The 72,089-nt window shown below is 43.4% G+C and overlaps 1 protein-coding gene and 1 long non-coding RNA gene across 2 annotated transcripts; both read left to right on the plus strand.

Moving 5' to 3' along the window:
* The first annotated feature begins 3,445 nt into the window (after nt 1-3,445).
* LOC144823505 (fibrinogen-like protein 1-like protein) lies at nt 3,446-19,506 on the plus strand. Its single transcript, XM_078682080.1, has 3 exons — nt 3,446-3,581; nt 9,643-9,832; nt 18,187-19,506. The coding sequence occupies exons 2-3, from the start codon at nt 9,652-9,654 to the stop codon at nt 18,882-18,884; spliced, it is 879 nt and encodes a 292-aa protein (XP_078538206.1). The 5' UTR covers nt 3,446-3,581; nt 9,643-9,651; the 3' UTR covers nt 18,885-19,506.
* A 16,360-nt stretch (nt 19,507-35,866) lies between these two features.
* Nucleotides 35,867-36,627, plus strand: LOC144823507 (uncharacterized). The gene is made up of 3 exons (XR_013608806.1): nt 35,867-35,974; nt 36,069-36,111; nt 36,557-36,627. It is a non-coding gene; the product is annotated as an uncharacterized LOC144823507 (long non-coding RNA).
* Nucleotides 36,628-72,089: the final 35,462 nt, after the last annotated feature.

Here is a 72,089-nt window from a genome sequence, read left to right on the forward strand (position 1 = left end):
TGCACAGCGTCCTAAGGCCAACAAACATGAATTCATCAAAAATAGGAGGAGTGAAGGCAAAAAGTTGGGGATGACCCTGCAGAAAAGGCCGATTCCAACAGCAAAACGGAGAGGAAATTCCAGAGGGTACTCTCAGCCTTGAAAACGTGATGTACCAGAGTACAGTGCATAGTCCCACAGTGCAAGCAGGTAGATATCCTCCAGGTGCAAATCAGCAGAAAGGAGCGTGGCTACCATGTGCTGTCTGAGGTACAAGCTCAGTCCAACAAGTGAGGAGGGGCTGTATGGGAGAGTGGCTTGTCTCATTCTCTCTACTCAACTTTCTTTACCACTGCAGTGCCTCACTTTATGGGTATGTCGGAGAGCAGCGGGAGGAGATTACATTAAAAAGGTGGTTCCCACAAAGCATAGCTCCACCCACTCTAACTTCACCCCAACATTCGTATTAGCACCACTTAGACAGCTGCTTGCAAAACCGAGGGAAAACCTAAGGATTTAGAGAAAGTTTCATGCAGTGAAGGGAAGCTGTCATTGAAAGATTTATAGCGGTAGATAGAGTTGGAGATCCAGGATGATTTGAGAATGGTGGAGTCTGTATCAGCTAATTAGCATAACATTGGATTGACCATAAGGACTTTGGCCACCGTCCTAAAGTAGTTTCACTCAACATAACAAGTTGGTTGGGGGTCTAAGGGAATCGAACCAACACAACTGAATCACTTACAATGTAAGAAAATGTATGTGGTTAGCTCTGAAGTCTTTAGTGAAACAGAAAGTAGAAACCAAAGTGGGTGGTCAGGTATAGGGGTGATGCTGGAGAGTTCCAAACTAAGCTGGAGAGCAGTGATATTTATAGAACAAAGAAGAAGATAGTAGGAATACCAAACTATTAGCCTGACGATACACAAACTGAATAAGAGACTGTTGACAAGACTTGCCCGACAATTCAAGGTTGAGCAACTACACTAACAGAAGAAGGTTACAAAGCTGTTGCTGTTTTTGCTTTGTGACCCGATTTCAGTTTTGCACTGCGACAGAAACCCATACTTGCAAGGAGTCACAAAAAGACTTGACTCAATAGTATACGTGTGGCAGGATTCTTTTTTTTACTGCAAACAGCACAACAGCAGTACATCAGTGATAACATTGTCTTACATATAATCCGACCAGTGAGTTTACAGTTGTCTTTTATCAGCCGGAGAGGATACAACACCAATGATAAGCAACCTTCATGGTCTGTCTAATACTCCCCTGACAGCCCATGTTAAGCTTGCCACTGCCCCCAAATCTTTTCCCATTTCTTCGGGCAGCCTTTACTTTGGTAAATAGTACATTCTTCCAACCAACACTGGTTTAGATCAGTTTGCCCATCCTCAAGGCAGGATTTGTTTACACCTCATTTCAAATGGCTGCGAATACAGGGATTGAGGTTTGTGACCTCTGTCTCTGCCTTTGATGAACGGCTATTTTTATTTTTTTTATTCCAACCTCTGTCCTTTAAAAAGCAAAGGCCTTGAATATTTTTTTTAAAACCTTCTGCAAATGTTACTGAGTGATCAGCTGGTTATCCCCATGAATACAGCCTGCTCTCCTGATGCCCCCAGCTGTGGTGCAAAGAGTGGAAGCTCTGACATGACAGTTTCCACTTTGCTCATCAGTATCACCTGCTTTGATGGGATGGTGACCGGTCAATGGTTGTTGGTCAGAACTCATTGATATATGGCATTGAGAATCCGAATGGGCAGGAGAAGGGAAGAGCTCCAGTTTCAAGCACTCTGCATCTTACGATTTGCAAAGAGTTAGAAAGGGTACTGTGTGGGTCAGAAAGGCATGTCTGATTTTCAAAGTACATTTTGTAGATTGCGACGTGCTGTTTTGCAGTCAAAAACCATGTGATTTTGCAAATCGTAGGCTTTGGGACCGCAAATGAAACCATGATTTCTCAAAGCACCATCAGTCTTCTTTAGATAAGAACACACTGATAGTCTGTAGGTGAGTATGAGAGAAGGAAAGAAAATATATCAAAAGCATTGATGCACATCATGAGAAGATAACAACCCTCAGGACAACGTTTTCGTTATCAGTGTTAAGAAACTCTCTTCAGAGACACCCATCAAAAAATATAGGGCCTGAAAAAGCTTCTGGTCCTCGAAGGAATGTTCTCCACATACAGTTGATGGTGTATGTTGAATAGGGCTGGGATTGTCGAGCCACCAAATAGAAATAAAGGGCCTCATTTATGAGGTTTTGCCATAGGGCAGTGACACAGGCCTTCCTGCTGCGCTGCCCTATGGCAAAAGAAAAGGGCAGGAATGCGCCGTATCTATCAGATACGGTGCATTCCTGTTCTTTTCCCCTGCGCAGGCGCACAACAGGCTGCTGTGTGCCTGCGCAGGCACCTTTGCACCATGGTTGTGTTGTGGGGAGGATTATTTTTGTGCAAGAAGGAAAATCTTCCTGCACAAAAACAATCACAAGAGGCTTTTTCCTCTTTCTGTGTGCTGCAGAACACATAAAAAAAGGAAAAAACGCGGCAAATAAATATATTTCTCCTCGTTGGGCCTCCCTTACGCCAGAGGCGTAAGTTTTTGGCAGTGCCTCAGATTTACGATTTCTCGTAAATCTGGGGCAGTGTCAAAAAGCCATGGATGTTGCTGGGAACGCCCACAGCAACACCCACTCCTTTAACGCAGAAAACTGCCTTAAAGGTAACCATATTTACGAGGCAGAGTTAAGCCAAAAAAAGTGGCACCTGCGCCACCAAACATCAGGGCGCAAGGGCCTCATAAATGAGGCCCAGTATGTCTATGAACCGAATTTACATATGAGTTCATTGGAACCTCTTTGCATATTCCATGTTCATTCTGAAAACCCCTCTACTGTTGAGTGGTTTGACAAGCCCAACCTCATAAATGGCGCAAACAGAGATATGGGAATTCGACCTGAAGGATTGTCCTGCCTCCCATGGGAGAGGAAGAGGTGCACCAAGGAAGTCTCGGGGGCACTTACTTTCCTTCGTGGACAAATATATTTCCAGCCATTGCAGGTGTTCTTGCGGGAAAAGGCCTCTCACAACGAATATCGTAATATATGATAGTTTATGATAGTATATTTAGTTTTAAAGAAACAATTGACATGTTTTTCATTGGCAACACTGTGGTTTCATAGAAAATGCCAATAATGTCACTGCAAAGGTGCAATGTTACATCATTTGGCCTTTCACTCATAAAAAATAAAACCTACGTGACAACTGGCCGAGCCCTCGTGAGCTACAGGATAACAACTGCTTGGGGCATGCGCAGACCTATTTTCGAGCATAGCACATTTGTGCGAATGTTGCAGGAAGTTGGTCAATAGTTTATTCTCTTTCTCTGTAAACGCTCACCTGCAAGCTGTCAACATCTGCTGGGAAGGCGTCATAAACGTGGCATTTTGCACCATCCCCTTGAGTAAATAATGAGGATGATGTATTTGCCTTGCTGAAAAGGGTATAAAACGATAGTCAGTGAGTTGCCAGGATCTCATTTGACGTGTGTGCAGAGGGTCACACAGTCCGATTTTCAGGAGGCAGAAGGCGCCAAGTAAGTTGCGAACACGTTTCATTCTGTTCCAAATTAACCTCCTTCGCATTGGTTTTAAGGGAGACATAATGTGATCGTATGTTAACTTTTTCCAAGGGTTAAAAGAGGCACAATACTTTGGAATGTTCCATACAGGGGATCGGATGTTGCTGTAGAATGTCGTAAGTCTTGAAGCCGGAAGCGCGAGATGCTTCTGGAATGTAAATGCGGCTTCTGATAGGAAAGTGTGAGGGTGAAAAGATCAGACTCCCGGCAGATTTACAGTGAGAAAAAAAAGCAAAGACTTGAAGCAGAAAAGACAGCCATGCAAAGGATGCCTGGTGCGGGGGGATGAATGTTGGAAGCCGAGAGAAGAGGGGGAATTAAAGCTGCACGTTCTTCTGCGGCATAAACAACAATCAAAATGGCTGCGTCATGCATAATGTTTCTGCTGTATGCCTATTTTTCACACACCATGATGCAGTACTTCTACTACACAATTTATTCCCACTTTTATGTTCTTATTTTCATCCTGCGTTACAAATGTAAATATTGTTTTTCATTTATTGGAGTGGTCTCACAGTTGTGTGGCTGCTTCAGAGTGGCGACAGAGCAAAAGAAAGGGAGAGGGGAAACAGCCAGGAAAGTGAGACTGTGGCTTCATGTTATTTCAGCTTCAGTCAGTCGGAAGTACACGGGAAGAAAGTTCATGAATTTACCATCGAACCTACCATTTTTATCATCAAAGCTACATTGAAGTGGGCTTTTACTCTAAGGCCATGTTGTCTATGTAGGTAAAATATCAAGATGCCTTGATCTTTCCCAATGTTTAGTGCATTGTTTCATGTGCCACATTCAAGTTACCAGGTAAAAATCACTTTGGGCTTTAGTCTGTATAAACAAATAATATTGTATATTTCACAACTTCGTATTGTTTGTAACAGGCTGTGCGGAGAAGTTATAGGTTCAATTAGAGCGTTTGTCTGAAGTGGACTTGCACAGACCACTGGTGGTTGGTAGCTTTGATCTCTTTCCTGATGCAGGACCTAAAAGAGTTGAAACATGTAGACGTGTGTGGACACTGGAAGTAACCCAAACAGCCTAGGGTCATCCCTAATCTTCACTTGAGGAATATTGCCAACTAAGGATACATTACTGATTTAATGAGAAGGAAGAATGAGAGGTGTTCAATGAAACATATAAATTTGGGGACAATCAGTCTGCCTAGGATGGGAAATAATGCGATGGTCCTTGAATTACCATGCTGTTTAATGCATGCATTGATTCCAAGCCAGTTTCTGCACCCAAAACCCTCCTGCTAAAAACAAATTGTGCAGAAACACGGGATGAGACACAAGGTGCAAGGCCACAACTAGTGAACTTGGAATTGGACAGGATAGTATCACACATGGAGGTACTGCTCCTCCTGGGCTCAAATATTAATCAAAAGAAGAACTTAACTCACTTTTTGCAAGCCCCTGTTTGCGAAAGCCATTGTTTCTTCAATATGGCCGGTGAGCAAGTAGAGAGGCAGTAATGTTTGCTCTGTGTAGACATGGTCCTTATACGTCTGTTTGCTTGGACGTGTTTATGGAGACTGCTACAATACTCCTTCTCTAACACTTGTTTATTGGACGCCGTTGGGAGAGGGTTGTGGGAAAATAACTAACATATTTTATTCACCAACAAGTGTCACACATGATTCAATTTATTTATTTTATTTATTTGAGTTTTATATAGCGCTTAGCTAGACCCTGAGGTATCAGAGCGCTTTACATGATAAGAGTTATATAGGTTACAAGTTACACATTGTTACAAAAGGTACATCAATCGCAAGTTACATCCGTTGATTCATGGCGTGTAAAAGGGTAAGGGGGTAATGTAAATGGGTGTTGGGGAGGGAGATTTTAGTGGAGCATAGGCACAAGGTTAAGCAATGCAGGCAGGGGAGTGAGATTCAGGGGAGAGAGGAAAGGAATAGGGGAGGCAGCAAAGAATGTAGGAGGGAGGAGGTGGGGGAGCGGGTAGGAGACACAGCGAGGAGACAAGGAAGTAACTGTGTCTGAAGTCGGGCTGGGTGGGAGACAGCTCCCCGCGGTAAAGGGATCCTTCACCAGTCTTCCATTACGTATGATTTCCTTGTCGCGGTGGACTCTCTCAGCAGGGTTGCTGAGACTCCAGGGCATAGATGTTGGATACCTCCCCAACAAGGGGAGAGGAGTGCTTTCGTCGTGGGCACACTTAGAAGAATGAAGGAAAGAAGAGGAGGGGGAGGGGGTATTAAACCCAGCCTGAACACAGTGTCTGACGTGCGGCGGGTTAGGAGACGGTTCCCAGTGGTAAGAGGGTCGATCCCAGTCCTCCACTATATGTGACTCCCTTGTCACTGTGGACTCTCTCAGAGGGATCTCTGAGACTCCAGGGCAAAAATGCTAGATCCATCCCCAACAAGGGGAGTGGGAGTGCTTTGGAACAAGGGCATACTTATGGGGGGCCATTTTAGGGAGTCAGGCTGGTAGAGAGAGGTACTCACAATAGTGGGGGAAATGCGGTGCGCTGACTTGGATATTAGTTGGAGTGTGCAAACAGCTCAGTTTGGGAGTGCCCCGGAGTCACGGCGGTCCCCCACGGCGGTGATTAAGCCTGGCCCCAGCCCCCATCCTGACAGGGAAATGTGTGCTCCTCTGGGTGTTAGTGTTGATCGCGCTTTGATTGCAGGAAGGTCCGCCATCTTAAGGTCAAGCATCTGGGGCAGGCATACCAGAGGTGTGAGGTGAGAGAGCATGAATTGCATAAGGCAAGGGAAGGGCTAACATGGTTCACTTTGTGAGTAAAAATGTTCAATGTTCTTATAATTCAGCAACTATCCATCATTAATTTGTCAATGGATTAAGTATTCAGCCAGTTGGACGAATAAAATATTTTTTAGTTGCTGTACTTCACTGGCCCAAGAAGTAAAATCATAGATATATGGTTTCGGTAACATGCGTGTTATTTTTATAAATTAAATACTTAATCATGTGATCCTCGAAAGCTGGATTTTAATTGCAGTGAATTTTATTAGTCATGAATTAATTTACTTGACCGAGTTTGAGAGGTCAGAGATTTGAAAGTGGTAAACGTATTAATCCGCAAGCATTACATAGATTTTTAGGTTATCAAGAGTGTAGCTAACCTATGGTGTTTAGAGGCAGCAAAGAGGTTGTCTACACCGTGGAAAGGCTATATAATCATGTAATACACATTGGTTTACATATAGCGTGGACACAACCACATGAGTAGCGGCCCCCTTTGCATTGAACTTTTAAGAGTTACAACAAATGCGAACAAGTAACAATATGTTGAAGATAATACCTTGAAAGGAACCGGAAAAGGTAGCCTTGGAAGAGTAATTTGAATAGGTGAGTCTATTTGAATGTGTGGAAGTAGGTTCAGATTGTTTCCTTTCTGCTGTTACCTTCTCAGTACCCTCCGACATCAACAACTAAATACGCCTTGCACAGTTCAAATGCTGGAAGGGGTCGCCTGGTTAATATTTGCGCAAGTAGAAACATGAAGTGTAACATATTTTTTATAGCGCCAAAGGTAGCCCTAAAAGAAATAAAAGCATGAATCGAGACAAACTAATTGTACATCGTGGGATCCCGAGTAATAAGACAGAGGGAAGATAGGGGTAAGGTTCATGCACCTGTTTATGTCCTCATTGATAAGTACCAATGTATTTGTGAGTTTGCCACTGTCAAGTTGTGCCCAGTCAGGTGTAATTTTATGTCCTAAAGATCATAAAACTGTTGTTTCGCCCATCATAACAGGAGCAGTTGTATAACTGCCACCTTAGGAATCACCTCTGTAACACAGGGCTTTACGATCAGCTACTGTGCATGCTTGATATTTTGATCTTATGCAGTTTTACAATTTTTTCACCTTTTTTTTATCCACACATATTGACAGGTGAGTGTGTTTCAAGAGCAGTCAAAAGGGGGGGGTGCTGGATGCAGCAGTAACTGCAAAAGGAAAGAAATGATACAGTGAGACTAGCTACTCTGCAATAGGCTAATGACGCAATATTTTACTAATGCATATAGTAGGTGAGCTAGGCAGTGCTGTGACCTCCAAGAAACACGTTGGGCCCGATTCACAGAACTAACTTAAGACAAAATCCTAAACTTACTACCATTTTGGTATTCACAGAAGGCACTTACTCATTTTGGTATTCACAGAAGGCACTTACTCATTTCGGTATTTACAGAAGTTTAGACTCCTAACTTTAGGACTCCTAAATGCCTTCTGTGAATACCGAAAGTTTTAAAGTTAGGATTTTTCTCAGTTTAGGAGTAGGAAAGTTAGGACTCCTAAATGCCTTCTGTGAATACCAAAAGTCCTAAAGTTAGGTACAGTAAGTGCCTTCTGTAAATACCAAAATGAGTAAGTGCCTTCTGTGAATACCAAAATGGTAGTAAGTTTAGGATTTTGTCTTAAGTTAGTTCTGTGAATCGGGCCAATATTCTTCCTCCGTTCTTTGGAACACAATTCTATATGTTTGGGTATTGTTGTCTGCACCTCTTCAGTCTCATTAAACACACAAAAGGTGATGGAAGGAATGCTTGCAAGTAGTCTAACCCATTTCAATCGGTTTGTGTAGCATTCAATTCCACAGTTTATAACTCATTGTGCATTCCAGACAGACACCCATCTTATGCAAATCAGTACTGACTCTGCTCCTCGTGGGTACAGTCCATACCACAATACCAGGCGAGACACGCGCCAGAACAGAACACAAGCAACCCTAGACCAGTTTCTAGTTTAGAGCCTGTGACACAGCAAGGAAGGGACCTACATCTGGACGTTGTCTTGACCACTTAGGGTGTGACATCACACACAAAAGGTGATCGGAGGAATGCTTGCAATCTCTTTGAGTAGCATTCTTCCCACCCTTGGTTCTTCTCTTCAGGCTCACGCTATGGAAGTTAGCCAGATTCTGACATTCTCTAGCCTAGGGCTTGTTACTTTCATTGATACATTGGAAGGAGGCACGCAAAGGTGAGGAGAAGGGATACATCTCTACCCATTGGAAATTTACACAGGATTAGAGCGTGATGAGATAGCTGCATCCATACAAGAATGGGAGGGGTAAAGAATATTACAAGCTGAGCATGGGGAAGATGTGATTCATTCAGTAAATGATCATAAAAATTCAATACCGGTATGAATTTTTTACAACTATAATTGCCTTATAAATGTTAGGATTAGGGCCTGGAGAACTGTTTTTAATCCTGGATTTATCAAATTGTTTGATTCTGGCTAATTTAGCCTCATCTTCCTGTGACTTGGTCCCTTAAATGCCCAGACTAAGGGGCCGATTATGATCGCGGATAATCCGCATCCTCCGGGCCAGCGGAGGCCACCGCCGGCCTGGAGGATGCGGATTAACCGCTGTGGACTGAAAAAATTACCCCCCGTCAGATTAGGATGGCTGGGGGATATTTTTTCCGTCCGCAGCTTTTCCGCCGCGGTCGCCTTCCGACCGCGGCAGAAAAACTCTAACATGGCTGGCGGTGTCTATCAGACACCGCCAGGCATATTAGGATGGCGGTGGTCCTATGCCTTTCCACGGCGGCATTTCTGCCGTGGAAAGGCATATTGTCTTTTCTTTGGGGGCCCGTTGCGGCCCCCAGGGGTGAAGGGGGTGGGGGTTACACATGGGGGTACCTATGGTACCCCCCTGCCTTTGCGTGGACGAAGCGGCAGGCACCACGCGGTGCCTGCCGCTTCGTGCATGCAAAGGAAAACATACAGTTTTTAACCTTGCGGCGGGTGCTGCTTGGAGCAGCATCCGCCGCAATGTTAAATTTAGGGGATGTGACCGCCAGGGTGGCGGTCACATCCTAATTTCCATGGAGGGACCGCCGCTGCCCATGCGGACGGTCCCTCTTCCTCGGGGGTGGTGGACGGACGCAGGTCCGTCGCCATCCTAATAGGGCCCTAAGAGTGCTCGGAGACAATTTATGTTCTAGAATCAAGTGATATATAATAACCTGAATATTTACTAATGTTTTCCCTTGTCTTCCTTATATTCATGCAGATTCTTAAGATGCGCCTGGTTCCTGCCCTTCTCCTGGGGCCCCTAGGGCTGTTGATGGTCGTTACCTTGGGAGCGGCCCTTACAGAAGTATCTGAGGAAGAACTCATTCCTTTAATTGGAAACCGGCATGTCATAATGAATAAGCAGGCGGCACCTCTCTTAAACTTACCAAAAGGCAACATTATTTTAGGTAAATACCAGGGTCGGTTTGGTAACTCGGGCACTCGGGAAATGGTCAAAGTGCAGGGAGCCGAGTTGTAGCTGTGGGCTTCTTTTTTGGGCAGCCTGGGGACTGTCTGAGCTGCTTGGATGCTGCCAGCTGCCCAGTGGGTGCCTGAGTGACCTTTCTACAGGCAGATGGGCGGAGGTATCACTCTCTTTCTCTGGCTAGGCCAGCCCATTAATGCATGCTGATTGAGCGGGGGTAGGGGGCCTGAGCAGAAGTGGTCTGGTCTCACTTGCATTCATGGGTGGCTCAGCAGTGTGAACTAATCTGTGCATATTTTTAACTAAGTGAAGTTAATATACCATGCCTCTCACCCCCTTTCTTTTCATACATTCGCTGAAGCAGTGTTTTGCGGAAAGGCAATACGCAAATGTGGGCCACTTTTTTTGGTGTGCCCGCACAAATTTTTGATCCCAATCCAACCCTTGTAAATACTCGCATGTTAGTATTTCAACTTAAAATGATTCTTACTTCTCTTCCTGGGTGTTTAAAAAGGAAGGTAATTTCTCAATGCAAAACCTCATTTACCTCTAATTTACCGCTGTAAAGGTACTAGACCCTTGCCATTGTACATTACCTACAGGAGACTTTACATAAACATGAAAAATCAAAATACAATGAATATTTAAGCCAATGAAGAGAGTTGGTGAGTATTTTAAGGGGTTTCATTTTTTTAGTTAAAAGTGAAGTTTTTCTGACCCTTTATTCATTAGTCAAATATCAATCAGGTTACAGAATTTGGAAATTAGGAAACATAGCATTAATACAGAACATATTACAGTCTGCATATAAGCATCACATGTAGAAAAGAAAATGTGGCGTAAAATGTCAGTCAAAACTCTTAAAGAGTTTCTAAGAAAAGAGTGAGTCTTGCAAGGCTAATTAATAATTAATAAATGGCAAAAATCTCCAATAAAGAGACATAAATGCATAAGACAAATAAATCCTAGTGAAAGCATAAACTTAGAAATGTATCATCTAAACCTGTTCTATCCAGCTCCACTCTCTGCCCTGGTCTGATCAATCTGAGAGAGGCTGCTCCTGGAAAGCCCCCTCCTTCACAGACCACAAAGGAATGTGATCTGTCTTGCCAAAAATATGACGTGCAAGGCTCTCTGAAAAAATATGAGCAAGAACCCCCACCTTTCTCTGTCTCTCCTCAGACACAATCTCCACCCAGGCTGCACCCGCCCCCTAAAGCTATCACGCCTCCAAAGAGGTCATTATTTATACTCTAATTCTTAGCTGACTCTACTAATAATGTTGCATTTTTCAGTAAAGCTTTTACCTGATTGGTTAGCATAGATGGCATGAGGGTCTCACCATTCTGTTCTCATTGCAAATTCCAACGCATACCGGTTTTAACAAAGGAAGTGTAAATGAATAATACAATTATATGTTTTAACAGCATTTACTAGGAATTTTTTTTCAGTCTATTTCCTCCTTCCTGTTACATTGCACGCAGGAAGGATACTTTAACTAACACTGGTACATTGGCACGATCACAAGAATGGCCTTGATTCCTTCGTGTCTTGACGCACTTGGCAGTCCTGCGCATGTGTTTTTCAGCACGATTCTCAGCCATGCTTGTTTCTTAGGCAGCCATTGAATGGTGGGCCCATAAACAAAAACAAACATAAAAGAGTATTAATTTTTATGTAAATAAACCCATTATGTTTTCCCACCCCCATACTAGTACCCTGTATAAATGATTACCTAGCAAAAGCTATTAGTTTAAAGCAACTCTTCTATTATTTGTGCACAACATGCAAAAAAAAGTGCAATCTACAACATAGCATAAAACATGCACTAGTGTACATTTTCAAAGCGCACACAGTTAATACATACTCATAGCAACATGCTCTAATGTTTTATATAGCTTTTCATGCAAAATGCTTTAGCCCCGTGTGTTGTGTTTGTGCACGGTTAATTAATACACATTACAAGAAGATCTGTTATGAACTGAATATACATGGTCTAAATATGCAACAAAGCCAAAGTCTCTTAAGACAGGAATAGGAAATGTAGATTATAAGAAAAAGAGCTGGGAAGAGAGAACACATTCCATGGTTATCTTCAAAGCTAAAAAGGCCACTGAAATCACGAGTTTTCTTCTACACTGCAAAAAACACATGTTAATTCACCACAAGCATTTCAGACTGAAAGCACTGTGACCAGTCCTCATTTTATGTTTTTCACTTTGCTTTGCACCAAAATTGCCCCTTTAAAAAAAAAACATTTGACTAGGTCTCTTTTCATAATCTCATGTCCCATGTGTTTTCCACTTGCACCAAAATCTGCATGCCATTTTAAATGCAATCTGTCTGAAACACAAAACAGAGCGATGGTTAATCTTGATGAAATCTAGCTCTATTACAGTGGAGAAGAAATGTGAAACAAATAGAGAAGGCTAATGGGCCAGGTCCAGCAGGAGTCACGTTGTTGCTATAGCCAAGATGCAACAATAAACATGCTTCTATGGAGCATCATCATGGGTTTTGAGGCAGTTCGCGCAGTGGTGCGCATTGTATATGTGTTGTCATACAGTATGAGTACCCAGGACACACTATGCTCTTAATAGAGAAGGAATTAATTCATAGTACTGCATATGCTGGTGCAAAGGCAGAAATTCTGTCCTACACTCAGGGCTTCAAGTGGGCCGGGTCCTGCTGGTGCTGAGCACCGGCAGTTCTAAAAAGCAGGTGCCGAGATGGTTCCCTATTAGGCTCTTTGTTTTTGCCCTCACCCTGGGCCTGAAAAACAAATCTTAACTCTGCAGCAGTGCCACCCTTCACTGCCTTTGATTTAACTTTAAAGAGACTTGTTCTTGTTCATAGTGTCATTATTTCAAACTGAAGCATTTTCAATATTATATACAATGAAGCCATCGTTGTTGCTTATTTATTTTATGCAACTACCAGCCAACGACAAAGCCAATAGTCCTGGCTTGTCGTAGGTGTAAAGTTACTTGCATTATTATATATCTGGATGCACTAACAGAAACAGCAAAATACCAGGAGGGCGGCACACTCTGCTAAACACAGGCTATTATCTTAGGTTTTTTAAGCCACAGCGTTAATTACATAGGTCACACCCCTTTGAGAGCCCCCCCAGTTTTTTCATCCCACTTAAAGCCTTACCTACACATGAGCACAACATATCGGCATAAATCCCACCAGAGAGAGGTGTCTGAAGTAGGTCAGTTAGGGCCATATACAGGACATATTTGACTGTTAGACACATAAGGTACATTTCCATACAAGGAATCTAACTGCAACTCATTTACATTGTCTTTAGATTCTCCTGATAAGTTAGGTCTGACACTCTTGGACATAGATAGTTATCCAGGGAGATGGGTAGGGCCAGTAAAATCTACGTTCTGCTTTGTATAAGTTCTTATGCCCGAGGGACCAAACCAGCCAAACAGATAGAGAAGACCTAAGGAACAATGACCAACAATAATATATATATTGACATGTCTGATTTTTGATTCGATTAAAGAAATGTATTTTACATGGACCTGCTCTGTCATTTGGTATTTGAAAGGGTGAACTCGAAATGTCACCTTTGCCTAATCAGCACTAAACAGGGTCAAAATGTAATGGTCTCCCTTCTGCTCCTCGTAATTCATTCTTCACCCCAAATCCTTCCACTCCCTTTCCCCTCTCTTCTTTCTCTTACTTGGTCTGAAAAACCACTCCACCAACTTTTCGCAGGTTTCGCATGGCTTTTCGTATTTAATTCTGAGTTTTTGTACGGGTAGGGTGAAGAGCTTGGAAGCACCCTCTGCTAAAATATTCAACCAAGAGGCAGGAGAGACTTGGATCTAAGGTGAATATGGATGCTTAAAAAGCCACATTACAGGGGCCCTCTGAATTATGCCAGTAAGGATGGAAAGTTCTAAGACTAAGGCTCTCAATTCGAGTGGTGCGGTAGGCCTGACGAGAGGGCAAATTGGCGTTTCCATCTGAATTGGGATTACAACTGTTACACAATTCACAATTCATGTAGTGATCGAGAACTGTTTGTCTGTGACATTTCCCTGGTTGAAATGTGGCAAAGTTTTTACAGGAAAAAAAGTCAAGATTCTGAGGGGCAGATTTACAAGAAAGTGACGCATCTGTAGAGATGTGTCACTTTCCCTGCGCCACCCTGAGAAACCCTTGCACCACCATGGATGCACCGTATTTACGATAAGGCGCAACATGGCGCAAGGATCTGTTGGGGCAAAAGTCACGCATTGCTGGAGTCATGTCGCAAGCACGACGCATTCCAGCAATATATTTTGAGGCCTATTCACACTACACTGCGTCACTCCTTAAGCCTGCTTCAACCAGGTGTAAGGTTTTGACACAGTGGCATCCTAGAAGTGAAGCAGTGAAATCTTCTAGATTTCACAAATCTTCTAGATTTCACTGCGTCACTTTTATGAGGCTTTCCTGCGTGTGAATGCTCCCCTGCATACATTATACCTGACGCAGATATAATGTGACGCAGGGCTTTACAATGTGACGCATTTCTCTAGATGCGTCACATTGTAAATTGGGCTCATTTTTTACGCCGCCGCTGCTTCCCAAAAGTAATGCAACGATGGCGCTAAAGTGTCACAAGGCGCTTATAAATCTTCCCCTGAGTTTTCAGCTCAGAATGGGGGAACCAAGCAGCTTTACCACATTATGCCCCATTGCAACACTCAGAACTAGGAGTGGGGTTTTAATAAAGCACTGTGTCAAAATTAAACCCCTCCTGGCATTATCTCAGTCCCTTAATATTCAACTGCAAATTCCTCTCCAAGCCGTGAAAAGTCTGCAGTTGGGTATTTTCCTTCAGGTTTACAGTTAGGAGGGACAGCGATACATGCGTCCTCTTTAAGATTATCTGCAAAAACTGTGGCTGAAAGCCCTGGATTCTTAGCTTTACTCTTTTTCAGTGCTGAAGCCCCACATTGGAACTGAAAACCCAGACAGATGTCACCAGCCAGAGGGATATTCTGTGTCCTCGTGTGTGATCATAGGTGCTGCTGCTGGACTGAGTACAGTGATGTGTGTTTTCACTGGACGACCCATTTTAAGAGTGTCCTGTCTAATGTGACTGCAGGGCTGCAAGTTAAATGGTGAGCGAGCAATAAAAAGATTTAAAAAAAAATAGTGATAGAGAGCCTTCACAGTGAGGCTCATCCGGTCTTTCACGTCAATTCATGTTTCACTTTCTTCCTTTCTCCGTCCGCAGATCTCACCCTCACCTTTCACTTCCTCTGCGTTTCTCGCTCTCTCCTTCTGTTCCCTTTGCTTCTCTTGCTCTGTCCATGAACTCCCTTCATATGTCCAGGGCTTTAAGTGGGCCGGGTCCTGCTGGTGCTGAACACCAGCAGTTCTAAAAAGTAGGTGCTGAGACGGGTCCCTATTGGGCTCTCTGTTTCTGCCCTCACCTTCAGGGTGAAAACCAAATCTTAACTCTGTAGCTGTACCACCCTTCACTGCCTTTGAGGTAACTTCAAAGAGACTCTTTGTAGCACTTTCACAGTCTCATAATTTCAGAACAGAAGCATTTTCAATTTTATATACAATGAAGCAATAGTTGTTGCTTATTTATCTTACCAACTAACAGCCATTGAAAAAGCCAATAGTTCTGGCTTGTTGTAGGTGTAATGTGACTTGTTGTATGATATGTCTGGATGCAATGACAGACGTAGCAAAATCATAGAGCTTCTCCTTCTGAACCCTGGTTCGATGACACATGGAGACTACAAAAAAAAAGTTGTCGCCAGCAGGAAAGGAAATGGTGCATCAATTATGAGCCACTAGATCGAGATTTATATAAAAAGGCCATTTCAATGTATAAAGACATGATATTGAAATGATATAAAGTTACCCAACAGCAAAAATTCAGTCTTCAGTAAATCCCTCTTAAGAGCTGTTTATGGTAATAAAATAATTGACAAAGGCTCCCGATGCCAAAAATAGCTTTGCTGATCAAGCTTTTGCAATGATCTCGCCTCATTCTTCAGATCTAAGGTTGAGCCCATCTATTATGCACCCTCATCTAGTCCATCAATCTCCTCTTCTCTTGAAGAACAGGATATTAGGGTTGAGCAGGAATTCACCACTACTACTTGTTGCATTCTGTTATGTATTTTATTTGTGGGTATTACTTTAAGTGCTACATTCTGATTGGAGCTCTAGATCATATCAGTTCTATTGTAGATTATTCATGAATAGTCGTTTGTCAGCTGTGAAGGGACAACCAGATTATCTCTTGTGTTCACAATAAAAGTTATATATACTTTTATACAAGTTTATGCGGGAGGCGATCTTCCTTTAAAACACTACTCCTTCAAACAACTTGGCCCCTCAAGATACTATTTCTGATGGTTCTCCTCTGGACAACAAAGCGTTAACATCTTTCTACCACATTTGTTCAGCGACTACTTAGTTAGGTCAAATCTGGTTCTCCACTTGATCCTTGCCTTGATAAAATTCTCAACTTTACAACAGAAACTGTAGCTAAATACCTTACCAACACCTTTCAAAGGATGTTCGAGACAGGACACTTCCCCAAAGAGTGGAAAAGAGCATCCACACTCCCTCTTCTAAAAGAGCCCACATTGGATGGTAAAGTTCCTAATAACTATCACCCAATCTTGTACCTTCCCTTTCCGTTGTAGGTTGTAGAGCAGGCTATCAATATTGAACTGTCTGAGTTAATCAGGAGCAATGTTCTTTTAGATGATACCCAATTTGGCTTTTGCGAAGCCAACATAGCAGAGATTCGGCCCTCATCACTGCCTCTGAAGAACTTAGATGCCTCGGTTCTACTGGACCTCTCGGCAGCATTCAACCCGGTAAATCATGGTCTTCTTAATGACTGTCTGTCTTCTCTTGACATCAGAGATACGGCTCTTTAGCTTTTAAAGTCCTTTCTCTCAGACCGAGAGCAGTTTGTTGCCTTAGATGAGTTTATCTCCCCAACCTTTTCTTTACCTTGTGGGGTTCCACTGGGCTCGTCCTTAAGCCCCACTCTTTTTAATCTGTATGTCACCCCCTTGGCAGATTTGATTAAAAGATTTGGTTTTGCAGAGCTGTCGTATGCAGACAACACCCAAATTGTGGGGTCAGTGGCTAGTAACCCTGACTACACTGCCTCCAAGTTCCATGACTTCATGGTACAGATCAGAAAATGAATGACTCAAAACTACCGTAAACTGAACTTAAGCAAATTGGAGGTATTGCTGTTTGGCAAAAGTTCATCTTTCTGGTCTCCTAGATGGTGGCCACAGGACATTGGCAGATTTCCCATTCCTGTTCCTAAAGCAAAAAATGTAGGGGTTGTCTTTGATAGGCATTTCAACACAATCACATCTGGGTCATTTAATGTGACCAAAATGCTTAGGAAAGTTCTTCTGTTCTTGTTGAACCACCTCAGGAAAGATGTAGTTTCCATTCTCATCATTTCAAAAAAGACTATTGCAACGCACTGTTCATCAACATCAAGAAAAGATGCCTACAAAAAAATGCCAATACTTCAGAACACTGCACATGACTTATTTTGGGAATTCCCAAGTACCATTCTGTTTCCCAAAGTCTTGTACAGCTACATTGACTGACTGTGAAGAAACAAATTAATTTTAAGGCACTCTGGATTGTCTTTAAAGGAATTCATGGGGTAGGAACTAAATATCTTCAGACTTTGCTTTAAATAGTTCTTGCCCAGCAGATGTCTTAGATCATCCTCAACTTGAAACCCAGTGGTTCCTAAATTCAAAAGATTGTGTTATCTTCAGGTCGAGGGTTCCGATGTCTGCATGGAGTGCACAACCTTCCTTTCATGTGAAATCAATTCAATAAGTACCACTGAGTTGGGCAAAAAACATCTATCACTAAAGTTTTAAGAGGATAATCAAGCTGATGATTTTGATGGATGGCTCTGTTAGCTTGATCCCAAGTTTGAGCCTAGCACTAGGAAACGACTTTAGTTTTATGTGTTTGATGGTGTACGTTTAATGTTTATATTTTTTAATTGAACAACATGGCCTTTTATTGAAAAATTGCAGTTGTTTTAGGCAAGTCTGATAATTACTGCTCTTTCTATTAATGTATGCAAGCTGATGTGATGATAAGAGGACCTGTCTATTTCCTGGAAACCATTAATGGGTTCCCCTTCTTATCATGGATCTTATCGTTAGCGCGGGGAAGCCTCCTGGTAGCCATGCGCTATATAAAATCCCTAATCAAATCAAATCAAGCAAATCACTGACTGAGATCTTTAAAGTACACTTAAAACATTGCAATAAATTTAGCCTTTGTTGTTCCTTTTCACAGAATACTTTCCAAAAGACTGCAGAGACGCTTACTTGCGTGGCCATAGAAGGAATGGGCTCTACGTCATCAAGCCAAAATTCGGGCCCCCGCTGATAGTCTACTGTGATTTGCACACTGATGGTGGTGGCTGGACAGTCTTACAGCGAAACAACAATGATAAAACATTTAAGTGGTCTTATCCGTGGGACCAGTATAAATTTGGGTTTGGGAATCCGATGGGCAACCACAGGCTTGGCAATGAGTTTATTTACCTTCTAACCAGGCAGAATGGATTCACTGTCAGGTTCTCAATTGTCGACTCCCAAGGGCAAACCCGTAATGCTGACTACCATAGCTTTAGATTGGATAGTGAGAAGAATGGGTACGCTCTGCGGCTCGGTGACTATTCTGGAGATGCTGGTGATGCACTTACTGTCATGAATGAAGCCGGTGTCCACGACAACATGAAGTTCACTACCCACGACTGGGATAACGACAGATGGAAACGCAACTGTGCTGATGAACATGAAGGTGGCTGGTGGTTTGACAGCTGCCGGTCTGCCATCCTCAGCAGTGATTTGGGTATTTTTTGGTCTGGGTTATGTGACCAGTCTAAATCTTGCAGTTTAGCCACAATAATGATCAAACCCAACAATAAAAATTGTGAGGCTGCCAATAATCCAAATATTGGGGTACCTCCCGTCCACCTGCCCTCCTGAGAACATTTGGACATCTTGTGACCAATCACACTATGACTCCAGATGAACTTTACAGCCACATCAGAGAGTGGGAGACCACATCAATTTATTAGTTTGAGAATTTTTAGAAAACGTTAGAAAATGTACAAGTGCATTACACAAGTGCAAAATTCCTCACCGAATAATAGAATGGGGTACTGAGCACTTCCCGGGAAAGTGCACGGTGCACACAAAAGTGAAAAACCTGCTCATCTTTGTAAAAACCATGGATAACTGCGATTTGGTCCTGAACTTAAAGAATAGCTAATATATGATGTAAAAAAAGACATCAACACAAAACATTGTTTTGTCGCAGTTTTGTCTTGCAAACACTTCACAGCTTATCTCGTTTACACGTTGCTGTATAATTAAAAAGAAATCCACTGTAGGTCGATGCCATTATTTGTAAATTTGTGTTTTCCTTTCTTCATATGCGAATTAATTTTCCCTCCTTCGTATGATCCATAAGTGGAGATCTGGCAAGAAAATAAATGGATTTGTCATCACTGTACACAATCAAGAGGATGTTTCAGCACTTGCAGTAAAAGTTACATTGTTGATTAACTGTAGACGGCTTAGGCACTCAATAAATTAGCACATTTGAGGTCTGTCTCATGTTTCTTCATTTAAGTATAACGTGAGTTATCTTTCAAAAGTATTGTTGTAGTGGCAACAAGGTTGTTGGTGTGTGTTGTTTGCACTGATGTTGTCTGAAATTGATGGGTTTCGAGGGCAAAAATATTCATCTCCAAATCCCAAACCATTGATGTGTTTCCATTTGTACAATATGGGTAACATGGGGAGGGGGGTCTGCACAGATCATTCTACCAGTGTAACTTCCCACTCTCTAAATATGATGAAGCTCTGCACACCAAGGGGCCTATGTACAAGCCCCTATCGCCACCACAGCGTCACTTTTATCGACATTGTGGTGGTGAAAGGGGCTGTGCCTTATTTACAAGGCAGTGTGAAGCCACTTAACGTGGCGTAATGCTGCCTTGTAAATAAGGCCCCATTTCACGCTATGGTTAGCATGAAAGGGGTGGGCAGTGGGTGTTGTGGTGGGCGTTCCACCACAACACCCATTGATTTTGACGCTGCCCCCTATGTACAAGGGTGGCGTACATAGGAAGCAGCACCAAAATTAAGACCAGGTAAAACCTGGTCTTAAGTTGTCAAAACGAGGAGAAATGCATTATTTCTCCTCGTTTTTGCTTTTTTTGTGTGCTGCTTCGTGCAGCAAACATGAAAAAAGCAAAATCCCTTTAAAAAATTGTCAGTTTGTGATTTTTATGTGTGTTGCATGAAGCAGCACACATGACAGTGACAGAATGGCATTTTAGGATTGTTTATGTGCAGGAAGGGACACCTTCCTACACATAAACAATCCTTCCCTGCACGCAGAGACCCTTGCACTATGGTGGAAGGGTGCGTGCGTTGGGGCTAAGTTCCTAAACTTAGTGCCATCGCAGGGGGAAACACAAGGCTGCACCACATTCTTGTAAATATGGTGCAGCCTTGCGTTTCAAAAGTGGCTGAGAGAGGCGTTAAGCCAGGAAGGCTAACGCCTCACTTTGTCACTTCCCTTGTACTTATCCCCCCAAGAGTGAGGGGGGGTGAAGTTAATTTAGCAAGGATGCGCAACGTAGTCCCAGAAAGGTCTGCTTCATATCAGCTTCTCATGATAGCCAAGTCAAATAGAAGTGCATGCAATGAAACTGAATGAAAACTAATTTACAAAGTTAGAGGCTATCTTGAAAAATCAGGCATGGGTTTCGCCATCTTGGACCTACATTGGACACCCTTGCCCTGTAGCATTACTACATATGCACTTGAGGCTAACGTGTCCTGTCTTTTCAGTGGTTGCCCCCCTTTGGATCCAAATTATGTATTCAGTGGCAATACGTCTGTTTTAAGGGTTGCTCCCGGAAGCACTTCAATCATGAGCGCAAGCAAAGACAGTCCGACTTGAACACAAGTTAGATGTCAACATTGCCGAAAGACCTTGAATGTTGCCCCAAACCATTGGGACGTCAAGACTGATGAACACAGGATAGTGCCTTAGCTGGACGAGTGTATATGCTTCCTAGACATGAAATAGAGTCTGGTGAGGTGATATCAGACCAAAGATCTAATTTAACTGTAATATTCAATGGAATATGCATTTGTCTCACTGAATAGAATTTACTGCTCAATGGATTCAAAGGAGCATAGGCAACAAAAGGTTTCACATGTGGATAAAGTGTTGATATGCTTATGTAAAGAGCCTAGGCAGCCTAATAATTCAATGCAATGATGCTTATACATATCAATAAAAATGAACGCCAAGAAAAACCGTAAAGAGACCAATATATTTTATTATCAAAATAATAATTAAAAACGTACGCAATTCTGATAAATCTGTTGACAATGTCCTATCCTATAGCTAATCTACAACATGGTGTTCAACCATAGTTTCATGATCTAATCAAAAAGATACATGTCAAAAGTCATGAAAATCAATACAATTGCATGCAGAAAATAAAGACCGGAAGTGGCTTAGATCATGGCTGATTCTTGGTGGGACTGAGTCCAATAAGCATCATTGCATTGAATTATTAGGCTGCCTAGGGTCTTTATAAACAGTATGTTTTCCCTGCCCTGGGAGCTTTCTGTACTAGATGGGGGTCCTTGTTGTTCACACTCAAAGTGTTGATAGGTGCAGTGATGGAATTGTAATTATCTGGCATTAATCTCTGCGGTAGGATTTTAAATAATGCGCCCAGAATGTGCATGTGCAACTAATTTATAGGATTGTGGTGTCAACATCACCTGGTTTGCAGTGAATCCCAAACCTAAGATGATAACAGGTTCCATCTATCAAGGATGTAACCATGCCTTGAAGACATAGGCCCATAGAAGTGGCTAGTGAGGGTGAAGAACTCCTGGGGAGGGCACTCCCCCAGAAGGATTGGGATCCCAATGTGTAAATTGTGTTCCCAAGATGTTTACTGTCTAAAACCATCTAGACAGAAAGGTGGTTGGTAGGGCTTCATACGGAAGGGGATGCAAAGCTGATTCTTTTTCAGATTACAGACGGATGAGCAAAAGCAGACCTCAAATGAAAGCTTCCAACACTGACCTCATGCTCATCGGTTTTTCAGTTTTTATATCATTGGCTGAATAAAAAAAAATACAAGTAAACAAAAACGTATCGGTGTCACCATAGACGTATAACATTTTAAATGGGTGCTCAGTAGTAATGGTGTTGTTATCCTCGCAGAGGTTCCAGGAGATGTAGTTAACAGAGCAACACATATGTTGTCTATCATGTCACCTGCTAGCCCAAGGTGGAAGACTACCTACTAATTAAAGGGACCCCACGTCCAATGCCATTCAGCACAGAGTGAAATCCTTCCTGATAGAAGATATCAGCACTACTGTCCAGGTTCAGGGTCCATCTCATCTTGACGATATTCTTGCCAGCATCCCTCAAGCAGAGCTAACACCTGTTAAGAGATTCCTGAATGCAGCAGCAGTTCTCATCAAATGCCTTTAGAAATATAACAAGATTCATCAACCCTCATGCACTACATTGATTTCCTCTACCAATCTGCATTACTTACCTTCAACACATGCTGATTAATCTACAAGGCAGACACTTCCAGTGCTCCATCTACCTGCCAATCAAGAGGAAGTTCTCAGGAGGCCTTTGCAACATATGTCAGTGCACAATGCAAAAGATGCAAGGAGAAGACTAGACACACAGGGCTCGATTTAAATAGGTAAGATGAGACAAAAGTCTAACTTTATGACTTCCGGTATTCACAAAGGGCATTGACTACTCATAACTATCCTTTGTGAATACTGAAAGTCACAAAGTTAAACTTTTGGTATTCACAAAGGGCATTTACGAGTAGTAAATACCTTTTGTGAATACCAAAAGTCGTAAAGTTAGACTTTTGTCCCACGGCTGCCGGCTCAGGTAAGCACGGCAGGGTGGGGCAGGCCGCAGCGGGGGGAAGCTGACGGATGACGGAATAGGTATAATTAAATAAATAATACCTATTCTGGCCTCTGTCGGCTTCCCCCCTGCCGCGCCCTGCCCCAACGCGCTTACCTGAGCCGGCTGCAGCTGCTTTTGTCTCAGTTTACCTTTGTGAATCAGGCTCGAAGCCTTTTCCTGCATTTTGCCAAGAATCTAGCACTCCATTGAAGGTCAGACCCAATGTGGTCACCTCCCATCCACTTGAGGAATGCTCTAAAGACCTACCCCATCAAGCATCACTGTGCAACAATGCAAACTCCGAGTGTCCAGACCCCAAAAAAGAGACTTTATGCTTTCCCATGCCCTCACCAACTCCCAAAACAAGCCTTTATTACACCTGCTCTTTATCCATCTTGCATCCAGTAGAGCGTCAGCTTATCCTGGAGAGAACCCTCCCTGTCACAGGCACCTTGGCGGCCTCTCAGGATCGGTTCATTGCCCAAATTGGTCCAACTATTCCGATCTTCTATTATAGCATGGAAGTTTAAGGTGGTCAATCGGGGGAATGGAAGGAAGGGAACAGCAGGGAAGGAGACCTGCGGAGAGAAGAACTTATTTAGATATTGAAATAAGAAACAATTAAAATGCTTGTAAAGCACATTCATATATATTCCCTCTCACTTCTACCTGTAAAGAAAAATAACAAGGATCCTGCAGTAGCATTAAGAAGGACAATTTGTATTCATCGATAGCTTCCAAATGACTACTGCGTCTTCTATAGAATAATGTTTATATCTATATACCCAGATTCCATTCACAAGGTGCTGTAAACAAAAACAAGAATATTAACAATAGGCCTATGTGTATAATACAAGGAGCTGCATGCTATCTGGCTGGCTTGTACCCAACTATGCGTGTGATATGTCTAACATCACATGGGGATGAAGGACATGGCTTAGCTTCAACCTCTTACTGCCCCCCTGTTAGAATATGAACAAAAAAACACAAAACACTTAACATATCCATATGGCAAATGGTTCATAATTTCTGGGCAGTAAGCCTTATAATATAAATGGTTTCAAAGCACTTAACCCAATCTGTAAGTTCGATTGCATCAGTGATAAAGCAATAGTCCAGAATTATCGTACTTAGTATAGCCTTAAAAGCAGGTACTATACCACCTGGAATTAACAAGGATTAGCGTATTACTGGCAGAGAAGAATCTTCTCAATATTAATCCAAAAATGCACACAAGGTTCAAGGTTCCTGGTTATACCCTTTTTGGAGTATACATCCCAAAACGTTTGTTGCCGTATACTGTACAGCGTGCCTCTTCCAATATCTAAACACTTGAGGGAGAATAGTAATTGGTGTCACAGACACCCTTACCACACCGGAACTCTCTGGAACTCCTTCTTCTCCGGAGCACAAAAACGCGTGGAATAATCTGCGGCGTTTCCTTTGTTCTTGCCGGCTTTCATAGCCTTTCCGGGTTGTGAATTGCATCATTTCCTGTGTGCACGCGACACGCTGCATGGGCCTCTGGGTAATGTAGTTTCCCGTCTGAGGGCCGTGTCAGGGTTGTAGCCATGTTTCCTTCTGGCCACCCAGCCTGCAGCGCCCGATGGACTATGACGTATTCTTCCCAGGTTGCCTCTCTACTCCTTGAGTGGTCCAGAGGTGTTATCAATACAATACAGGCCTGGCTTTAAAGGATATCTACCTCCAACCAATCTCTGGCAATGTCTCAAGTTCAGGTCATTCCTAGAACCCCCAACCTTTTAAGTATGATAAAAATGAACTGCAATCGGTCAATCCGCAAACAATACCCTACCCCACAACATGTGAGTAAAGAACACTTACAAAAAGTAATAAGTGAAAGAGTGATAAGGCACCTCACGTACGCAACACCAGGGAGGCTACCGGCAGGTTCTCACCAGCATGCCCACATTTATCATCATTGGTTGCCTACTCACTATGAAAACAGAATTGTGTCCAGTAAGAAGACAGAAAGAACAGAAAGGAGAAATTAACTACCCCAAAACAAATAAGCCTGTGATTTGCAAAGGACAATGTGTTCCATCAATTAAAATTGAGGTAAGACTCACAGTTAGATTTGCCCTCTTTATTCACAATTGTGAGCTTACTCAAGTTACAAGCACTGCATGTTGCAAACCTTGTCAAAGTAGGCCAACATGTTTCATTGCCATTGCTATGTCGTGGCAAATTCGTCAGGGCGCAAGGTTTTTTATTCGCCTCCATGGACAATACATTTTGTGATGCAGATTGGCAGGTGTGAGCCAAGGGCACTTGTACTAGCTTCCACCATACAACATGGGGTTGTGTTTGTCACAATTACCCCTGGATTTAGTTCTAATTTCAGGGAGAAAATGTGTAATTGGACGATTTTGGTGTTGGAATAGAATCTGGATTCAGGAATTCCTGCCCTTTGGTTTTGCCACATCAAAAATCCACTGAACTTGTAATGAAAGTCTTATTTTTTTCCTAATATTGATCAGCTGGTAGATGAATGTGAGTGTTCACGCAGATACCTCAGATTATGTAATCATGACCTGGAAGAAGTGACAAAAATTCTTAAAAGGCACACAGATGTGATCTTCAGGTCTCGCCGTTATGTACCTTAATCTGGATTACCAGTAACTAGAGTAGTAGTAAACAAACTGTGAACTGAGCAGAAATGTTTGGTGATTGGTGGCTGGGATGAGCCATGAATTCACCTTGAGTAGAATGTTTACTTACGTCACTTCCTAATGAGTGACCAACCCGAGGGAAATAACTGGCGAGCTCAGGGTCAGTAATTTACCTTTAAAGACGCCATAGGAATCCATTCTCCCCCACGAGTAATCTTGCTGTACAGAGGAGTGTGGGAAAGGGAGGGTTCCTAGAAAGACCCCACTCTATTTTGTGCTTTTAGTGCCATGCGTCATAGAACGGCTGAAACCGCCATCCTGGCGGACGTCAGCCAATGAAATCCTATGCGAGGGTGGAAAGAGTTGTCATGTGAATGGGCGAGGAGAATGTGAATGAGGAGGCATCAGTACATTTGTCCGAAATACCCAGAACAGAGTGCTGCAGTGGTGCTGGAACAATCTTCTGACTGGGGTTCTGGCCAGGGACATCAGCTAAAGTTGCTGGTTAAAAATCTTGGTTATTGAATGAGCACATCCAGGCCCGGAGGAAGATCCTTTTCCTACCTCACTGCCAAAACCTAAAACACTCTGCCTCTCCACTTCAGGCTATCCCCATACCTGACCCAATTCAGGAAGGATCTCAAGACCTGGCTCTTCGACTGAAACTCAACGCCTAGTTAGACTTGCAGCCCCCAGCGCCTTGAGACCCCCACCGGTGGGTAGTCACACTTAACAAATACTGATAGATTGAGCACGTGCAGCAAATGAGCCAAGGACCTTAACTGTGGACTGTATTTTTTGAGAAGGACTGAGGTGGATAAGATGCCAGTCGAACACTTTTTTTGCGAATATTCACTTCAATAGTATCTTATGAAGGAGTATTCTGAAACATATGCACACATTGAGCCAATTTGTGTTTAAAAAATGAGTTATTTAAAAGAGCTCATTAGTAAATTGGAGTGGGTTCAGCCATGTTTGAACAAAAGGGTAACATGAATGTGTATTGGTTTGTTTTTTCACCCTTATCTTGAAACCTACCATCACGTTCTGCAACACCAATCACCAAGTTCTGGCCGAGCACGCAGATGCTGGCTTCTCACAGTTGCTAAGGTAATTGGGCGCCAGCAGAGGACAACCACTTCCGGTCCCACCAGGTCACGTGACTCATGTCACCTCCGATACAGGACTCAGGAGCTGCCGCTGGAGTAGAGCAGAGCGGCGAGTAGAAAATATGAGTGCTGCTGGCACGCTGACACACAACTGAGCCTCCTTCTGCAGCTGCCACTGTTGGAGCCTGACCCAAAGGACCCTCTCACATCATCGATGGACAGAAAAAGGTAAGGAGGATCCCAAGCTTATGGCTACGTTCTCGGAGTCCCGCACCTGAGTCCTAACAAATCTGGAATGGGCTCGCGTCTTCCCCTCAGCAGTTAGCCCTTACCTCACTGCATGCTTAGGAGGAGCTGGTAACTCTGCCACTGGTGGTGAAGCCTCTTGATGAGGCTGTGGTTGGATACGGTGTTGAACGCTGCGCTTAGGTCGTGGAGTATCAATGCTGCAGTTTCTTCCCCTTCAAGGACGATTCAGATGTAGTAAGTGGCAGCGATCAAGGTGGTTTCAGTGCTGTGGTTGGTGCAGAACCCAGATTGGAAGGTGTCCAGAAGATTGTTGTTCTCCAAGGGTTCCATGAGTTGGAGGTTGAAGTCTTTTTCGAGGACTTTGGGGGGTAAGAGGAGCAGAGAGAAGTGGTGGTAGTACTTGAAATTGCTGGGGTTGGGAGGCGGTTTCTTGAGAAAGGGTTTGACTTCACCATGTTTCCATTTATGGAGGAAGGTGGCCATGGTGATGGAAATGTTGAAGTTAGAGATGAGCTCGTTGCTGATAGTATTGCTCCCAAGAAGTGGTGGGGGCATGGGTCCATGGGTGTTCCTGAGTGGAAGTGGACGGAGTTTATGATGGTGTGCTGACTCCAGGTTGTTAGCAGGTGGTCGAGGTTGGTAACAACGGGCGCTAGGAGGCTAAGGGGTATCGTTGGCAGTGGTTTGGGATTCAAAGGTTTTGTAGACGGTGAAGATTTTGTTGTGGAAGAAGTCCACCAGGGTGTTGCAGAGTTCCTGGAAAGGTGTGATGATGTTTTTGGTGGTGCCTTTGACAATGTTGAATAGTTCTTTGCTGTGAATGGAGCTGGTTTCGATGCGGTTGGCAAACGCGCTCCTCTTAATTTCTTTGAGGACCTGCTGGTAGTGGCTGAGGGATGTTTTGAATGAGGCTCAGTCTGAGGTCTCTTTTCTGGTTCACCATATCCGTACAAGTCATTTGCAGTTGCATTTGGTGATTCTCAGTTCCGTGATGTACCAACTGGCCTGTTTGGAGTATATCTTGAGTTTGGTGGTCTTGACGGGGGCATGCCAATACATATAAAGGAGATCTATCATCTTTTCCAAAAATCACCAATATTTGTAATCAAAAGCATATTTCAGTAATTTACACAATGCAATGTTTAATAATAGTGATTATTATGAAAAATATTTAAAGAAAAAAATCAAAGTATCTGTGATTCTTTCTTTTAACATAGTTTTTATTATTGCATTTTGTGGGTTTAAAATGTTAAAAAAAGATTCAGGGACATATTGATTTTTTTAAAGTAATAAATCCAACATGTCTTTTTTTAAACATTTTTCAGCGTACAGAATGCAGTCATAAAAACAATTACAGAGGACCTTACAGTCCAGCTGAAGAGCATAGAGCTCCAACTAAGAGTGCTTTAAAAAGACATGGTAAATCCAAATTCTCCTGGGATCATTCATTTAATACCCAAGACACTTACTAATTTGTTAAAGTTGCTGGGGGACTGCTGCACACCCTACAGCCTCCACAATAATAAAAAAAAACATGCTTGATAGTACCGATGCCCCTTCTCGATAAATCATCAAGCTAAAGATAAAAAAAGTAAATAGCCCCTGTAGGGCAATCTGGGTGCAGTGAGTAATAAATGTCGTGGCACCCACAACCCCAGCTGGCTCCCTAACCAGCACCAAACTGGGTGCTGGCAGGAGCCAGCAATTTCTTTTTGCTCCTGCCCAGATGGAAGAAGAATTGTGTAACTTGTAAGTTCAGTTCCCTGCCCGGGAGAGTGCTGGCAGGGTATGCCCAAACTCTCATAGGCAGGGATCTACAGTGTCTCAGGGGTGGGCTCCCCAGGACGCTATATAGTATCTGGCCCCAGGGGATGTGGTCCCTGGTCCAATGCTAGCACGAGGATGAGGACACTTGGCTCCCTCTCCCAGTTTCAAATAAATTCAGTGCCGGGGGTCTCAGCAGGCTCAGGAAAATGATGGGACTGTGCATCACCTTTTTTTTTTTATAACTTGGCTCTGTTGTATGGAGATCCTGGGCCCTGCAGAGGCTTGGGAAGGGTTGCTGCACATCCCCTCCCATTCTGTTGTTCCTCTCGCCCCAGGGGATGGGTCCCTTGAGCCTCACAATGGCTTGAGGAGTAGGGATGTGCACCCCTTTTCCCAAATTATTGATTTGGCCACAGGGGACGGAGTCCCCAAAGCCTGAAGAAGGCTCAGTAAGGGGTGCTGCACACTCCCTCCCCTTTCTATTAAATGGCATGCTCAGGGGGATGGGGTCCCCAGGGCAGAAATTGGCATGGGGAGGGGGTCCCTAGCATGCCCCCTCCACAAATATTAATATATCTTGACCCCTGGGATCTGTCCCACCCCAGGGGGACATTTACAGTTAACAAATATGGTCGTCATTTTGTTGGATATTTTTGTTTTATGGCACTTTTTTTAGCCAAAACTTTAAGATTCATTAGCTGTGGTTCTACTGGTTGGATGTGCTCTATTTTTCTAAATTGGTTTGGGAATTCTATGGTGTTTTTATTTTATTACAGTTTGCGTGCCCCATAAATACATAACACATTCTAAGTTAAACCTGACTACTTTTACACCAAGCTCTCAGAGGGTTAAGTACAAGGTAATTGTGTGACTTTTGTGGTTCAACCTGACAAGGATTGTGGTTGTTGCCGGACTGGGGCTTCCACCCCCTCAAATACTTACCCAATTACTAACAGGGGAACTCCTAGGTTATGAGCAGAAGGGAATTAACGATGGTGACAAGAGAGGACTGAAAATATGGATTTAGGTGCTTTGATCATCTTGTTTGCATGGAGGAGCATGATTCAGTAAAGACCTACCTGGTGCAAATTTGCAGGGAGTGAGACATTCAGTAATTATAGTTATTGAGCATGGTGGTTTTGGAAAGAAAATAAATATATTTGAGGGTCTCATCAGATACACCTGTCTGACAGGTGAACATGCTTTATGTTATGAACCAATGCTAAACACATTCTGATACATCATTTGAACTATGAACATCCTGAGACCCATGGCTCTGGACTCTGTGGGGTCCATTAGGATGTAGGGCGGATCGCTACTGCCCGCATGGCGGTGGCGATCCGCCCTACATCCTTTCCCACCCGCCACCCATTTTCCCCGCCATATCAGTATGGCGGTGGGTACCGTGGCGGACGGGAAGACTGTCTGCCGTTTTCCGCCCGGTCGACAAGTCGACCAGGCAGAAAAGGGTTTAATATGGTGGCGGTGTCTGCTAGACACCGCCATCCATATCAGAATGCAGGTGGGAATGCAGATTTTGAAGTTGGGGCCCCGTTGCAGGCCCCCAGGATGTTGGGAGGCTGGAGGGGCACATGGAGGGTACCTATGGCACCCCCCTGCATGTGCATACACAGCATGGCAGGAACCGTACGGTGCCTGCCACATTGTGCATGCGTACGCACAACATGCATTTTTGGCATTGCGGCGGATGCTGCTGAAAGCACCGCCCGCCGCAATGGTAAAAATGCAGGATGCGCCCCCCAGTGTGGCGGGCTCATCCTAATCACCCCCATGGGACCGCCACACTTATGGCGGGCGCTCCTTTTTTACGTCATGATGGCGGGCAGACAAAGTCCGCCCACCATCCTAATGATGCCCTATTTCTTTGTTTCCCATTCCAACCATTCTCTAATTAACTTAATTTACTTCACTTTAGGTTCATCACATTTTTTTCCACATGCTTGTTTTTTCAGACCCCTTTTCATTTTTCATTCATTTAAAGAGGATATCATTATCATTCTATTATCACAATTGCAAACTTGTTAAGGCTGTGCTAAAGGTAGCTCAGTTTTTAAGAAAACATTTTTTTATTAGTGATGAATACTATTTGTTCTCAACAATACTAAGATTTATATACGCTATATTAATGAATTGTTCAAATGTTTTTTTTTTGTTTTCTTTGAAGAGGAGCTATCTATGGCTTGTTGTGAGAAATTGAGTTAATGATTAAGCGGGGTGGAAGCCCTACTTAAGCAACAACCACAATCCTTGTCAATGGTGGACAACAAAAGTCATTAAATTAACCCGTGCTCAACCCTCTGATAGCCTTGCACAAAAGCAGTCAAACATTTCTTTTTGTAAATGTGTTTATTACATTTTCAAGGTAATGCATAAAATAATGCAGCATAGTATAATTAAGCACATTAATATTATCAATATGGTGTGAAGCAATCAGACTTAACTCCGAGGCAATGTGTATAGTATTTATGTATCATACAAACACTAATAAAATGACAATACAACACTAGGAAATTCCCAAACCAATTTAGAAAAATAAAGTAAATATTAATAAATAAAATGATACCAGAATTTCAAGAATCCATTCCGATGAACTGGAGATATTCAGTTTCCAAGTTCTGAGTGAAAATAGTGCCTAAAAGCATAAAGCGACACTCACAGTCATCTGGTTGCGCTAGACTGTAGAGAGTCACAAAAACGGCTGACCACAACAAACCACGGTTTGAATACAGGAATCAGCTTAGTCCTACGGAAAAAGTTACCTTCTAAGTCTTGCGCAAAGGGTTCTGTACACAGTGGCGGAGGCCGCAAATAGGAGGCTAAGCATCGTGGATGGTCATCTCTGTAGCGCAAAGAGCAGGCTGTGCATTGCAGATATTGCCGCTGTATTGTGAAGAGCCAGTCAATCATCGTGGATGACTGTTGCTGCAACTTCACGTTTGCGCTCATTGCAGGCTGTCGTTGATGTAGCATGAAATGCAGTTCTAGCGTTGTCTGTTTATGCTAGCTGTTGCTGGCGGCGCATAGAGAAGGTCTCATCGGTACTTCACATTGACACTTGTTGCAGGTGTCAGAGACTTGGTGTGAATGAGCCTAATTGCGATGAACCAGAACTTCAGGATTTTCATCTTTTCTTTAGGAAGTATACACTCTGTCTCCAGCCAAGGGTCTAGGACCTGGGGAGGCCCTTCTTGTGGACCAGGGACTCACTCCAGCAGAGGCCAGCAGGGCTCAGGTAGGTCCATTTGCAGGTCCAGTTACAGCAGGTCAGCTGGGCAGTTGCAGAGAGACTTCTGAATCTTGCTGAGTTCCTGTAGATCACACAGGAGGTTAGCCAACTGATTCTTTCAGTCACTCTGGTTAGCCTGGGATTAAGGCACACAGGTCCAGTCATCCTTCTCAGATAGCAAGGCAGTCCTTCAGGCAGCAGGGCAGTTCTTCTTTGGTAACTTCCACTGGTCCAGAAGTGTTCTGATGAGTGGCTCTGGAGGTCCAGTATTTATCCCTGGTGCCAACTTATGTGTTGGGAGACTGCCTGTACTACACCCACACCTGACTTTGGAAAGTTCTTCCTCTTCCCCTGTCAAGGCTTCAAACAGTTTGGGGCGACAAAAGACAGGGCAGGTTCCTTTGTGTATGCTGGAGGCAAAGCTCTTTGAAGTGTAAGTGGTACTCCCCATCCTGTCCACATCTAAGCTCCCTTTCCTGTCTGAAAGTAACACAAAACCCATATTTCAGAGCCATTCACAGTCATGTGCCCCAGGACATTGGCAGAAGGCACTAATGGCTGGGACAAGAAATGCCAACTTTATAAAAGGTAATTGGATAGCAGCCTTAATGCACTCAAGAAACACTTGTACAACAAATTCGAAAAAAATGACAAGGTTGAATGTATCATTCAGAGATATGTGTGCAAAGGGTGAGAGGCCCTGCAAGCCATCTGGGAGAAACAACACACACAATACCCAGAAATCTATCTGGGAAAACCCAATGCACTGCTTTAGATGTCGCTAAACTTGATGAAGTCTATTCTTGGGCTGAAGTATATGCCCAGAAACGTAATTGGCAGAAACAAGGTCCAGCTTCATCAGATGAAAGTCTAGCATCAATCACTGATACACAACTCTCTCGTCCCCCTGTACCCTCAACAAATCCACCATCAGACACTGAAGTTGCTGGTAGCAGTGGCAGCACCTCTAAGGTTTCTTTTTTGTCGACAAGCCCTGCGGCAAACCAGCCGCCTACGCAGTCAACAACAGAAGGAAACAAACACGTAGAGGGCACCAATTCGGGAAAACCAAGCCGCAGAAAGAAACATTAGTTGTCAACATTTCTTCAAAAACATTGACTGTTAAACAAATGTCGGTTTTGAACAAAGGATGCGCTTTTGTTCCCACATTTCACTCAAAAATCTAGATTCGCAGGTTGACCCGCATAAATTTACAAGAAAATTCAGACTACATCATTTCTTTTCGAACGTGACTAATACACCGGTACCCACTGACACTGAAGAATATCTTGAATTTAAACCGAGAAGTACATTCATACCTCCCACCTCGCACAAAACAATTGATCTGTTCGAATCGTTAGTTAAACAAGATCTTGCGAAGTTACCCACAGCTCCAAGAGTTTCTCCTAAACTCACTCGTAGTGATAGATCTGCACTTAAATCTTTGCAATCTGACACGTCATTACATTTCACCAAGGCCGACAAGGGTGGCGCACTTGTGGTGATGGATGCCACTAGCTATGACACTAAAATCATGATGATGTTGCAAGACACATCCACGTATCTCCCTTTACCTCATGATCCCACAAATGAATTTTCAGTAGTTCTTGAAAACATTCTACAAAATGCTTTTGATATGAATTGGATCAGTAAAAAAACTAAAGACTTTTTGACAACTCGTTTCCCACGTAGGCCATTGCTCTACATGTTACCTAAGATCCATAAAAGTTTATGTGATCCCCCACTGAGGCCTATTGTCTCGGGGTGTGGGTCCATTAATGAGCCCTTAGGACACTACCTTGATACCTTCCTCCAACCTATTGTACAATCTTGTCCATCATATGTACAAGACACGACTCATTTGTTGAACATTCTACAAGAGCTACATATACCTGACGCTGATGAAACATGGCTATGCACAGTGGATGTTGTGTCTTTGTACACATCAATTCCTCATTTGGTAGGTTTAGAAGCTGTAGAATGGGCTTTGCTCAGACATGAAAGTGTTCGAGCCAACAGAGTGTTTCTTCTTGAAATTCTTAATTTTTGTCTTTTCCACTGCTATTTTTTATGGAAGGATTGTTTCTTTATGCAATCGAATGGAACATCCATGGGTTTTTCTGGAGCCCCCAGCTATGCGAACATTTTTATGTTTAACTTTGAAACTGAACACATTTTGTCAAAACCTGAATGGAGCACCAATTTGATCGCTTACCGTCGTTATATTGACGACATTTTGCTGGTGTGGCATGGGTCACGTGGTGACCGTGAGAGTCTGATTCATGGTCTCAATGACATTAATCCGAGAATCCAATTCACACATCAGATCGAACCCAAAAGCATCGCCTTTCTTGATGTGAAATTAACTCTTGTACCCCCAAATATTGAAACGTCCATTTTTCAAAAAGCTACTGATCGCAACAACGCATTGCTATACCAGAGCTTCCATCCCTGGTCACTCAAACGTCATTTGCCTTTCTCTCAGTTTCGGAGAATCAAGCGCATTTCTTCTAACACTTCGGTTGGCATGCAGACCATTGATAAAGCTAAAGATACATTTTTGAACAGAGGATACCCATCCACAGTCGTGGATCAAGCAGCTGCCAGATCCTCAACCTTGAACCGCATAGATCTCCTCCAAAAAACTGTCAAATACACTAACCCCAACAGACAAGTATTTGTTTCCACCTATTCAACTCACTCTAATTTGGTTAAAGCGAGTATACTTGACAGATGGGCTCTACTGCAAACAGAACCTGACTTCAAAGAAGCTTTTAGTGATCCCCCATTTTTGCATACAGAAAATCTCGCAATCTTAAAGAACTATTGAGTAAACCACCTGTGAACCCAGTTGTTCCTTTTAAAGGGATGTCTAAATGCAGGGACTGCTCTCACTGTAACAACGTCATTACTGGTAATTCGATGTCACACCCCCGCTCTGGCAAAAAGATCAATTTGCAACACAATTCCAATTGCAATAGCCAATACGTGGTATATTTTATCAAATGTCCTTGTGACTTATATTATGTGGGCAAAACGGAGAGAAATCTCCGCACACGTATAACTGAGCATAAAAGTCGAATCAGAACGAACACTACCAACTCACCTATTGCTGTACACTGGAACACCTCAAAACACAGTATAGCACAGTTTTGCTTCGGGGTTCTTGAACAGCAACAACCGCAACCTGATAAGAACATGTCTAAATTTCTTTTACAACGTGAAGCTTATTGGATCTGGTTTCTTCAAACCTTGTCACCATATGGGCTCAATGATAATTTGAATTATCATGCTTTTTGTAATGTATGCCCCAATATGTGGCTTTTTCCTACTACTGTTATGTTAATCTGGTTTTATATATGTATGTATTATTTATTGTATGTATTCACATACTGCTCTTTGTTTGACATTATCTCAACAAGTATGTCTTGTAGACTTTCTCTGTTTGTCATGTTATGGTACTTATGTGGTTAAAAGTATACTGTGATTTTTTCTCTTATTTCTACCTGTGTAAATATGATTGTGGCGTATTCCTGATGCTCCAAATGTTGTCACTGTTTAACCTGTTTACTCACGTTTTATTGGCTTTCTTTTATTGCTTCCACTGGGGATGCTATCATTTTTCCGCTGTTCTCTCTATTTTATTTTCCCTCTGGTTTGTTTTTATCTCTTGAATTGTAGGATAGTATATTTGCTCACACATTTCTTATACATTTCACTTACACTGTGGCTGTTCTAAGATGTCCGCCGCTTTTCCATTTTCAACTAGTCCTTTGTCTACTTCCATTTGCGTTTTTTATTGAATCCATACGCCGCCCGGCTCCTTGCTGTTGCTGGCGTCTGAACTCGGATTCAGACACCGGTCTACTCATCACACTGGCGGTAAGCACACTCCTGTAACTCATTAGTCTGCTATTGGAGATTCTGTCACTGACTTTGCCCTAGCTGACCTTTCCCGTGTTCTCCTATTGACAGGATACTGCTCGTTTCCTGGCCGTTTGGTCACCCGGCACCCTTTTCTTTTTCAAGTCGGATTGCTGAAAGGTCCTTCCTATTTCAGCCATTATCACCCGCGTTCGGTGGTGAGTGATTCCCCCTTGTTTTCTCCTCATTATTTCTTTTTGTTTGAGTAGTGACATCACTTCATGTGAGCTACTATTCCACCCTTTGCTATAGAGGCAGTCTCCTTACCAGCAGTTTCTGGAGAGATCTTCTCTTAGTAAGTTGTAGATATTTATTTAAGTTTCTCACCTCCTCGTCGCATGTTAATGGTAACTCAGTCCTCCTTCATGTTTTACAGACCTCTGTGGACTAACATTTTTTATTTCCTCATCTAAACCACTTGGCTATGTGATAGTCCCATTTCGGTAGGTCGTGTTACCCTGGTGTTGTTCTTTTAAGGCATAGTTGAACACTGTTTCTCTTAAGATTGTTTTTCTAGTCACTGCGGGTGGTACACATCTTTTCCTTATTTCTCGTATCCCAACCTTTCTTTTCCTTACACATCACTTGGGTTATGAAGGCACGTGCACTCCTTGCTTTTATTACTTATTGTCATCCTGGTTAACCATCACATCTTTCAGTGAGCTTCTCCCTCTCTAATTGTTGAGTTCCTTTTCCCTTAGCCTATATATATTTGAATACTGTTCTCTCATTGTTGACAGATTCCCCTGATGAAGGGCTATCTTGTAATGCACAAAATGCATTGGCATTTTTAAAGATTTGTGATGCTGACATGAAGCTTTGTTCATCTCATTCTTGCAAATGTCTTCACGAAGACGGTGAATAAAATTCATCTGAAATAATCGTCATCCTGTTAATTTTGGAACTCTCTCAACCTTTGTGAAAATGTTTTGTCTCATTTGATACACTCTAGTTAATTATGTATTAACCTGTTTATATTTCTTTGAGTTTCAATTTACTACTGTTGAAGCGCTCAGCGACATCTAAAGTAGTGCATTGGGTTTTCCCAGATAGATTTCTAACTATATAAAAGGGACATTTTAAGAAATGTGACCTAAAATCCAACTTTATCATTAAAGAGGATTTTAAATTACAATTCATTTTAGTGTAAACAGCATATCTCAATCTGATCCCAATCGAAGGTGCGTAAGAGCTAACCTAATATTAGTCAAGCCATTGGAAAGATAGACTTTAGGAGTTTTTCACTGTCGGAAAATGTCAAACTTAAGTACACATGTCCTACTTTTAAAATACAATACACTCTGCCCTATGATACTTTAGGACCTACCTTAGGGGTAACTTATAAGTATTAAAAATGAAGGTTTAGGTCTGCCAAAAGGTTTATTTTCAAGATAGCTAGACCACCTAAGTGTACTTGTTTGGGCCTGCTCTGCTAGCCGCCTTAGGGCTGCTGGTCACAAATATTCATTCAACATTTATCACAGCTCTACAAATATGTAAACTCAGATTTCCTTATACATTATGAAATCTTTATTCAATCCATTTCCAATCTTCTTTTGACATTGCAAAATGCTGCTTCACATTTGCTGAGAACAAAAAATGATTCTTCCTTAATCATAGTAAGTAAGTAAGCTTTTATTGTTTTAGGTTAATTAAAACCGTTACAAAAATACATTGAGCACATATCCTCAGGTAAAAGTTAAAAGAAGAATTTAAAAACAGGAACCTTTAGTTATAAAAGTGGTAGTGCTTAAAACAGTGAGGTATGGGAGGTTGGCAGTGTTCGTTTCGTCTTGTCTTAGCCATAACTCCTTAGGTGTAATCTGGGTCGAAATCTTGGCTTGTTAGTTTCAGCTCCACCAGTTTTAAAAATTTCACCAGCTTTCCATTTAATTGCGGAAGACCCGGATCAAAACAAGCGAGAACTGCTTGTCTGCGCGTGCAAATTCTTTGTTCATTAAGGGAAGTTTTTAGCAGGGCTGCTCTTTCCCCTTTCAACCTCGGGCAGGTGCATAGCAGATGTTCAAAGTCTTCATTCCCTGAGCCGCACAGCCTACATTTTGTCCCGCAGTTCCTTCTCAGCCATGGTTGTAGATGTGGTATGGCTGGTAGGATTCCTAGCCTATGTCTTAAGAAAGCGTCTTTTGTTTTCCTGCCGTACCCCAGACCAAAGTACGCTTGAAGCCCCGGTGATTTGTATGTGCACAGAGTCATCCAGGCGTGACGCCTGTGGGAAAAAGTAGCTTTATCTTCCACATGCGAGTGTCTTTTTATGCATTTGTTTACTACGTGCTTAAATTGCGCATGCGATAGTGGAGTTTCCCATAAGTCTTTCAGTCCTGTGACAGTCAGGGACTCTTCCAAGTATTTTTTTGCCGGCGTTTTGGAGAAACTGCTCAGGTCTTGCCAGAGCTGATGATTCAATGTATTTTCTGGTGCATTCTTCATTTTGTGCCAGCACTTTATGTATGACCCTCTTCGTGCAAGCATTTGGCCGGTCAGTCCAAATTCTAACCGGATCTGGGCTTGTGAGGTATAGTTTGGGAGATTAAAAAGGAGTCTGTAGACCTTTGAGATAGTTAAGTCCAGCAATTTCGCATCTGTCCCTCTTAATGCCTCACTGCCATACGTGATAGATGACTCTATTTTGACTTGAGCCACGCAGAGCAGTGGCAGAAGAGTGGGACCGTTCAAGTTTGTCTTTAGTTGTTTGAGTGTCGTGGCTATTAGCATACCTTTCTTCTTAATGGCCTCTAAATTATTTGAGTAGCGACCTCCTTTATCAACAAGGATTCCAAGGAATCCGTATTCCGAGCAGTTTGTGACTACCTTTCTTCCGAGGACCCAGGTGTGCGGCTTTTTCTTCCCAGTTATTGACAGGACTTTAGTCTTATCAATGTTTGCTTCCAGTAGATTTTCTTCGGCGTATCCGTGCAGTGTGTTGATAAGGTTCTGGAGACCTACTTTCGTGTGGCTGGCCAAAACCACATCGTCTGCATAGGATATGCTGGGCAGCGCTTTGCCCCCCAATCGCGGAGCGTGCGAGTTGCAAGCCTCTAGAGCAGGTGGCAGGTCAGCTGTAAAAAGGTTAAAAAGGGTGGGTGCTAAAACACACCCTTGTTTTAGGCCTTTTGTGGTCGGCATACGCCTAGACAGGTGTGAGCCATTCCCGAGCTTGACCTGAACCGAGGTGTTAGTGTGCAATTCAATCAAAAGGTTTAGTAGAGGCGCAGGAATCCCCCAGGAGGCCAGTTTTCTCCAAAGATTGCCTCGATTGACATTGTCAAAAGCCGCCTTAAAGTCCACAATCAAAGGTGGAGAGCCTGTTTAGTCACCTTTGCCTTGTCGTTAAGTAGCGATATTGCCAGGAGATTCGTTATTGTTCCCGTGTCTCTGCAGAATCCCGTTTGACTAGATGGAATTATGTTGCAGTTTGTTGCCCATTCGCGCAGCTGGGTCAGTAAGAGCCCCGCAAAGTATTTTGCCTCAATATCCAGAAGTGCTATCAGGCGGTAGTTCTTTGGTAGTGATCTGTCACCCGCCTTATATATTGGTGAGATGATTGAGCCCCTCCATGAGGCCGGAAAGCACCCAGATTGGCTGACAGACATGTAGAGGGGGCTCAGCGTTTCTGCCCAGTATTCCGGCTCAAGTTTAAAGAGAGCCGGAGGAATTTCGTTTGACCCTGCTGCGCCATCCTTCCTTCCTTTGGAGATTAATTTCCTGAGTATAGCCACAGTAGTTTCGATTTTAACTTTTTCACTTGGTGTTGTTATTTGTGGGGGTTAGCCTCCAGAGCAACCTGGGCCTTGTTTGTTATAGTGTCCTGTTGGTTAAAATGTGTGTCTAAGAAGGATTCCCATGAGGATTTGGTTATGTAAGATGTTGTTCCGCTTTGTTTAGGATTTAACATTTTGTTTATTGTGGACCAAAACTGGGCGCTGTTGTTTCCCTTTGAGTCATGGTGAAGTTTGGCCCAGAAGTCTTCTTCATTGGATCTTTTGACAGCCCATTTCACTTTTTTGAGGGCTGCCCTGTGCTTATGAAGCTGTGCAAGAAAAACCCCATCGCCCGGGCTTTTTCTCAAAAGTTTTAAGGATTTATTAATCGCTTTTTTGTGGATTTTTAAAGCTAGTTTATGAGTTCTTGAGGTCTTCCATGTGACATTGGAGCCAGAAGATGGGAGATACCGTACTGTTGTTGAATATTTGTTTGCAAATTCGGTCGTGAAATTTTCCCATCCAGCTACTGGGTTGCCCAAAGGATAATTTAAGCTGTTTAGTTGAGATTTTGCTGCTTGAAGTACCTCCACCGTGTTTGCGACCGAGGTTTTAATTCTTTTGAGGTTTATGGTGTGACTAGCATGTGGTCCTGTTGGATTTGATAGAATTTGGTCCCGAAGGGCACAAAAAGAGACTTCTTGGAGGCGGTGGTCACTATCTCCCTTGTCCCCTAGGCTGAAGCCCAGTACGTGTTGAAAAAGTGGGAGAGAGACTAACGTGTAGTCTATTGTAGAGGTTGCGTTGCCTGAGTTAAACGAGGCCACAGAAGGAGAATCTTCAGGGAATCTTCCATTTAGAACCCTCAGGCCCGTATGTTCCAGGTCTTCCAGCAGCTCCTTTGCCTGCTTGGGGATTTTGCCTTGGCTGCTGTAGGATTGGATTTGAATATTCCAGTGATAAGACTGGGCCTGAATGTCACTGTTTGAGGATGATCCTAAGATGCATTGATTGAAGTCTCCGGAAAGGATTAAATTGGATGAGGTTTGCGTAGTCATGACATGATATAGGTGATCCAATAGGAGTTTCACCTCTTGTTTCTTCTTTTTTGGATTTATGTAGGTGTTAATCAGCTGAACCTCTTTCTTCTTTCCCCCAAAGTTTAATGAAATCCTCACTGTGTTTATAGCCAGAGAGTTGGTGGTTAGTGCCTGGACATTGCCCACAGTTGAAATTTTACTGTAGGTTGCTAGGCCTCCTGCCAGCCGTCCGAACTTGCTTTTCCTTATGGCTGGGGAGTGGTAGCAGGTGTATCCTTCTATGTGAACTGGCTCCTCCAGCCATATTTCCTGGAGGAGGATGATATCAAATGATTTCACGTATTATAGGAAGTCAATATCTGCTGCTTTGTTATTGAGCCCATTTAGGTTCCACGAGCATAGTTCCAGATGTGATGCGGCCGAGCGCAGGCCAGGCTCCTTTAGATTTCCTTGTCATTGAGGATTGCTTGGTATATTGCTTATTCTGAAAAGCCGATGATCAACTGAGCTGTACGAGTTAGCGACCGCTGAGCTGTTTTTTTTTTTTTTTTTTTTTTTTTTTTTAAACCTTTATTGAACAATGAAAGCTCACAAATACTGGCCTACAACCCCACGGGCTGGCCAGAACAGAATGGTCAAATAACCAGCATACAAAAAGAAGATCTGCACAGGATATAACATCAGGAGCACTGGTGACGCAATAAAAACCATCGAGCGTTCAGCAAGAGCAGGATAATAAAGGTTAATTTTCTAGCACGGGGAGGGGACCAAAGAAATAACGGGCCGTATATGAGAGTACAAGGGAGGGACCGTGGCAAGCCGCCATTTTATAGACACAACGTAAGAAAATGAAACCATATAATCAAATCTAGCAAAGGACAGAAACAGAATCAGACCATCAAATAGCGACAGTGGCAACAGTCAATCGAGCTCACTCACCTCCGCCCCTACCCGAACAAAGAAGACGTGGTCAAAAAGCCCCATCACAAAGACTACGCAATACGCACCCCAACGGAAAAAGGGAACCCCCATAAAGGAGGAAGGGAAAGAGGGAGAAAAAGACAACAAAAGGAACACCCGCCAGATCATGCACCCCCAGGGGGAAAAACAGGACAATAAAACCGGCATGCGATGTAACAGAAACACGATACCAGAATAGGCAGCGAACCACAATCAGCCACACACCGGAAGAAGGACAGAAAACCCCCGGGGGAGATACGAGGTGACAGAGTCCCGAAAAAGTGAATACACAAGAGCCATAGAACAAAAAAGGGGAAAATAAGGGGGGAAAAAGACCCCCCGACACAAACAGACCCCCCCCACCCACCCTTAAGCCCACCCTGCACCCCTGCAGAAGGCTACGGCCTACCCCCCCCGCAGCGTGCCTGTCGCCCTAAGTAGAACCCGAAATATAGTGGAGCAAGATAAGTTGGAATTAAAAGACAAAAAAAAAAAAAAAAAAAAAAAAAAGGGGGGGGGAAGGAAGGGAAGGAAAGAAGGGAGTAAAGACATACAAACATACACACGGGGGAGGGCCAAAGACAGGAGTAAACGCACCCATCCACCCGCCCGGGTAAAGGTCCAAGTCCTCGGGAAGCCAAAGAGTATCAGGCCAAAGTCCAGGAGCACTAACCAGTTACACAGAACCATATCAGGACACAGAGATCATCCAAGCCGTTCATGAGCTACCGCATATAAGAGTCAGTTTTCATCAGCCCTGACCCTTTTTATCCAAAGCAATAAGGGTCCGATCCAACGAGGACCCTGCCAGAAAGAACAGAAGGCAGGCAGCAGGAGAGTCCAACGGCAGTCCAAAAAAGTCACAGGAAGAAAAGCACGGAAGATCCAGGAAAATCACAGAATGTAGCAAACGATGCAGGCACAGTTCCAAGGATATATCCATAAAAACCGACCCATCCGGGCCGGCACAGGAGACGTCATCGGGCAGTGGAGATTGAGAGGGACCAGGAGAATCATGAAAGTCCGGCAAAACAAAATCCAGCTCCCGGGCCAAGGGCAGAGGAGGCAGCACAGGAGGAGAAGGCGCCATCAGGTTACGCACCTCCGGGGCGGCAGCCGGGACCGAGTCCGCCAGGAGAGTACCAGCCACACCCCGCGATATCAATGCCTCATCCGGTCGTGGGGGCCCGGGAGGCCCGCAGTGAGGAACCGTCTCCAGAGCCAGGAGTGGCGCGGCCACCGAGAGCCGCCAGGATAGCAGGATGTTTAAGATCCCCTTAAGTGCAGGAAAACCTTCACAGTATCCGACACCCGGGCCTTGCGGTGGGCCCCCAGTGCTCGTCCGGGCCCGGCCCAAACAAATGGGGTTGGTCGCCATCTTGAGAGCCCGAACAGGCCGCGCGGCCAACAACCTCCGCCGGGGCGGCAGTCAAGCAGATGAAGTCCCGCCGACAGGCAGAAGAACACCCCGGACAGGAAGGGGGGCCACCAGAAGAAGGGGATTCGCCGGCCCCCCAATGTCGCCAGTCCCGAACTCCGAGTCCGGGCGGCAAAGAACAAAATGGCCGGACCGGAGAACAAAGGGGGAGGAAGCTGAACACACGAGGAACCCCAATAATGAAGGGCAGCGTCACCATCCAAGGCTGCCGCCACACAGGAGTCTCTCAGCCAGGAACCTCCGGCTCACACGAACAGCGGCCCTCCAATCACCTCAAGTGCGCCCCGAAGGGCAAGCCCGCAGGCTGCATCCGGCCCAGGAGCCGGGACGAAGAACCAGGCCAGTCCGCTCTCGAGTCCCGGGAATGGTCGGGGGCACTGCACCGGACCCACAGCAGCCAGGACAACCGGAACAAGCGGTAAGTGCCTGCAGTGCGTCGTAGCAGTACCACACAGCAAGGAGGGCTTCCCGGGGCAGGATAAATGCAGGATAAATGTGAAAAACACAGGCGGGCGAACGGAGCCGAGCTAAAGCGCGGCCATCTCGGTCGCGAGCTAGGCTCCTCCTTCGCTGAGCTGTTTTTAATCATTGTCCCCTCAGCGGTTGTAGGGGATCGACCCAGAGCGCCCCTTAGCACAGATCTTGTCTTCGAGTTTGTTGTAGGTGGTCCGTGCCTAGGTCTCTCGAGCAGGGGCAGCGGATATCCTATATTATGGTATACGGCAGATTTAATCCCCCATGCTCTAAGGAGATTTCACTCTTCTAAGATTTTATTTACAATTTCGGACGAAATCCATGTTGCTTTGTCGCTTCGTTGCCGTATGTCTTGTCGGTTTTTATGAATTCTATAGAAAGAAGGTCGACTGAGGATAAGTCATTTAAAGCTGGTATGGTGCTAAGTAGCCGAAGTAGGTTCCCTCTATTCAGTATATCGAATGGGCCCTTTGATTCGTACTCTGGAGTAAAGAGGATGATGGTAGAGTTCCTATTTGGATCGTTCGACTGAGCTGTTGGCGAGTTGGTGAAAACTTTGGTCCTTCTGTTGTCAGTGTCGGACTGTGGTAACATTTCTATGAGAGTCTCCCCGGAGGAGAGATTCTTGGAAGCGGGAACAGAGGGGACTACAGGGACACCCACTATGGTGGAGTATAGCTGAGTTTGGGGGCACAGGGGCCCTGTTTCCCTCGGTTCTTGAGCTCGGGATATTTCACAGTTGGTAATGATAGAAGATTCTTGTGCCGAGTCCGTGCTATACTTTGGCCGTGCACCCCTTGGTTCAAATGTTGATAGTAGTTAGAAGGGGCTGGCATCGTTCTCTTTTTCCGGTCCACGGTTTACTGTCGTGCTTAGGTTTCCAGTATCGCTACCAAGCGGAGCCCTACCATCCTCCTGCGTAGGTGCCCCTGTGGTAGCTGCCGCGTGTGCTCCATTTGGGGAGAATCTGTTCACCATAGAGATTTGTTCTCTGCTGGTGTTGTTAGCTGTGATAGGGCCCAGATCTTGCTGCTCCTGTCTTTTTTCTGACCTAAATAGTGGGTAAACTTCTGGCATGCTTGTTGTTGTTAATTCTTTGCGTCCTTTCCTTCTTTGCTGCCGCCGACCTTTCGCGTTCAGGGTTGGGATGTTAACCTTTGGAGGTGAAGAAGAGCTTGTTATCAGATGGCCCGGTGGCGGCACCAGTGCAGCCTTGTCTGCAGTGCTGGCTGTGGTAATCTCTCCTGTTAGTGGTGCGAGGAAGGATGTTTCGCCAGGATTGATGTGTTGGGGCCTTACAGTTGGCCCTTTTGGCAGCCCATCTATCAGAGAAGATAATATTTCTGGAAGTGCTGCCAATTTGTCCACGATAGGACCGCAGCTACATACCAGCTTTGCCTCATGCTGGGCTCTGCTAATTAGACAGTTTAATTGGCCGAGTTTCTCATCAATCCGCCCAACAAAGACAGCCAAGGTGTCAAGTAGAGTCAGCTGTAGGTCCATTTTATCGGATTGGAAATGGAGAGTGTCTACGGTTCGTTGCATGGTGTTTAGAAGAATGTCCCACGTGTTTGAGACGTCTGATGCTTGAGTCCTAGGTAAGGACCCTTTTTGGGTTGTCAATTTGTTGGGAGTTGACGACAGAGAGGAATTCGGTAGGGTGATTGAGTTTGAGAAAGTACCCTCCTGGTCACTGCCCCTTATGGTGGGCTGCATTTTGTTAATTGATTCCTCTGTTGGCAAGGATGATTTGGCGAGCGTGGTCGGAAGGTATGAGGCAACTAATTTGGCCCACTCCTGTGATCCTAAATAGGTTAAGTTTGCGGGGCCGTCACCCCCAAGATTCGGTATATTTACACCAGCCTCCTTCCGGTATTCGTCGGGGCTCTGGTCTTTTGCGGTTACTTCCATTTGCTGTTGGTGAGGATTTGAGCTCTCCAGTTGATCCAGGAGGCTTTTATCAGTGATCAACGAGTTATTTGGATTGTCTGGATTATCGCTGCTTAGAGCTTGTTGCCATTGATAGAAGTCCTTGCCAATGCAGTTTGTGAGGTTGTGCGGGGAAAGCTTTGTTTTCTGACTGGGTAAAAGTGAAGGTAGAGTAGTTGGTGTAGGTGGGGAGTTGGTGTACTTGAGAGAGGAAGATAAATGTAGGGCCGACATAGCCCCCCTGTCACCTGACCGCGGGGCTGGTGGGCTACGAGTGGCCATGTTTGTAAGCTCGCCTTCACCCACGAGCCCTGTTTTCCCCTCGGCAGGTGGACCTGGTGCAGGTAGGCCGTCTGTTATGGGAGAGCGATTCGTAGTACCGCTTGCTTGACCCTAAGATTGGTCTTTTTGCAGTTCACCAGGGGATAGTGGAAGAAGTGAGTCCTGGAGGCCCAGGATTTTTCCACTGGACGAAAAGATAGTGGAGAGTGGATCCTCCAAAAATGAATTTTGATGTCATTTTTGGTTGTCGAAGGTTGGGGGGAGAAGACACAGCCGGTTGGGCTTGATCGGTACACACGCCGATTTCTCCTAGAGATGGATCCCGGCTCCCACTGGCTTCGTTTACATTTTCCTTTTTATTGGCAATCGCTGCGGAGATCTGCTTTGCCTTGGCTTTTAGCTTGTTCTCGAGGTGGACCCTTTTCTTGCCTGACCTCATGCTTTGATTTGGCCAAATTTAAGCCGAAAGTTGGGGAAAGTGGTTGGCTATGCAGACTTTGCTCCAGTAAGCTTATTCGGTGTCTGATATCACAAGGGCGAGATGCAGAAGGAGGGGACGCTATATCGCAAGGTCCCAGTGTCACTGTTTCACCTCCCTCCTCTGTCCTCAAGCCTCAGGGCCTCTGGCCCCTCTCCCTCTCCCTTCAGGTCTTCCGATCCGCTCTGCTCTAATCAGCTCTATTGGGACGGCGGCTGCAAGAAATGTGGGTGGATTTTAGCTGGATTTTTGAGGATGCTCGCGTACCGCTCACAGATGGAAAGGTCACAGTATATGTGCTGCTACTTTTCCTTGTCGATCGTTTTCCTTTTTCCTTCCTTCTCCTCTTCGCGCTCCTTCCTCATAGTGCTGCCGCAGCTGCAGCCTTTCCGCAACCTATCTGCTCGCTACCCCTGGGAGGGGCTGGCAGAGAATCTGACTGGACTAGGCCGGCAGGCTAGTGTAGCCGGCTGGCTGGCTGGCTGGATCGTCTGCTGATGGGCGTTATAGCTGTTAGCTGTTAACCGTTGCTAACTGTTGAGCAGGCAGAAGGCAGTGACGCGTTGAGGGGAGGGGAGAGACCCGCGGCCCACAGGCCTATGTTTGCTGATGGTTGACTGTGATAGCCCACAAGCCTATGTTTGCTGATGGTTGACTGTGATAGCCAGCGTTTGGTGGTGTTAGGTATCGCTCTAGTGGCTTTAATGCTAACAGGCAACGAGTCACAAGTCGCGGCAGCTCACCTTCCCCCACTGACGCCGCCAATGCCGCTGTCACCTCTGCCGCCGCTCCTCTAGCTCCGCTACTCTGCTGCGTTTCCGAGCTCCGCTCCGCACCGTAGTATGCTGCTGCCAGAGTTCTCCTCAGCCTCTTAGCCGGAGACTTAGCTGGATACTTAGCTGATTCAGCCGATTCAGGCTCCGATTTTGGCTCCTACTACGCCGCACCGCCGAGTTTCTCCCAGCGCGGCACGGCTCGGCACGGCTGTCGCAGCACCCTTAGCTCTCACAGTCTTTGCAGGCAATTTGATCACAATTTAATCGCCGCTTGTACCGGGTGCTTTGGGCCGCCGGGATCGTTGCTTTCCGCCGCCGGTGTCTCGCCTCACCCCGCGATGCTCAGAGCCGTTTTCTTGCCACTCTAAACACCGGCTCCGGCACCAGCAACGGCACCGGCACTGGCTTTTGCTTTTGCTTTTGCTCTACGGCTCTACGGCTCAGGCTCCCTCAGAACCGCTGCAGACCGCCACCGGTGCTATTTCGTCTCCTCTCCTTTCTCGCGGCTGTTCGTGGCAGTGGTCTGTGGCTTGTGGCGTTTTCGGCGTTTTCGGCGTTTGCTGCTCTCTGCTGCTTGTCTGCTCTGCTTTCAGCTGCTTTACTGCAGGCGGGTCGAGAGATGCGCACACTCCTTCCTCTGTTCTGCACGCTCTGTCACCTCTCTTAATCATAGAAGATATATGTATATGTTGATATGACCCAATGTATTTCGGTTGCCAAAACCCTTCATCAGGGATAACTACAAAACATAGATAATTAAAATGAGACACCATCAGATCTATTGGCTACATATGGCAAACAGACATTCAGGAAATAAGAAAAGTCATATGCGAATCCAAGAGAACTAGCTGATTCCAGAGTACATCATGATGCTATGTGCACCTAAACCGCTCATAAACTTTGTTGTGTTAAATCACCCCTGTACTGTGCTCAATAACGAAGTACATGCTATTTTGTAGTGCATGCCTCAGGGTCTCTTTCTTGAAGGCAACCTTCCGCACTTAAAGTCGTTCACAATGCCACCCACATGTGCAACAGCAACCTGCATATCCAACCATGTACCATTAGTGGAATGAAAAACACTTTTTAACCTTACAAACTTAAAAACACAACTGCATTTAACTGCAAAGTGAGTGAGAAGAAAAATGCCTTCTTCTCCAATATCAACTTTCAAATATCATCCTATAAGGAAATGGTAACATCATGCTCAAAATACTCTCCATGTCTCAGTGAAGGCCCCCTTCATGAAAACTTCTCCCAGAATCCATACCTCAGAGGTAATACAAAAATTGTGCAAATAAATTTAGTTTCGTGTTGAGCCAACTGCCTTTGAGCATTATTGTCCAGATTGGTTACTATAGTCTCCAAAACTGTACACCAAAGTTGAGAGGGGTTAATTTTGCCAGGTCGAAATGGCAGTTTAAAACTGTACAACAGACTGCAATGACACGCTTGAGACATGCTCTAAAAGGTTACTTTAGTGGGTGGCACACTGTGTGCTGCAGGACGAGTAGTGTGATTTAATTAGCAGGCCCTCGGTTCATACAGTAGCATTTACTAGGGACTTACAATTAACTTAAATATGCCAATTAGGTGTAGGACGATTTTACCATGTTGGAAGGAGAGTGTATAAGCCCTTCACCACTGGTTAGTAGTGGTAAAGTGCACAGAGTCCTAAAGACAACATAGACAAATTCAGCAAAACAGTATGGATGAAGGCAAAATGTTTCGGGGAATATCACAATATATTGCAATGCAAGACAGAGCTAAGCCAGTGATGATATCAGCATATAGGGCATCCAGGATGTTTGTATTTTTCTTTTTTCCCAACTTAGTGTGTTTTCTGCTATGGGAAGGGTCTTGTGGTGAAGAACCCACAGTATGGGCCGATGGCTTGTACACTTATTATTACCCAACTTATTATAACCTCCCCGGCTTCCTTACCATCATTTGGCACATGGGATATGAGATATACTGTTTGCAATTATATCTCTGTATTGCTGGAGCATTTACATATTTATCAGTAGACTTTGAATAATGATATAAAAGCATCAATGGCATGATAAAATCATGATTTTCTTACATATTTATATATAAGCAGCTGCTGTGCTGAGGGGTAGTTAAGAGACCAAGGATCTGATTTAAAGTGTGGTGGGTGACCCACTATCCTTTAGGTTGGTGAATGTCATTACCTCTGCCACCCTGCCCAGACTTAACATATTTGGAAATATCAGATGGCCCTGTGGAGATCTCTATGCCTTTAGAAAAAACACTGCCATGGCAGCGGTTCTGAAGGCATTGAAGTTTGCTATGGTTCATGAAGTTGTTCTGCAATTTTGTTTGCTTTTCAAAATCTAATTTCCAAAAGGTGGTGTTAGACCAGGCTTTTTCAGCGGGCTTATCCTCAGACTTTTTGCTTTTTGGCCTCCTGTTTCTGACTTGTTTTTGTTGGTTTTCTGACTCTGGTCACTTTACCACTGCAGATCAGTGCTAAAGTGCATATGCTCTCCCTGTAAATTGTGGTTATGGATTGGTGTTTCCATGATTGGCTGATTTGATTTACTAGTCAGTCCCTAGTACAGTGCACCATGTTTGCCCAGGGCCTGTAAATAAAATGCTGCTAAAGGGCTTGCAGCACTGATCGTGCCACCGACATAAGCAGCCTGTAAATGAAACTCTGGCCTGTCATTGCAGAGCCTGTTTGGAGTCTGGTACTTCCATGTCGAACTGGCAAGTGCATCAACTTGCCAGGCCCTAACCTTCCATTTTCTTACATTTCAGTCACCCCTAAGGTAGGCCCAATGTACCCCTGTGGGCAGGGTGCAGTGTATGTGAAAGGTAGAACATGCCCTGGTGTACGTGGCATGTCCTGATAGTGAATTACTGCCAATTTCGTTTTTTCACTATTGCAAGGCTGCATGTTCCCATAGGAAAAAATGGGAAGTTTGCTTATAACATCTTATAAACATAACTACCCCTGGGAACAAGGTAGGAAAATAAAGTTTAGTATGACTGAACTCAGAATGTTAAAATGCATCTTTTAGTGAGGGTGATTTATACATTCTGTGTTTGAAATTGCCACTTTTAGAAAGTAGGTATTTTCTTGCTTAGCCATCCAGTGTGCCTCTGCTAGTTTTGTGTATTGCATGTCTGGCTTTTGGATGACAGGGGCTGGGGAGGAGAAGTGGCTCCAGGGGGCCTAATGAGTCAGGGCTGGGCTGAATAGACCTGGGCTGCATATAGAGGAGGGAAGGAGATTTCCTTTCACCTGAATGGGACTGGTCTGCCAAGGACAATGCTGTCTCAACCTCCTGCCAATAAGTTTCACTAGAGAGGATAGAAACAGTTTTGAATGAGCACAGGGCTTTTCTGCCACCAGAGAACAAAATATTTCTGTGGTATAAATATTAGGGCCCAGACTCCAGAACTTTAGATCACTACTGGGAATCAAGAGGAACCTTTGCCAAGGAGAAGAGCCAGGGAAGCAGAGGAAAAAGACTGCCCCTGTGCTGTTTGTGTCAGGAATACGCTCCACAGGATACAGATGTAGCTCAAAGGGGTCCACCTCCTAATGTTACCAACTCCCCAATAGTATTTACAGGGAATTCGAACCATTAGGCGAGGGAAAAAACAGGGAAGGGAAAGGGACTGCTGGGATGTTAGGCTCTGAAAGACATAAACATATAAACAACATTTATCACAACAGTACACATATATCTCTACTCTCATCAATTCTCGCTATAAGAAGATTGTAAAAGGGCAGAACAAAACACACCTCCTGATGGGAACCAAGTCCTGAAATCTCAGCAGAGCAGAACACAGAATAAGGAACAAACCCAAATGATAACACATCAGCAGATAAGAACACAACTAGTGTCCAAGGAGAGGGTTAGGATACTTCTCCTTTATGCACAACCTGAAGAAGTTTGTTGCTAGGAGCCTTTGTCTGGCCGTTTAAGACACAATATATTAAGGATACATATATTGTGATGAATGCTAGCACCACTTCGTAACCCGGATAGAGTTTAGGGGAAAATTCCAGAACAAAAGGCAGAGAGGTCTACTCCGACCTAACAAATGTGAGACGAAAATGTACCACCAGTAACGGTACTACACACAGCGTTCCGATTGTCATCACTGTCCAATAGCTATTAATCAATTCACTTGTAGCAGCCGCTACAAGGCACCATGGCCGAATCCTGCCGATCGTAGAAACTAAATCGGTAACGCGTGGTCGGCCGACGCACAACGTTCCGCTTAGTGCTTCTCAAGCGCCGCCGCGCTTCAGGAAACAAAGAATGAAAGTGGAAACCAGCCGGTCTCCACTATCTCCACGGTAGCGCGTGGCGGAATACACACTGCGCTCCGCTTCCAGCATTGGGGGCAGCCGCCCTCCCAAATGCACCAGACCTCAGAAACAGTACCTTAGAGGAGAGGACGCGGGATCTCCAAGCAACACCAGAATCTTGACGGACGTCCACTCGCTGAGCAGACAGCCGGCGAGTGGAAACAACACAGAATAACACGCATGCTCCACAGCGCGAGCAGACAGGAAAGACCCAGTTGTCTCAAGGGCTCATGGGGGTTGTAGTCTAAACTCTAGGTAGGCGCGCAAAGGGATTCCTGACAGTATGCCCCCTTTCTCAGCGCCTTCTAGGACGGGGTTTAGCAGGAAACCTGGCATGGAAGCGCCGCACAGCCGCAGGGGCATGCACATTGTCACAGGGCTCCCAGGAATCGTCCTCCGCCGAATACCCCTTCCATGCCACCAGGTACCACAAGGCTCCCCGCTTCCATTTAGAGTCACGGATACACTTCACCTCGTATTCCTCGCCACCATCAAGGAGAACCGGAGGGGCGGCCCTACTAACAGGTGACAAGGCAGGCTTCAGAAGACTGACATGAAAGACCGGATGAATCCGAAGACTACTAGGCAGCTTCAACTTATAGGCCACAGAGTTCACTTTTTTAGAGATCACATACGGACCAATGAAGCGAGGATGGAATACACTCCGCAGTTTAAACCGGATGTTTTTTGTAGAGAGCCATACCCTGTCTCCCACCTGGTATTCAGGGCCAGAACAACGGTGCTTGTCCGCCCACCGCTTGTACTCAGCTTTGGCCTTAACCAGATGTCTGATGAGCTGCCTACGTACAGCATGCAGTCGTCTCATTCTGCTATACACAGAGGGTTGTTCAGATACACTCCCGGGGATAGACACTGGGAGAATGTTGGCGTCTATTCCATAGGTAGCATAGAAGGGAGATACCCCAATTGAACAGTGCCAGGCATTGTTATAGGCCAATTCGGCCATCCACAGCAAGGAAACCCAAGAATCTTGGGCTTCAGAAGCAAAACAACGAAGATATTTCTTGAGTGTTTGATTCAGTCTCTCCGTCTGGCCGTCTGTTTGGGGATGGAAACTGGTGGACAAGGATACCTTAATGTGCAAAGCAGAACACCAGTGTTTCCAAAACCGAGCAATAAACTGAGGTCCTCTATCCGACACTATCACCTCGGGCACCCCATGTAACCTGATGACTTCAGAGAGAATCAACTGAGCTGTTTGTCCTGCTGTGGGAAGATTGACACAAGGAATGAAGTGGCCTAATTTGGTCAGGCTGTCCACCACTACCAGGATAGCGGTCTTTCCTTGATCAGGTGGTAATCCTGTAACAAAATCCAGGCTGAGGGTTTGCCAGGGTTTGCGAGGAGTAGGCATGTCCATGAGTCTCCCTTTCGGTTTACCACTACAGTTCTTGGCGCGAGCACACACCTCGCATTGAGATACCCATAATACAATGTCTTTCTTTAGTGTGGACCACCAGAAATGTCTCAGTAACAAATGCACTGTTTTGGCTACGCCCTGATGTCCTGCCAATGGAGCTACATGACACCACTGAAAGGCCTCCTTCTGTATAGCTGTGGAAGGCAAAAACAATTGTTTGTTCACAAAAGGCAACCCCTGTCTTATATGTCTTGTATTGTCCTGGGCTGCCCAGGCAACCCAATGAACCAACGGTTTCGTGTTTCTCACCCTTTCTATGAAGGTTTCAGCGCTGAGGACACATATCACCTTTGAGGGAGCAACAATTATGAAGGTTTCAGCGCTGAGGACACATATCACCTTTGAGGGAGCAACAATAGACGCCTTAGCAGGAGGTTCTGAAGAGTTCCCCTCTTCCTGCCTGGACAAGGCATCAGCCTTTCGGTTTTCACTTCCGGGGCGAAAGGTAATGACAAAGTTGTATTCTGCGAAGAATAACATCCATCGCATTTGTCTTTGGGTCAGATGTCTGGCTGTCTTCATGTACTGAAGATTGCGATGGTCTGAGTACACTGTAACGGGATGTTCTGCACCCCAAAGATATTGTCTCCATTCCTGAAAGCCTCTTTTGACAGCTAGCAGTTCCTTTTCAGAAATGGTGTAATTCTTTTCGGCTGGATTAAGCTTTCTTGAAAGGTATGCCACAGGATGCAGCTGGCCAGTTTCTGAATCCCTTTGTGATAATATGGCCCCTATGGCCTCATCGGAAGCATCGGCCTCAACGATGAAGGGAAGCGTTGGATTAGGTTGGGCCAAAACAGGAGCAGTAGTGAATGCTTCCTTCAGACACCCAAAGGAAGCATCGGCCTCCGGAGACCTATGAAAACTCACTCCCTTTCGAAGCATGCGAGTTAAAGGCACTGCCACCTGCGAAAAACCCAAAATAAAGCGTCTGTAGTAATTGGCGAAGCCCAGAAAGCTTTGGACCTCTTTCACATTCTTGGGCGTAGGCCATTCTTGTACAGCTAACACCTTACGGTCAGACATGCGTAACCCTTCGGGGTGGAGCATTACCCCCAAAAACTCAACAGACGGCACACCAAACTCGCACTTGCTCAACTTGCAGTACAGCTTGTGTTCTCTCAATTTCTGGAGTACTAGAATAACATGGTTGGTATGTGTATGTACTTCATCCGAATAAATCAGGATGTCATCTATATATACCACTACGCACACATCAATGAGTTTTCTTAGGATATCATTAAAAAAAACTGAAATGCTGCAGGGGCATTGCAGAGCCCAAAAGGCATCACCAAATACTCGTACAAGCCGTAGTGGGTTTTAAAAGCTGTCTTCCACTCATCCCCTGCCCTGACGCGAACCAAATGATAGGCCCCTTGCAGATCAAGTCTGGTATAAATCTTGGCAGTGCGGACCTGGTCTAGTAAAACAGAAATCAGGGGAAGTGGATACCTATTGCGGATTGTGAACTTGTTTAGCCTACGATAATCCACACAGGCCCTCAGATCACCGTTCGCCTTCGAGATGAAAAACAAAGAGGAAGCTGAAGGCGAACGGGACGGGCGGATAAATCCTATGCGTACATAGTGATCCAAGTACTCCTTAAGGTACTTAGTCTCAGGTACGGACAGAGCATATACCCTACAGGTAGGAACAACAGCTTCATCCACCAGGTCAATGCGACAATCGTATTCTCTGTGTGGAGGGAGCTGTTCTGCCATAATTTCGCTAAAAACATCTTTATAATCACGATAGCATGAGGGCAACATTACTTCTTGTTCTGCGGCGGTCGCTAAGCAGTACGAGTTACTCAGTGCTATCACCTGTGTGTCATGATAGCTATGATATGTTCTTGACATCTTGAATCTAGGAACTGCAATGTTTTTTCCCTCCATTGTACCGAGGGATTGTGGTGGCTAAGCCAGGGCATCCCCAGAATCACCTCGTACTGTGGCGCTTCTATGATGTTCAAAATGATCTCTTCCCTATGAGTGCCCCCGCTCACTGGTATGGAGAGATGCAACAGTTCTGTCTGTTCTGTAATGAGACCTGACTTTAAGGGTTTACCATCCACCGCCCATACTTCCTCGGGGTGATCCCTTTGCACTCTATGTAGCTTCAAGGAGGACACCAACCCACTATCCACAAAATTCCCGGTGGCACCAGAATCCACCATGACCATCACCTGATGTACCTGATCCTGTCTTTCGATGGTCATGGGCAGCAAGATGTGAGACTCATGATCACTTAAGATGGATGCTGTAAGTGACGGAACCTTCCAGTGGGTCTCCTCCCTTATACTAGGGGTCTGTTCTTCAGCCACTACAGTAGATACCGCCACCTTTTTACTCCTTGCCCATGTTCCTGTGTTCCTAGGTTTCACGGGACATTCTTTAACAAAATGGCCTTTCTTCCCGCAATACATACATTGGCCCAGGACTCTACGGCTCTCTCTTTCTGCTCTTGATAAAGGAGCTCTGACTGCCTCGATCTCCATAGGTTCACTGCTAGGTTCAGGAGGGATACTGGTCTTACGTGGGGTATACTCTGGTCTATAATAGTTCCGCTCACTCTTTCGCCTTTCTCCTCCTCTCTCTGTAAGCCTGCCATCTAACCTAAGGGAAAGGCTGATCATATCCGTACAAGTGAGAGGCTGGGGGTCTATTTGGGCGATGACGTCTTTAAGGCCTTCTCTCAACCCTTGATAATATAGAGACATCCTATTCTCCTCTGGCCACGCTGTCTCAGCCACCAACCTATTAAAGGTAGTGAGATAAGAAACCAAATCCTGCCTTCCTTGCTTTAATTCTATGAGTTCTCTATCAGCGCTAAATGTGGTGGCTCTCCTGTTGAACACTCTCTCGAATTCTGTACGGAAAGCCGTCCAATCATTCAGGATGGCATCATCTCTACGTACAAAAGGAACTGCCCAATTGGCAGCGTCCCCGCTTAAATAAGAAATGGCAAAAGCTACTCTTGAATTGTTGGTAGGAAAAGAGGATGGTCTGCAAGAAAAATGCATCATGATCTGTGTTAAATAAACCTGTGTTTTTAACGGATCCCCTGAATACCTTTCAGGGGCTGCTAAGGGAATAGGAGGGGGGACCTGAATTTGAGGAGCGGTGGAGGAAGCATCAAAAGGATTCCTGGTTAACCTCTCCACCTTTTCCTTCAAGGCAGCGGTCTCGTTTTTTGAGGACAGCAGTTCTTGCTGTACCACAACCAACGCTTGGAGGACATCGTCCATGGTGGCCATGACCCCTGTACAACCGTATCAGGTGGAGCCCTATTCGTGGGCGCGTTATTCTGTCAGGAATACGCTCCACAGGATACAGATGTAGCTCAAAGGGGTCCACCTCCTAATCTTACCAACTCCCCGATAGTATTTACAGGGAATTCGAACCATTAGGCGAGGGAAAAAACAGGGAAGGGAAAGGGACTGCTGGGATGTTAGGCTCTGAAAGACATAAACATATAAACAACATTAATCACAACAGTACACATATATCTCTACTCTCATCAATTCTCGCTATAAGAAGATTGTAAAAGGGCAGAACAAAACACACCTCCTGATGGGAACCAAGTTCCGAAATCTCAGCAGAGCAGAACACAGAATAAGGAACAAACCCAAATGATAACACATCAGCAGATAAGAACACAACTAGTGTCCAAGGAGAGGGTTAGGATACTTCTCCTTTATGCACAACCTGGAGACGTTTGTTGCTAGGAGCCTTTGTCTGGCCGTTTAAGACACAATATATTAAGGATACATATATTGTGATGAATGCCAGCACCACTTCGTAACCCGGATAGAGTTTAGGGGAAAATTCCAGAACAAAAGGCAGAGAGGTCTACTCCGACCTAACAAATGTGAGACGAAAATGTACCACCAGTAACGGTAACGTGTGGCGGACTACACACAGCGTTCCGATTGTCATCACTGTCCAATAGCTATTAATCAATTCACTTGTAGCAGCCGCTACAAGGCACCATGACCGAATCCTGCCGATCGTAGAAACGAAATCGGTAACGCGTGGTCGGCCGACGCACAACGTTCCGCTTAGTGCTTCTCAAGCAAATCCGCGCTTCAGGAAACAAAGTATGAAAGTGGAAACCAGCCGGTCTCCACTATCTCCACGGTAGCGCGTGGCGGAATACACACTGCGCTCTGCTTCCAGCATTGGGGGCAGCCGCCCTCCCAAATGCACCAGACCTCAGAAACAGTACCTTAGAGGAGAGGACGCGGGATCTCCAAGCAACACCAGAATCTTGACGGACGTCCACTCGCTGAGCAGACAGCCGGCGAGTGGAAACAACACAGAATAACGCGCATGCTCCACAGCGCGAGCAGACAGGAAATACCCAGTTGTCTCAAGGGCTCATGGGGGTTGTAGTCTAAACTCTAGGTAGGCGCGCAAAGGGATTCCTGATAGTTTGCTGTCTGGGGCTGGCCTGCACTGGCTACTTGCTGCCAAGGAAAGGAGAAAAGAACTTTGCTGTTTGCTTTGTTACCTGCTTGAGGAAAAGATCTTCAAGGGCTTGAACCTTAGCTTGCCTCCTGTTCTGAAGTCTCAGGGACACAAAGACTTCACCATCAGCTCCCCCCTGAAATGCCTTGCTGGGAGTTCTGACCTGCAAAGAAGTGCCTGCTGTTGTTTTGGGCCTCTATAGACTTTGAAGAAGTGAGATGCATCCGCACCTGTTTCCGATGTATATCCGTAGAAACTGTTGCAGCGCCTGTCGCGGGTCGAGAAAATCGCTGATGTCGCATTGAGTGCACTGATGTTCGAAGTCTGAGACCATCGCACCGAGTTCGATGCAAAGCCTGCGGTGTGGCTGCAAGAGTTCACGCATCGTCGCATCACATCGAGGCACCAAGTTTGTCGCATCGTTGGGGGACGCAGTGAGAAACCGACACATCACCTCCCCACGCAGTAAGAAACCAATGCATCACGTCCTCTCTGGTAAGGAACCGACGCATCACCTCCCCTGTGCTGCAGTATGGAACCGACGCATCACCTTTCCGGAGCAAGGAACCAACGCATCACCTTCCCTGAGTGTAAGGAACTGACGGATCACCTTCCCAGCAACCCGTTTTGTTTGTTTGCATGACGCATCCCAGGTGAATGTGTGAGGTAATGCCGCTGCATTTCTCTGCGCAGGGAATCACAACGCAGTCGTTACAACGACCGCGTTGTGATTCCGCATACCATTACTCTGCAAGTCGGAAGAACGACTTGCGGAGGGGGGGCGCTGGATGTTGGAATAGTATAATTTACTATTCCAACTCGTCAGTGGGGACACTAGGGAAGGTGTTGGATTTTAAATCCAACACCTTCCTCTGTCTCCGCAAGTCGTTGTTCCGACTTGCGGAGTAATGGTATGCGGAATCACAACGCGGTCGTTGTAACGACCGCGTGGGGATTCCCTGCGGGGAGAAAAATTTGCGGTAAATGTTGTTTACCATCCCAGGTACTTTGTGAGAAAAGCGTTGCATCTGTAATTTGCTTTGAACTGAACTATTTCTACCATCTGAAAGTCATATTTTTATTACTGTATTGTGAATTTTTGACGTTCCGTCTTGTTTTGGTTTAGATAAAGATTACTTATTTTTCCAGACTGGTGTGGTGTCCATTTGTTTTCACTGTATTACTGAATGTGTTCACAAATGCTTTACACGCTGCCTCTGAGATAAGCCTGTCTGCTCATGCCACGCTACCAAAGGGGGGAGCAGGGGTCATTTTAGAAGTGCATCCCCCTTACTCTGACTAGAAACAAAGGTCCCTATTTGGACAAAGGTACCTACCTCTGCCAACTAGAGACCCCCATTTCTAACAGGTGGAGTTTGCTTTAGAAAACCAAAATACTAATGATCCTGACACCCTGGGAGTTTCCCCCAAGATATGGGGGTCATTTCTTTTTCTGTTTGGGACCACCAGACTTTGCCTTGTGGTCCCAAACAGAAGACCAAAAAACACACTGTCTGGTCCAAAAAGGGTGAGTGTTCTGGTACACTTGCATTGACAGCACCAACCCCTCTGGGCCATTGGTTTAGGGTTTCTGCCAGAGTAGCCAGCATGGGCACATCCTTCAAAAATAAGATGGTCCTCCCAACTCTAAATAGAATTGACAGACTGTCAGTTTGGCAAATAGGGTACTCTGCCATGTTTGGAGTTGGGTACCCTGTCCGCCCAAACTCTAAATCCGGCCCTAATGCAGTGGAAGCACTTTTGTCATAAATGTAAGGGTGCTAGTCCACCATGTCATGACAGGTTTTTTGCTTTTTTTGTATTTCATAAATTTCAGAAACAAACCTGTCACTATGTTATTTTTTTCTGAAATACAAAATTTCAATAATCCTGCAAGGGATTTTCTACTTGCAATGGGCCCTGCGCCCACCATGTGGACCAGTTCAAAGGATCCCCCTTTTGACTTCAGGTGGCCTTATGACTCAATGCTGGTGTTGCTATGAGAGTAAAATGGCACCCTAAAATTGAGACACCTTAACATTTTACATAAATAAAATCTCCCACATTTACTGGATCAGAGATAGTGTTAAACTTCAATTTCATGAGACAATGTGTCTCTGTGTTAAGGCACCTCCCCAAACTTCAAATCAGCAGGGTAAAACAGCTCATTAAGCAATGGGATCCACTCAATAACTGAGTTCGATCAATAAAAAGTTAAAGGCTTTTATTGCAAAAGTTCAAAATAACTGGTACAGAATGAATGCCACAAAGGATCTCACATGCACAGTTATTCAGAGTAGGCAAAAATCAGGGAATATTCTTATTCCCAGTGAGTAGCAAAGTGATTAGAAAATCAAGAATATTACACAATAAGCACACGTTATGCACAGCAGGCCACCTAAAGCAACTAATATCATTAATAAGACAATTAAACAAACAATTCCACCCCATTTACTGTTCTTCTTTTTCTATTGAGCTCACAAACAAAATTATCCTAAAGCTTCAAGAAGTAAAATAAAAAAAATATTGAAACAATAATAGGTTTCATCCTTTCTTCTTATTTCTTCAATAACAATAATCAAAACACATTTCAAAAATCTTTTTTTTTTAAAAGTCTCTTTAAGGTCATGCTTGCAAAAGATTCTTCTCTTTAATTTGAATCCATGTCACTCTTTACTCTTTTATTCTTAAAAGTCTCTCAAATGTTCATCATAATTCTTCTTCTGATTTACTTTCAGGTTCACTCATAAAGGAAACAATTTATTGGACTGTAGATCTCTATTTCTGATTCATTTTCTCCCACATACACTGTTGCTAGACATACCCACTCAGGTGATGAATATTTTTTATTTAGGGTTCCCTTTCTTACTGGTCATTCAGTACTTGGTGATTCCCTTTAACAGTTTTTTTGTTCCAAATCTATTTTATTTTATGACGTAATTCCCTTGACAGGGGCACATAGACACAGCGTTAAGCCTACAACCTCGTATCAAGGCCGGCCGCGTATGAAATAGCAATTAGATCATAAGTCTTGCATATAAAAACAAGTTAACACAGCGCCTTTCCTACAACCCCAGTGGGGCCGGCCGCGTGGCCTAACATCAGCTATCATAACTACACAATGCATATGGAGCCCAAGCACCGGGCCATTGGGAATAGGTAAACGGGCAACTAGCCCAATACTTCTGAACGACCCAACGGGGGCCAGCAAGCACATGTGAGGTGTAGAGATAGAGAAAGGAAGGAGAAAAGTGTGGAAAGAGTATGGGAAGCGAGAGACAGGGAGAGCGTTGTGTGGACAGAGTGTGCGTGCTACTCAATGGGGGGGGGATGTCAGCTAGCTAGAAACAACCTCGGCAGCTCTCGCGTCTTGCAGGGCGTCTAAGGGAGCAATCTATTGGGGTCCGCGGGAGTGACAGCATCATCAAAAAGGTGCAGAGTCCGGAGTCTAGTGGGCATGTGTCGCGCATGTTCTATTGAGCAGAGGTAACGTACTAAGGGCTTCCAGACCGCCCCAAAGCGCGTGTCACGCGCTTGTATTCGCGCTGTGAGGAGCTCCATCACTAAAACGTGCCAGAGCCGCACGAACCAGGAGGCTATGGGAGGTACTTCGGTCCTTTTCCAGAACAGGGCTTTAAGCTGCTTGGCCGCTCCCAGCATTTGGAGCGTCAAAATCCAGTCGCCGCGGGTGAGTGCCTTGAGATTGGGAGGTCTAATGCCAAGTAGGATTGTGCTTATGGCTTCAGGCAAAGGGAACCCCAACACCCCTCTAATGTGACTGAGGACCTCCTTCCAAAAAACAGTTAAGAGCGGGCACGCCCACCATATGTGTACGAAATCCCCTGTTGCAGTCTGACATCTCCAGCACAGTGGGGAAACAGTGGGGAACATCTTATGCAACCGCAGAGGAGTGTAGTACCACTGAGTTAGAAGTTTGTAGGCATTTTCCCTCTGCGGGATACTCCGGTATATCTTGGGGATATCTCTCCATACTCTGTCCCATTGCGAAGGTTCAATGTCCGCATCAACCGCTAGTTGCCATTGGCGCTGGTATGGGTGGGTGAGTACAAGCAGCGGATGCTGCAAAATGTGATAGATCTGGGTAATCAGCCTCTTTAGTCTCCAAGGGAACGCGCCCTCTTTTCAAAAGGGGTGAAGGCACGCGTGGCTGCTTGGCTCATTTCCCCATTAGAAACCCAGTGGCGCAGCTGAGCATATTGCAAGCTTGCCGTTGGCGGTAGTTGGAACTCCTCCCGGCATTGGTCGAACAAATTGAGTGTGCCCCCTTCAAAGAGATCGCAGATCACCTTGCAGTCCCCTTGTGTCCATTTTCAAATGCCCGACATTGATGAGCCGGCGGGAATTGCGGGTTCGCTGCTATGTTGCTGGCAAAATTAAAAACCTATCTTTATAGCAAATAAGGGCCCGTGATGTCTTTGCTCCCTGTCATCTGTCTACTCCCACTCTCAGCGCGTGGACACGCCGGTGTGCGTAAGCGCAGCGCTCAATAAATGTCCCAATAATAATAATAATAATAATAATGGGAGTATGTGGGGACGGGAACGTAGTGAGCCCTTTGGACACAGCAATGTTGTCCCAAATGTCTAGTACCGTCTTCATGGGCACCGCCATGTACGCGCTCTTAGAGCGGGCTGTCCGATGGAGCCACGGCAGATCCCAGATAGAGCGTCCCGTTACCGCCCGGTCCATATGTAGCCATCTTTTTTCACTCTCTCGCACCCCCACTCTATCACAAAACAGAGGTGTGCAGCCCAATAGTAGTGCACTAAGTTGGGGCATGCTAAGCCCCCCCTGTCCCGTGGTGCCATAAGGATCTTCTGTGAAAAACGGGATCGCTTAACGCCGCACACAAAAGACGTGAGCTCGCGTTGCAGTCCCCGTATGCAGTGAAGCGGGAATGGGGCGGGGAGGCATTGGAACACGTATAAGATTTTGGGAAGGATCGACATTTTAACAGCGTTGAGACGGCCTAACCACAACAGCATCAGAGGCTTCCACCTTCGTAGATCCTCTAGAACCGCTTTTCGGCATTCCCGCCAGTTCACTGATGACCAGGCCTCCAGAGAGGAAGTCAGGGTGAGGCCCAAGTATCGAATATGGCGCTCAGCCCACTGATCGGGCACGGCTTCCTGCAAAGAGGGAATCTCCTCCGCCGGGATGGTGAGGTTGAGAGCCCAAGACTTATCATGGTTGATCTTGAGGCCGGAGGCCCTGTCATATAAGCAAAGCACCCTATGGATGGCCGGTAGAGACTCCTGCAGGCGCGTAAGGGTGAGAATCAGGTCATCTGCGAACAACGCCACCTTGTTGTCCCGTCCACCATGAACTATTCCGTGGACGTCCGGCTCGCGTCGTATCATCTCCGCGAGGGGTTCCACTGCGAGGGCAAACAATAGGGGAGAGAGGGGACACCCCTGTCTGGTGCCCCTGTGTATCGCTAGCGGTGGTGTTAAGCCGCCGTTGACCCGGATTCTGGCCTGGGGCCCTATATATGGGCCATAATCCTTGTGATCATCTTCGGGCCCAAACCAAATTTGTGGAGTATCGCCCTAAGGAAGGCCCAGTCCACCCGGTCAAACGCCTTCTCAGCGTCCAGGGATAGAAGGCAAGCTGGGGTTTTCCAGTGGTGCACCTTCCCCACGAGGTGTGCGAGCTTACGTACGTTATCTGCTCCCTGTCGGTCTCGAATGAATCCAGCCTGATCAGGGTCCACAAGCCCCGGCATATACGGATCTAAACGTTTGGCAAGGATTTTAGTATATATTTTAAGATCAGTATTCAATAAGGCAATAGGGCGATATGAAGCACACATCGTGTGGTCTTTCCCAGGTTTCGGGATCAATGCAATCTCCTATGAAGTAAAAAAATTATTTTCCTTTTGGGAAAGTCTAATGAGTTCAAGCTCATTCATTCATTCGGCTCAATCAGAAACTCTACATAAAATTCAAGCTTTCCACACCATCACGTGAAACACTTACAAGGAAAAGCAATACTTATTACAAAAACGGGCTATTTATTTGCAGCATAAAACAAGAACATTCATATGGGTGTACAGTCAATAAAAATGTTCATTTCATTTTTTCTAAAAAACAGAATTACAGTTACAAATTAAAAACTTTAAATAATAGCACAGGAGAAAAAAGTGTGTGGGAAAGACAGTAAACTTTGTCTTGTCGTTGTTAATTAGGACCCTCAGTGGGCAACACAAGGTAGGGCTTCCCTTCCCTATACCCAATTGTTGGTTAGCCCCTCCAAATTTAACAAATATACAATGCGTCTACGCATTTCGGAGGTTTTCTGCTGATTCTAGCCTCCTTCTTCAGGACAAAAGTAATTTATTTCTCCACATCCAATGTGTCACCTAATGCAGAGATAAAACATTTCTTTACCTAATGGTAACATCATTTTTACATACTACATTTATCAGCGATAATCACAGTCCTTTCAAGGTGCATGTATAGTGCTTATCTTTACAGATGTACCTACACATAAAAGTGGCCTATTTGTATTTTTCCAAGAGGGCAACATCCCATTCCATCTAAATGACTGGCTAAAAACATTTCCATATTAACAATTTAAAAACCAAAGTCTGTTTAGCACCCTGTCTATGTTTTTTTTACATTGTAAGTGTTTCACTTTCATCCATCACGTCTGCACATTAAACCCAAATGTTCAACACCATGCATTAATATAGAACACGCTCATACCATATGGTCACACTTACAATAGTAAGGGACAACTCACCTGTGCAACTGCACTGAGGTGAACTGGTTGTTCAATTTGGCTCTCATGTGGGGTTGTATATCTTGCTCACAATTTCCCAAGCTGTCAAGTATAATGTGATGCAGCCGATTAGTTATAGGAAACAATTCCTCAAACGGCACGCCATTTAAGTGGCTTCTCACATAGCACATGAATATAACTATTACCTTTCCGGCTAGTCGTTTATTGTAGGCAAATATAGCTCAATCTGGCTTATGTCTTCTGTCACGAGTTGAAAAATCGATTACAATAAACTCCAATGAATCCCTGTTAGAAGATAGAGGCATTTAGCGTCTTTGCTTTCTACACACGAAAGCATATGGTTTACGTTTTACCCAGGGCTTAAAAGCGTTATTACCTCCAGGTTATGTGTCAGTGACTCCACCCTTTTAGTCAGCTCTTACGTTCAGTCGCTGTTTTAAGGTGATGAATCCCATACCTTCAACAACAAAAAATATATGGCAAGGGTTTAGGACTTATGTACAAGTTTAAATTTCGGATGTATGACATTACAACGCATGCTTTTACCACGCATGCCTTTACAACGCAGTTTTAACAACGCATGCTGTAACAAAGCATAGCGCTTAGGGGTGCTGGATAGTGAATAGTTTAATTTACTATTCCAACTCCAGTCCCCGTGGATAGTAGGGAAGGTGTTGGATAGTAAATTAAATCTATTCCCTATCCTAGAGCGCCCCCCAGCGCAATGCGCTGTATAGACATGCATTGTAATAGTTGCGTCGTAAGGCACTGCGTGGTAAAAGTTGCGTTGTAAAGGATGTTTCCCTTTAATTTCTCACCTCAATCGCTTAAGGCACTCAAAAACTGAGGAGGCTCATCTCGTTCCTGGGGGGGCTGGAGTGTTGGATAAATATTCTAACCCCGGGTAACACTCGCTCGTGGCTGCATTGTCATCGGGACAAAAAGAACAACAAGAGTCTATTAGTTATTATGTCTTGTCTTTAAACAGACTCCCCTAGCATACTTTAACTTAATTCAAGTTTAATCTTTAAAACACCAAATGTCAGGCAAGTTGTCTCAACTGTTCACGATCTTAATGTCAGTAAACAACCCCACTTTACTATGGGCTCTAGGCTTATAATCCCCCGCTCACATTGTAGAGAGAGGAACCTACTCAATGAGTGTTCCTCCTCATACCCTTCTCCTTCTGCCTAATTAAACGGTGGAGCATAGTCCCTGTTTCCAAATACCTTTTTAATCCGACGACAGGGATTCCCCGGCGTTTCTCTTCCGCGTCCGGACGATCGCGATAGGTATAGACAGAGGACTACTAGACGATGCTGAGCTCCTTTTAAACACATCACTCGATAGCGTCATTAGTCGGCGTCCCCGCGTAATGGGCTTTACTTTCATTGAGGAAAACTTTATTTCGTATACAGATCCTGACATTCTGTAATTTGTTACGCATTTAACCATTTAGTTAAATCTCACACAATATTATCGGTAATCTCTACATATGTCAATTTTCGTTCTATTGAAGTTTTGTAGTGCTATTTATATTTTTATCTCGGGCCGATTTAGATCTTTCTAATGTGTGTTAATACGTCACTACCTGACGTTAATGGGCAGGAGCCCCACATAGTAGGCCTAACCTTTGTTGGAACATCTTTATCAAGAAAGCTTTATTATCAATCCAAATGCTGACTTTCTGGAGTAAATTAATTAATTAAAAATATGGCCAGTATATTAGATCGCACACAATTTTTATTTTTAAAACCAATCCAAATATCAATATCAAGACAAATATCATGCTCTTAATATTGAATATTTGTCATGTTCTATTTAACATTTTGGGCCGATTGAAGCTTCTAAGGTATGTGTTAAGGTACACAGACAAAATATCGAAAAAAAAATATCGGAAAGACAAAATATCGAAGTTAAAATATCGAAGGTAAAAAATATTGGGAAGCAAATATATCGGATACAAAAATATCGTAATAGGTAAGTAAGTAGAAATATCGAAAAAAATAATATCGTATGACAAAATATCGACAATACAAAATATCGTGTAGTAATGGAAAAAATAAATAGTGTAGGAAAAAATATAATAATTGTAAATAAAAATTTGATAAAAAGGTCTATATTAAAAAATTACAATATATTTAATATAAAAATATTTTTAAAAAACATATATAGTTTTAGGAGCGGGTTATTGGGTTTATAGGGGATAAGGGTGGGAAGTAATTTAAAAATAATTAATAAATTAATATATATTTGTAAAAAAAATGTATTAATAATTAATTGGTAACTAATTAATATTAATTAGTTAATTAATTAATATAATTTTGTACATTATTTTATATAATAATTAATTGGTAATTAATGAATATTAATTAGTTAGTTAATTAATATAATATCGTACATAATTGTAAATAATTAATAATTGGTAATTAATTATAATTAATTAGTTAATTAATTAATTAATATAATTTTGGACATAATTTTAAATAATAAATAATTGGTAATTAAATAATAATAATAATTATTTGGTAATTAATTAATATTAACTAGTTAATTAATTAATATAATTTTGAATATTTTTTTAAAGAATAAATAATTGTTAATTAATTAATATTAATGAGTTAATTAATGAATATAATTTTTTACATTTTTTTAAATAATTAATTGGTAATTAATTAATATAAATGAGTTCATTATATTAATTAGCTTCATTTAGTTTAATATATATTTTTTACTTATTGTAAATTATTTTGGAAAATATAATATTAATAATTAAATTTATTTCTTTACAGCTAATGTGCAAATATATTAACTTTATTGTTATTATTAATTAATAATGAATTTGTAATTACATAATAATAATTATTTTTGGGGAAAGGAGTATTGTTAGAGTTCAGGGTCAATTTTCAGTTCTTGGTTAAAGGGGTATTTCTTGAGTTCAGGGTCAGTTTTCTGTTTTTGGGTAAAGGGGTATTTTTAGGGTTCAGGGTCAGTTTTCAGTTTTTGGGTAAAGGGGTATTTCTTGGGTTCAGGGTCAGTTTTCAGTTTTTGGGTAAAGGGGTATTTTTAGGGTTCAGGGTCAGTTTTCAGTTTTTGGGTAAAGGGGTCTTTTTTGGGTTCAGGGTCAGTTTTTAGTTTTTGGGTAAAGGGGTATTTTTTGGGTTCAGGGTCAGTTTTCAGTTTTTGGGTAAATGGGTATTTTTTGGGTTCAGGGTCAGTTTTCAGTTTTTGGGTAAAGGGGTATTTTTAGGGTTCAGGGTCAGTTTTCTGTTTTTGGGTAAAGGGGTATTTCTTGGGTTCAGGGTCAGTTTTCAGTTTTTGGGTAAAGGGGTATTTTTAGGGTTCAGGGTCAGTTTTCAGTTTTTGGGTAAAGGGGTATTTTTTGGGTTCAGGGTCAGTTTTTAGTTTTTGGGTAAAGGGGTGTTTTTTGGGTTCAGGGTCAGTTTTCAGTTTTTGGGTAAAGGGGTATTTTTTGGGTTCAGGGTCAGTTTTCAGTTTTTGGGTTAAGGGGTATTTTTAGGGTTCAGGGTCAGTTTTGGGTTTTTGGGTAAAGGGGTATTTTTAGGGGTCAGGGTCAGTTTTCAGTTTTTGGGTAAAGGGGTATTTTTTGGGTTCAGGGTCAGTTTTTAGTTTTTGGGTAAAGGGGTATTTTTAGGGGTCAGGGTCAGTTTTCAGTTTTTGGGTAAAGGGGTATTTTTTGTGTTCAGGGTCAGTTTTCAGTTTTTGGGTTAAGGGGTATTTTTAGGGTTCAGGGTCAGTTTTTAGTTTTTGGGTAAAGGGGTATTTTTTGGGTTCAGGGTCAGTTTTCAGTTTTTGGGTAAAGGGATATTTTTTGGGTTCAGGGTAAGTTTTCAGTTTTTGGGTAAAGGGGTATTTTTAGGGTTCAGGGTCAGTTTTCAGTTTTTGGGTAAAGGGGTATTTCTTGGGTTCAGGGTCAGTTTTCAGTTTTTGGGTAAAGGGGTATTTTTAGGGTTCAGGGTCAGTTTTCAGTTTTTGGGTAAAGGGGTATTTTTTGGGTTCAGGGTCAGTTTTTAGTTTTTGGGTAAAGGGGTATTTTTTGGGTTCAGGGTCAGTTTTCAGTTTTTGGGTAAAGGGGTATTTTTTGGGTTCAGGATCAGTTTTCAGTTTTTGGGTTAAGGGGTATTTTTAGGGTTCAGGGTCAGTTTTGGGTTTTTGGGTAAAGGGGTATTTTTAGGGGTCAGGGTCAGTTTTCAGTTTTTGGGTAAAGGGGTATTTTTTGGGTTCAGGGTCAGTTTTCAGTTTTTGGGTTAAGGGGTATTTTTAGGGTTCAGGGTCAGTTTTGGGTTTTTGGGTAAAGGGGTATTTTTAGGGTTCAGGGTCAGTTTTGGGTTTTTGGGTAAAGGCGTATTTTTAGGGTTCAGGGCCAGTTTTCTGTTTTTGGGTAAAGGGGTATTTTTTGGGTTCAGGGTCAGTTTTAATTTAATGTACGCTGGATTTGGTATAGTAATAATTAAATTATTACACACCAACATATACTCACATTTAATATACAGTGCAAAATTTCTGATAAGATTGTTACATTATAGTAAGATAATGATACAAATAGTACATGATTGTAGAAACATTATTTTTATTTATGTTTCACAAATAAAATGTTATTTCATTACAAAATTCTTTTTATTACATTTGGTTTTATAAACATATTTTATAAACACAATGATAAGTAACTATACAGAAGCATTATTATTTTCATACTTTTTGTACAAAAATGAATATTATTTATTATCTCTTTTACATATTGTAATTTAATAAAGAAATGTAGAAATAACAAAAGTATTTTTTACACTTTATTTCAATACATAAAATATTTATTATGTGAGTCACATATTTTTAACACATTTTTCTATTATTATAATTTTTGACAATGTAGTTATATTTCTATACATTGTTAATATAAATATTATTCTTTTCATAATATGTATTTATTACATTCATTTACATATTTGTTAATCAAATCATTGTAGGATTAAAGTAAATATTTCTTTACAATAATAGAAACTTAATGTTCATTTTTGCATATTTAGTGAAGTATATATATTATATTTTATACTTGGGACTATTTTATTGCATTTGGGTGCTTTATTTTGTAACCGGGTTAGGTCGTTTTGGGTTATTTGGAAGAAGGGCTGATCGCGGTTGGGAGACACTTCACGTCGCTTCAGGTAAGGTTTATTTTATATGTTTTATGTGTATTTTAATGATGTTTTGAGATTAGTGACCTTATATTTTGTGTTGTTGAATGTGAGGGAGGTATGTTTTAGATTTCTAAAACAGATAATTACTTATGGTATATACACGTAGTGTTAGTTAGTTAACTCATTATATATAGAGTGAATTTTAGTGTTTTACGGTATATCTACAAGTGAAATCATCTATTTTAATATGTTTGTACCTAATTACTAGCTAATTAATGTGGGTGGGAATGTCTGTTTTCTATGTTTTTGTCATAGGTGTACGCTACATCGGAAGTTCCGTTTTTTTTTAAAGGAAGTGTTTGTTTGTTTCATTCAACACTGCTTTACAAACACTTCTTTACATTTTTCGGTTTTGCTGGAGCGATTCTTTCTATTTTTCAAATTTTTCGGGTTTTTTATGCTTATTCGATGGCTCTGGATAACGTGGATGTCTTAATTTTGGAACAGTTGTATTTTTACATTTTTTTGGGGTTAATTTGGCACTACCTGGATTACTTTGGTGGACAAGGAGGTTAATGGATTGACAACATGATTGGTAAATCCTTGCTTTCTTATTTTGTGTGGGTGGGTAATGTTATTTTTATTATGGAATAGTTTTTTACTTGTTATTTAGTTTTAATGTGTGCATATATTATAATAATATCTCTATATATTGCATACATTAAATACTTTAGAAGCTCACGTTACATATTTTTCAATACTTAGGTGATACTTTTAGTGTTTTATAACATTTTGGGAATTAATTAGAGTAGTGTTTTAGCAATGATATTTAGGTATTCTATGCCTTTTGTACTAGGGTAAAGTTTAACTTGTTCTTCCAGGTACTTGTGCATTTGTTTATTTTGCTTTGATGTTTTAGGGACAAGTTCAGTTACAGATTGGTCCATTCTAAATTCCTGGTAGCTCTGTTCTTTCTGTAGGCATTTAATGAAATGTTCTAGAGTAGGTTTGGTTCTGCCAGTTGATTGTACAAATGCATTGTGCCAACCTTCCACTGCATTGTTAGTTTTTGAATCTCCGTTAAGGGTACTTCTGTAAACGTTCCACCAGGGTATGAGGAATTTGGGATTTCGTCTGTGGCCAGATCTGTGGAGTCTGCCTACCCAGGTGTCTTCAAAGTAGTCGAGAAATGGACTTAATTTAGCTTCATTTTGTTTGTAGAAGGGGCTGTCTATAAGAATGTTGTAGTGTTCAGCTACGTCTGTTTCAGGTACATAAGCAAGTGCAATGAGTTTTTTAATTTGGAAAGCAAAAGATGAGTTTGTAGCATATTCGACACTTAGGGTAGTTTTTTGAAGGTGTCTCCATAAACACTGGTTTAAATGATAATAGCAGCCTTGAATGCAGGTATGGGGGTGGATTTTTATGATAGTTGAGAGCATTGCTTGCTCAAAATCAAGAATGATACTTTCAGGAGAAAAATCATTAGTTTTTTGTTTAATTATATTTATTAATTCCATATATGTGGAATTATTTTTGTTTGGTAATAGTGCATATAGCAAAGGTATGTTGCAGTTGTGGTAGAGGCCATGTATTGTGTATAATTGGAAAAATGGTTTGGGACAGATGTTAAATGTTCCATCCATCATCCAATATTGGCTTTGCTGCAGTTTAACTAAATTCATACTGGTACCAAAAATTATAAGCCTTTTGTCATTGTTTTCGTTGTCGTAAACTATAAATGGTTGTTTATTTAAAGTTATTATTTGGTTAGCAGTTAAATTTATATCCTGATATGTTCTGGGAGATGGTGTTGTAGAAGTAGTAGCTTTTTTAGTTCTTGCTATAGTTCTTTTTAAGGAGAGGATATTTGGCATTTGAGTTGTGGCAGTTTTTGGGATTTTAGGAATGGCTTCTTTTAAAATGACATTTGTTTGCTTTTGGGAACCAGTACTAGCTTCTTTTATATTTTCCAAAGCTGTTCTAACTTCTATTTCAGTAACATTAGGTGGATGATTGTGTTCCCTAGTATACAGTACTGTAGCTTCTTTAGTTGTTGCTCTGCCAATGCACTTGTTAGAATAATATTTACAACATTTCCAATTAACTTGCATGCCATATTGCTTTTCTTGTGTATAAGTGTAACCCATGTAGCATAGTAATAGTTTTCCTTTCTGGCTGGTCACAAATTCGGCTCCTTCGGTCATTTTGTACTTTGTATATCTATAAAATGTATATATAATAGTTAATGTCAAATTAAATGTGATAAATAATCTATGTCAGTGATAAGTAGGAATGTTTATACTTACGTGTTTTTGAATTTACAGCAAAATTAGGAGCTGCTTGCTTCTTTAGTTGGGGATATTTATTTGTGATGTTGTTGTAGCTGTTATGAAAAACATGAAAGTAGTATATTATTAATTAATGTTTCGGTACATTTGCAATGTTAGAGCTCATTTCTACTACAAAAGTGTATCTTCATGATTCACATTGTGAAGATACTTACATATTTTTTTAGGTTGGTCTTTGCCAGTATAGTTGTTTCTTCAGCTTCTGGAGAGTAGTTTGTAGTGTTACCTTAAATAAAAAAGGAACATATGTATTAGAATAATCACCATGTTGGTATGTTTTTTAATAGATTATCTGGTAATTATGTTCTTTAATATACTTACTTTGTGATTATTATCTGTATTATTCAGAATGTGGAGTTCTGTATTATGTCTGTATATCTATTCGTTGTGTTTGCTCTGTAAATAAACAATATATAATAGAACATATTTAGAACAGTTCTAAATGTTTGTATTGTTTTTCCACATTTATTTCAGTTGCATAATACTTACGTAGTAAAATGTATTGGAGAAATAGTACTGATGTCCTTAGTTCATTAGTAGTGCAGTTTTCAGTAGTAGAATCTACAGAAAAAAAGAAATATGTGGGGCAAAAGTCATTATTTCTGTGTGTTTAGATTTATGTGCACATAATGAATCAATGTGAAATT

This window comes from Lissotriton helveticus, chromosome 3_1, assembly GCF_964261635.1.
Source record: "Lissotriton helveticus chromosome 3_1, aLisHel1.1, whole genome shotgun sequence".
In the NCBI taxonomy this organism is placed as follows: domain Eukaryota; kingdom Metazoa; phylum Chordata; class Amphibia; order Caudata; family Salamandridae; genus Lissotriton; species Lissotriton helveticus.

Bases quoted from the DNA above. Each gene is read 5' to 3' on its own strand.
- LOC144823505 (XM_078682080.1), top strand. From the start codon at position 9,652: ATGCGCCTGGTTCCTGCCCTTCTCCTGGGGCCCCTAGGGCTGTTGATG. The intron at 9,833-18,186 runs GTAAATACCAGG...TCCTTTTCACAG, and splicing joins AAAAGGCAACATTATTTTAG to AATACTTTCCAAAAGACTGC.